The sequence below is a fragment of the Cyprinus carpio genome, chromosome B24, assembly GCF_018340385.1.
Source record: "Cyprinus carpio isolate SPL01 chromosome B24, ASM1834038v1, whole genome shotgun sequence".
NCBI classification, from domain to species: domain Eukaryota; kingdom Metazoa; phylum Chordata; class Actinopteri; order Cypriniformes; family Cyprinidae; genus Cyprinus; species Cyprinus carpio.
The window spans coordinates 13,898,818-13,970,906 of NC_056620.1; the positions used below are offsets into that span (position 1 = coordinate 13,898,818).

At 38.0% G+C, this 72,089-nt stretch overlaps 3 protein-coding genes across 6 annotated transcripts in view; 1 reads left to right on the forward strand and 2 right to left on the reverse strand.

Moving 5' to 3' along the window:
* Window positions 1-735: 735 nt before the first annotated feature.
* Window positions 736-10,465, forward strand: LOC109050222 (basic helix-loop-helix domain-containing protein USF3-like). Its single transcript, XM_042751757.1, has 7 exons — window positions 736-891; window positions 1,578-1,666; window positions 1,769-1,833; window positions 2,394-2,425; window positions 2,539-2,621; window positions 2,747-2,843; window positions 3,033-10,465. Exons 3-7 carry the CDS (start codon window positions 1,787-1,789, stop codon window positions 9,875-9,877), a joined length of 7,104 nt encoding a protein of 2,367 aa, XP_042607691.1. The 5' UTR covers window positions 736-891; window positions 1,578-1,666; window positions 1,769-1,786; the 3' UTR covers window positions 9,878-10,465.
* Window positions 10,466-10,947: 482 nt separating this feature from the next.
* LOC109108575 (brother of CDO) lies at window positions 10,948-36,772 on the reverse strand. Its single transcript, XM_042751758.1, has 19 exons — window positions 36,350-36,772; window positions 25,180-25,304; window positions 24,715-24,996; window positions 20,333-20,479; window positions 18,881-19,024; window positions 18,506-18,799; window positions 17,184-17,456; window positions 16,006-16,265; window positions 15,739-15,904; window positions 15,264-15,323; window positions 14,756-14,965; window positions 14,257-14,435; window positions 14,042-14,141; window positions 13,839-13,961; window positions 13,544-13,726; window positions 13,242-13,444; window positions 12,681-12,769; window positions 12,315-12,475; window positions 10,948-12,150 (listed from the first exon to the last, which is right to left on the reverse strand). The coding sequence occupies exons 2-19, from the start codon at window positions 25,286-25,288 to the stop codon at window positions 12,017-12,019; spliced, it is 3,117 nt and encodes a 1,038-aa protein (XP_042607692.1). The 5' UTR covers window positions 25,289-25,304; window positions 36,350-36,772; the 3' UTR covers window positions 10,948-12,016.
* Window positions 36,773-66,149: 29,377 nt separating this feature from the next.
* Window positions 66,150-72,089, reverse strand: part of spice1 (spindle and centriole associated protein 1) — a 17,708-nt gene continuing 11,768 nt past the window's right edge. The window contains exons 1-18 of one of the 4 annotated variants that reach the window (XM_042751830.1): window positions 71,949-72,082; window positions 71,541-71,637; window positions 71,409-71,456; window positions 71,178-71,324; window positions 70,550-70,652; window positions 70,331-70,449; window positions 70,177-70,259; window positions 69,990-70,096; window positions 69,766-69,885; window positions 69,157-69,425; window positions 68,941-69,072; window positions 68,730-68,853; window positions 68,477-68,590; window positions 67,896-68,242; window positions 67,081-67,264; window positions 66,909-66,987; window positions 66,668-66,731; window positions 66,150-66,554 (exon numbers count right to left, since the gene is read on the reverse strand). In XM_042751830.1, coding sequence (XP_042607764.1) covers window positions 66,501-66,554; window positions 66,668-66,731; window positions 66,909-66,987; window positions 67,081-67,264; window positions 67,896-68,242; window positions 68,477-68,590; window positions 68,730-68,853; window positions 68,941-69,072; window positions 69,157-69,425; window positions 69,766-69,885; window positions 69,990-70,096; window positions 70,177-70,259; window positions 70,331-70,449; window positions 70,550-70,652; window positions 71,178-71,324; window positions 71,409-71,456; window positions 71,541-71,637; window positions 71,949-72,067 — 2,310 coding nt within the window. In that variant the 5' untranslated portion in view covers window positions 72,068-72,082 and the 3' untranslated portion in view covers window positions 66,150-66,500. Of the gene's footprint in view, window positions 66,555-66,667; window positions 66,732-66,908; window positions 66,991-67,080; window positions 67,265-67,895; window positions 68,243-68,476; window positions 68,591-68,729; window positions 68,854-68,940; window positions 69,073-69,156; window positions 69,426-69,765; window positions 69,886-69,989; window positions 70,097-70,176; window positions 70,260-70,330; window positions 70,450-70,549; window positions 70,653-71,177; window positions 71,325-71,408; window positions 71,457-71,540; window positions 71,638-71,911; window positions 72,083-72,089 lie in introns of those variants that run through there. The other 3 variants (XM_042751829.1, XM_042751831.1, XM_042751832.1) reach the window with 3 other exon arrangements.

The window sequence follows — 72,089 nt, forward strand, 5'->3', positions numbered from 1 at the left end:
GTTGCATTGTTTACAGTGAATGTGGTTCTCTAATAATTTTTTAGCCCACCGGGACTGAAGTTAGAGTTTTGTAGTGTTTTTGATGTGAATTTTTTTCACTTTTTTTTCACTTTTTTTGAATGTTTCATTTTCCCCCTCCCCGTTACCTGCCTGAGTGTTTCTACATTTGAATCCTAGCTTCTCACTTGTTACCGCAGCAGAAATAAATCCTCCCACAATACAACAGTTACATTTCAGTGATGTTCACTGACCACCACCTATTTCTCATACACAATGTGGGAGCGTTACAGGTTAGTTCTAGAGTTATTTTATAGGACATACAGAACCAGATCCCAGGAAAAGCCCCGACTCAGTGCATGCCAGAGGAGACATGCCCTCTCCATTGTAGTAAAAGCATGTTTTTGTTCCTCCTTTCTTTGGAAAATTTTATCTTTTTCTGGAGCTCTATATTGTATGACTTTTAAACCTCTAAATAAAAATTACTATTTGCATTATTTTTCAGTGTATTCATTGTTTTAATATAAACGTTTTAATAGAAATTTGTAATTTCCTTAAAATAATATTTTGAGATTTGTTTTTTACGATTTAATTTTTACAGTTTATTTTAAGATGTTACAAAGTCCACAAAACGTCACTAACAACAAACATTCACTTCTCCTGCGTTGTGTGTGTTTTCCGACGTCCTCCTCAACGATAACGCCCCTTCGAGCACGGTTTCGTGATCTGATTGGATACAATCTCATTCGTCTTCGCTGTGATTGGACAGAACGGAAATCCCGCCTCTGTTTTGTGACTGGCAGTTTTATGCTAGGTCGGAGATGGAGTAAATTGTTAAGGATCAACAAAGTTTTGACGGGGATATCATCAGCTCAAAGGATGGACAAGCAGTCGGTAGGTCCTTTTTAAGTGATGGACCGGCTGACATATTGTGTTAAAGATAAGTGATGCGGTTAGTAATCGTAAACCATGGTAATGTGTTCGCTGTCGTGTTACGTTAGCTCACTGCCAGTTAACCACTCAAGCCATCTTTGTATCTTAAGGGCATACAAATGCATACAACTAAAGAGGTGTACGTTACTATGTGTACAGTCAGCTTTGTTCTCCTCAGTCTGTGTTGTATTTATTTCCTCTATTCAGGCTCAGAGCTCAACACAGATATAGTCTAGGTTTCAAAGCTAATAAGCTAAGTCTGTTAGCTAGTTCAGTGTTAAAGAGCTTTACATGCTAGTGGTGACAGAAGAGTCAAATTGGCTTTTTGTACTGTATTTACATGCATATGAATTTTGATTTGTCAAATAAGCTCAGTTAGGTGGAATCTGTATTTAGTTTGTGTTGCTAACCCCTGACTTTACAGTTTGATACCTAGTTATTGTTTTGAGGACTTGCAAGTAAATACAATGTCCATCTCATTTAATCTTCAAGGCTTCCTTCATGTCAAAGCACAGTGTCCGTGACAATCTGTACAGAATATAGAAGACAAGCAGACAATAACATTTTTTCACAATCCTGTGATAATCTTTGATGTGAAGTGATGTCATATATCTCAATCTATAATTATTTCCCTTTTCTTTTTGCAGTTTTTTATGGAGCATAGACGTGCATGGATCTATGGTCTCCAACACTGTTGAGCTCACACACATGATAGCTGCATGCTTAGTGCTGGAAGGTAATTTTGCATTTACCCCCAACAACAACATATCCCCTTACATATATTTTGAGTTGCATTGCTTTCAAATAAGATTTTGTTAATGTGTTTTGGTATTAACAGGCTGTAAAGTGTGCCAGGATGCCGGAGATAGTACAGAATCAAACAAATAACCCAAAACTGCCACGGTACCGATCAGTTCCTGCTTATAGCATTTATTGAATGTCATGGCAGTTCTGATTGAACCCAGCGAATTATATCTTTATTAAATTTACAGTTTGTGGGAGTTTTTTTTTTTATGGCTGACACTTAACAATAAGGTTTTGTATTTTAATGTTCTGTAATTTAATTATTTTAATGCAGTAAATGCAATAGGTAACAATAAACTACACTTTATAACATTTATTATTCAAAGTTATTGTTGTATATATTTATGTTAGTAAATGCATTATGAAAGAACATGACATTGAACAAATGTATAAATGAACATATACTTGAATAAATATACTTTGTTATTGTTAGTTCATCATACCTAATGCATTAATGTTAACGAATTGACTCTCATAGGAAAGTATTACAATTTTATATTTATAAATCTTTGCTTTATATATGTGTATATGCATTTATAATTATGAGTAAGAATGCACTTTAATTAGTTAGGTAGCAGTGTTCTGATGTTACTGTTATTTTTTTATTTACTTATGAGCTCATGTTGTTTATCATTTAATAATTTTCTGTGAAATGTTAGGCGGAAGAAAAACAAGGAGATCCATAATGCAGGTGAGAAAGCATTATGGTAAAAAATTAGGCTAACTGTTTTTAAATCTCATTTCAATATTAAATAAATATTTTTTGTAAGTAATATGTTGTTTCTTATTTTTCTTATACATCAGTGGAAAGACATCGTAAAGAGAAAATCAATGCTGGTATAAATCGGATTGGAGAACTTTTGCCTTGCTCTCAGGCCTTAAAACAGGTAAATGTGTAACAGTACTAGAAAGTAAGCACAGTGCTGTTTAAGTGCTTGTTAAGTGCTGTTGTTGTTGTTGTTGTTGTTGTTGTTTATACAGAGTTTTCACTTTGTAATATTTTGACTTATAGAGTAAAAATATGATTCTGGGAGAGGCCTTTCGTTACATCACTGCGCTAAAGCAACAAAATGATGAAATGCTGCTTAATGGAGGAGACAAAGTCCAAGGTGAGCCATGACTTAATTACAGCAGTTAATTGTATAACTTGCGCATTTACATGTGATCCATGAACATTTTCCATACTGGGATGTGGTTTTATTAAGATAAGTACTTCAATTAAATGCCAGCCAATGCATTCTTTGTATGCTTATGTGCTGTCATTCATTTTGACTTCTGTGTTAAATATGTCTCTGCAGCGGAAGAGATAAAGCGCTTACGGCACCAGCTGGAAGACCTGCGCAAGGAAAGTGCTCATTATATTGAACTCCTCAAAGCTAATGGCATCAATTTCCTGGATGACCCCACTATACACTGGAAAGGGAAGCAGCGCTGTGCAAAAGTAGCCAAAGTCACTCCAACTCACTTGATGTCAAAGGGAATAATTGTCTACTCCAATGGCAACAGTTCCTGTCCTACAGGCAAAGTCTCAATTCCACCAAATCCAGTTTCTCATCTTGATAAACAGCCAGCAAATGCTGTAACAGTCCAACCTGCATATGATATAACATTGGGTACGGGCCAGTCTGTTGGTATTACGAACGGAGCACCAGTAAATAATGTTGTAGTCTCCTCTGCATCTTCCCACATACCTGTAGCAACTCTTATTCCTGCTGTGTCAAAGCCATGTCTTACAGTCTTGGAACAATATTCTACTCTGGCACCTGCTACTCCAAGATTAAACCCTCCTATGAAATATATTACTCTTCAAGGTGTATGTCCCCAGCCTGTTGTCAGCACCCCAGTCCCTCCACAACTTCAAACAGATAACCCAATGCCCAGTCTCACTTCTGTTGCCTGTCCGACCACCCCCCTTCAGCATATGCTTAGCCTGTCTTCACTGCCTCAAGTTGTGATCAGTAACTCAGTGGTTCCTGTTGCTCCATCCACTGAAATTCAGTCTGTTAGCACTATATTACCAGCAAGCTCTACCCTTCTTAGAACCAGTGCAACTAGTAGCACTCAGACTACATGGACAACACTACAGCTTGCAGGAAATACAGTGCAACCTGTGTCCCAGGCACTTGTCACAGATGGTGCCAGCATTTCACATAATCCTCAGCAACTTTTTGTATGTTCAACTGGGACCAAACACATTGAGGAGCCTGCTTCTATCCATTTGCAACCACAGGCTCCTGTGCAACTGCAAGCCCCAACACCAACATGCATTCCTGTTCAGCCATCTGGGCCTAGACCTCCTCAGATATATTCAGCAGTTGTACCATGCCCTCAGAGAGCAGTACCACAACAGTCTTCAATTCTATCAGTGCCAGCCGTTGTATCCCAAGCCGTAGTGGTCCATCAGCCTGTTGAAACACAGACAGAACAGTTGACCAATACACAATCATCTGTTCGGGCACAACCTGCATTATTACCAAAACCTCAACCCAACTCTGCTCTGATGACCACCTGCAAGCCCACCCTACAACCTAAAAATCCTGTTCAGCCTGCTCTGCCATGCCAGCCTCATTCTCAACCTACAGTGGTGCCCCAAGCCCAGTCTGCCGTTGTGCCTCAACTGCATCTCAGTGTGGTGCCTCAAGCTCAGCCAATCATAAATCCACCAACTCAGCCTGCCCTTGTGCCTCAGCCACAAGCTCCCACACTGCCAGTGTTACAGACAATGCAGTTATTGCAGTTGAATTCTGAGGAAACACCAGTTGCTGTGACCTCCTCTCCTCCAAGTAACTCACATGTTGTTATTCTGCAACAGGGAGGCTCATGTCCAGCACCACAGGTTCTCAGAGAGGATGTCACTAGTCAGACACCCTGCCAGCACATTGTCATAATTCAGGCACCTACTTTGACCCCTGCGCCACAGAGTCATCACACTGCCGTTGTGTCAACTGCAACCCCAACGTTATCCAGTCAAATTACCACTTCAAACACTACCTGTACAGCTAGCATGCAGGCAGCTGCTACAAAGCAGTTGGTACATATTCTTCCACGGCCCTCAACCCAATTGCAAGCACAAGCACCTCAGACTATCACTGTGAATGGACAAGTTTATGTTCTGCAGCCGGCAAAGTCACCAGATAAGGGAAACTCTCAATCTGGTCAAAGTGTAACTCAGATACTTCAGCCCACCTGTGAGGAACCCACCTCCAATGTTGCCATGAATTGTTTAGGTGCTCTAACTAGTCTTAGTCAGAGCATTTCAAAGGTCTCAAGTCAAAGCAATGTTCAGATATACTCCATTGCTCCACCTTCATACACTACTGTGCAACCTCTTCCGACATGTGGTTCAGAAGTCAGCACTTCTATTGAAACTGTTCTTTCTTCCTCTGTACCTGTACCCTCAATTGCTGCTGGCAGTGCAGTTAAAATTCTGCCAAAGAAAGGTTGTGGCACTTCTGGAAATCAAACCAGACAAAACTCAGTTAGGAGAACCAAACTGTTGAAACGAAAGGAACCTAAACCCGGGCGAAGTTTGCGTAGAATTGCTGTCAAGAATAAGGCATTTGTTGCAAATGATACATGTTCTGAGTTATCCACTGCAGCAAAAGTTGATGATTCGGTTAGTTCTTTAAATAAAGATATGGTTACTCATGATGTTAACACGCAGAGAGGACCTGTCCCAAACAGTGTTAGTTCCATATGCAGTAGTTCTGCAGTCATTAGTGTCAGTTCCTCCAGTGAAAAATCAGCAGACAGTTCTGTTGTGCCTTCAGTAAATGGAACTATTGTCAAGCCCACACTGGCTGGTGGAGACTTTTCAAAGACTAAAGCAAAATCTGATGTCCACTTGCATAACAATGAAACAGTTAGTAGTATCAGTACTGTAAGTTCTACTCAGGGTAACGTGGTTGTTTCTACAAATTGTGGCAGCTTGAGTAAAGAAATCTTTACTCCAGATATTGGTCCCCAGCTTAATTGTTCAGCGGTTAGCGTTGCCCTCTCATCACAGGGTAGCTCTGTAGATACTGCTGTAACATTGTCAGTTGCCTCATCAGAAGTTCATGTTAACTCTTCATGCAGTGTGACATTTTGTAGTGAAACTACTGAGCAGAATAAGGTGAGTAGCAGTAATGTTTGCACCAGTAGCGAAAGCAGATCAACAGAATCAAGACCCAGTTTTACAGAGAGTTCCCCTCCGCTGATCACTGTAAACTCTGTCCAAAGCAATTCAAAAGGTAAATCTGTTAATTCAGACCTTTGTCAGCCTCCATTTCCAAGTGATAGATCCACACCAAGTCAACAGTTAGGTGTCAGTGCTAATTCAACAGAGGTTGGTCCAATGGTTTCCATCATGGCAAGTCAGGCCATTTCGGAAACACAAGGGTCAGTGAACTCTTCTCAAAATCAGACATCATTTATTGTGCCCTCAACTCCAACTCCTGGCTCAGATGTATCTATGTCAACACAACCTTTTCAGATTCCAGAAACTTCTAGGATGTCGGATCCTTTCAAGTCCCTACAACGACCACCCACAATGAATATGTCCATGACAACCAGTAACCTAGGGAACTGTGCAGACTTCAAATTGCCTGATTCAAATATGAACACACAATCTGGCAAGGATGGACAATCTGATGGTGCCACGGCAAAGAGTGTGACAGAAATGGGTGCTTTTGCTCAAAAAGAGACTGTTCCTCCACAAGTATGTACATTGGAAAATGATTCCTTTGATCCTCCACTGGGAACCAATAGACAGACTGATTCGCCTCTTGCAGGAGGTTCAGGTGGCAGAGGGTTTTCTGTTGCATCATTGCTTCCAGTAGGCCACAACATCAATGCCTCTTCAAGTACATTTGGTACATTTACCTTCACTTCTGAGCAGGCAGAAATATTAGCAATGGCTGCAAGAGCCATATTTGAACAGGACAGTACAGGCAAGAGAACTTCAGGATGCAGTGTTGACAACCCAACAAGTACTGCTTCCACAGGATGGGACCTTCCAAAAATGCAGTCAGTCCCTTCTAACAAGGATAGTGTGACTGACCAGCAGGTTAAACTGACAAAGCAGGCTGATTTACCTGTGTCAGAAACATCATCTCAGGTCTCTGCTCGAGTTCCTCCAGTTGAGCCTTTAGCCAGCAGTACTACTGGCATCAGACTTCCACAGAGCATAGCTTACTCACAGTCCCAGCCTAGTGCTGTCACAAGCCTTAATGTTAATAATCTCATCAGACCAAGCTCTAACCAACCTTATCCAGGATCACCCAATCTTGCACAGCAGGTTTCTGCTCCGTCGTCAGGAGGTGCAGCTGTCATGGTGACTCAGTCTTCCTCACAAGTTCCCCCAACCTGTTCTCAACCTAATGAATATGCACCTTTAAAGAATGCTCTGATGCGGACCCATGTTGGTATTGGAATGGTTGAACGTCATCAGAAGGATATGCCAAAAAGGTCTGCCCAAGATGACCTTATTCTTCCAAATAAGCGTTCAAAACCATGCCAAGCAGGGAATGTTGCAAGAGTGGACATCAAGGCTGCAGATCACGTGCAGATGATGGTTAGTCAGATGCCCTCAAGTACTTCTGCAGTTATGCCAAGAAATCACTCTGATGGTGTGGGGGCTCTGTTTTCTGGTAATACTTTCATGAGCACTGTGCTCCGCCCTACTGATGGACACTGCTCTACTCCGGTTCTAACACATGAACAAACTCAGCCAAGTGTGGTGCACCTGCAGCAAGGACACACACAACATAATGCACCGCAATCTGGGCAGAACTTAGTTGGAAACCCCTACCTCAAACATCAACAACAACAAGAACAAAGACACCTTTACCAGCTTCACCATCACCTGACACAACCAGAATCTCAGATCCACAGTATTCATCAGAGAAACCTGCTGCAAGACCAGCATGTGCAAAAAAAGAGAGGAGTAGTACGTGGTGGGCAGTCCGGACCAAATGTTGGTTTGCAGAAGCAACATCATTTGGAAAAGAGTGGCGTGCAGCATCAGCAACAGCAGCCTCCTCAGCAACACCAACAACAGCAACAGCAGCATCCACAACAATCCCAGCAACATCAGCAACAACAACAACAGCACCATCAACAGCAGCAATCACAGCAACAGCAGCAAAAAGCACAACAGATTCAACAGCAGCAACAGTCACACCAACAACAGCAACAGATGCCACGACAGAATTCACATTCACGTCATCAGCATCTTCAGCAGCAGATTCAGCAGCAGCAGCACTTTGGGGCTAGACAGGACAAAAACTGTGAGGCCCAACAGGCAGGTCAGAGGGCACATCAGAACAATCACTTGGGTCAGCCAGAACGTCCATCTGGACAGGATCATGGGGCTATGCAAAGACTAATGGGGTCTCGTTCAATGGAACAGCAGCAAATGACCTCTCAGGCTAGTAATTCTGTTTCACGTTCTTCGGATCTTGCTTGCACCTCATCACGCCAGGAGCGCCACCGTCTCTCTAGCTACTCAGCAGAGGCTCTGATAGGCAAGACCCCTGCTACTGGTGAACAACGTATGGGCATGCACCTGCAAGGACCTCGAAGCAATGCACAGGACCAGTCAGAATTGCGAGGCTATGTAGATTCATCACGTGGTAAAGGCAACATTACTCACAATTCTCAGAGCAGGTTACCACCTGACCATGCTAATAACACAGACACCCAAAGAATATCAGATTGTGGACCTTTCAAGGCTCTGGTTAGTGGGCATCAGCTAAGTAACTTTGAAGTGCAAGTGTCTCGAAGTGGAGACATGTCCAGCAAGTCTGTACCTCAAATCCAGAGAGGTCCTCAGCCACAAACAGGATTTAGAATGGGTGCAGGGCCTACAGGGGATGGGCGTTCACGTGGAACATACTCGGGTCCGCATCCTGTTGCTCAAGGTGTGCACATTGGAGCAGGATTGACAAGAGAACAGGAGGGATGCCACCAGAGTTTTATGCAAAGCCTTTTGGCACCTCATATCCCTGAACAAAATGGGCACCAAAGGGCAGCCCAAGGCTGTACCCCAGGGAGTATAGAATACAATTGCGTTCCTGGGGCCACTGCTGGAGAACTTCAGGCTAAATCTTCAAGTCCTAATTTGCACCCTGGACAAAAAGCTGCTCCTGTACGTCTAGGGGACAACAACAAAGGCCAAATTTCTCAGGTTAGTGCAAATTTGCATGGTACAACTGTGAGAACAGGTCCACCCCATCCCCCAACACCACACAGCAGTTCAGACACAGGACGTACTCAAGGCTCAACCAGGTCACTCTCTGTTAGTCAACGCCCCCATCATATTGGTCCACCAGATCTACAAAGCACAAAGATTCGTCCAGGAGATCGATCACGGTCAGGCAACTTGAGACCTGGAAATCCTTTTGAACCAGAAAATTCTTTGCCCCTTCCATCAGGTGGAGGAGTGATCCTTGGCCGTACACCAACAGGAAGTGAAGCTAGACGAAGTAGTATTGTGCGTTTCATGGCAGATGGTGCACAGGTCAGCAGTGACAACAATTTAGTGTCCGATCGCTGTGCCATGTCTGATCTCACCCAGAACTTTGGCTTTCCTTTCATTGCTGAAGGAGGGATGAACCCACCACCTCCCATCAATGCCAATGCATCTTTCATCCCACCGGTCACACAGCCCAGTGCCTCTCGCACCCCAGCCCTCCTCCCTGTGGAACCTCAGAACACTTTACCCTCATTTTATCCTTCATATTCCCCTGCAGCTCATCCTAGCCTTTCAAGTGAGATTCCTTTACAGTATTTTTCAAACCAGATGTTTACAAGTCCAAGCACTGACAAGAGTGGCAGTGCACCACTGAGCAACCGCTTCGGTTCTATTCTTTCTCCCCCTCGACCTGTAGGTTTTGCGCAGGCTAGCTTCCCACTTCTAACAGATATAACACCAATGCCGATTGCAAACTCTTCAGGCATCACACCTCATTTATCCAACTTTAACCTGACCTCTTTGTTCCCTGAAATTGCCACAGCAATGCCTCCGGATGGCTCCTCTATGCCAATGTCACCTTTATTGTCTCTTGCCAACACTACTTCCTCAGACTCAAATAAACAATCTAATCGCCCAGCCCACAACATCAGTCATATCCTGGGTCATGATGGGACTTCTGCTGTTTAGGTTTTGAAGGGGTTTTCATCCCTAGCCACAGAATTTATTTGCCTTCACCTCTGCATAGATTTAGTAGGGGATGGCCATGGTATAAAGAATTTTAATTCTTCAAAAGCAAATAAGGCGTGGAACGATCTCAGCTCCCATGTCAGGATCACTCTGGAACTTTGGGGGATGGTAAAATATTGCATTATGTCTGTTAGCCTTTGGTTGGTTTCTTTTGCTTTGTTTGCTGATAGTTTGGGCTGTCATGGTTCTACATGATGTATAACTTGTCTTTATTTTTCTTTAGAACAGCTCACATTGCTTAATAGAAAAAAATGTGTCTGTATGTTCTTTTACTTTGTAGCAACAATAATGTGAAAGCAAAAAAAGTTAAAATTTTGCATTTAATGCTACAGTAGATATATCTGAGCTGTTTTGAAATGTATCAGTTGGTTTTCAAAGGTTTTAAAATATTTTTCCATCTGTAAAATGTTTCTCCTGCAGAATATCATTCCAGAAGAACTTTCACTTATTTATGAAAATGGATTTGTGGTCTGTTGATATTTGTAAAAAAAAAATTAAAAGTTATTAAAAGTTTCTATCTAATCTAAATTGAAATGCATTTTGTGACCTGTTGATTCGGAGGGCATAAGGTACTTTTTTTCCTCTCAGATTGCTTGTTTTTGCATGTTAAATCCACCAGATGTCAGTACCTTTCAAAAAATTTGTTGTTCAACTTTATTACTTAGGTAAGCTCTTTTTACAAAAAATAAAAATCTAGGGCCCTGGACACTTAAACCACTTAAGCCATTTAATTAATATGAACTACAGCAGTGATTATTCTGCTAGTTATTCTACTTCTGTGACTTTAATAGGATCATGACTTTGAGACTAGCTGGTTAAAAGAAAAAAAAAAAAGTGGCTCAGGTAAGTTTATTGGAAGTCAAAACTGCAAACTAGCACTTTTCCAATTACGACTTAAAAATAATGGAAAAAAAATATGCATTGAAACCAATCATGCTCAAACTGCATGTCATCAAATGTGTTAAGTTACTGAAAGTACAAACATAAAATACGAAAATGACAACAGAAAATACGATTTCTTTTGCTTTATTTACAGGCAATAGTGCTCAATCCATGTAACCATGCAGCTACACGTCTAGAATATGTTGGAGATTGATCATTTCCTTCATGTTTCATGTTTATAACAGTGGGAAGAAGCTAATACTGATGCAGGAGAACTGCAGGTCTCCAAAAGTAAAAGTACAACTATACAAGCAGACTACATCAAACCAGTTTAAAATATAAAAATCAGCATATTGTAGGTAGGCATGTTAATTTTAAGAATGTCTCGCATCCAGGCAACTGAAACAAAATAAATACCTACAATAGATGGTCTCTTTTTTTGTAGTCACTATCACTACACACAGAATGCATATACTTTGCATATATTTGTTAACATTTTTGTTAATGATGAAAATAGATAAATCTTAGTAACGTATGTACAAAGCTGTAAAACACTGACAAGATGCACACCACTCAAAATACCTTATTTAAGACTGAGGACACACCTGGAACAAGTTACAATCAAAAGGTTCTTAAAATGTTTATTTGTTGTGTGTATCGAAGTATTTAAACCTCACAGTAAAGTCTACATGCCAAAAAGCCACTAAATGTATGTGGATACAACATACTGTGCACAGAATATGTATGCACATAAGGCGTACATTTCCTACAAATATTTTTGATGCAAAGTGTTTTTAAACAGTCAATCGTCCCCAAGCACTGCATGTTACAACATTCATAATGAATGGATCATAATCATAATGCCCTAAAAGCATTATCTTTCCCACTAGCTGTACTTCGAACATCAACAGATGCTTGCCAGTGGAAAATCTGGAGCTTATTACTGATACTGTATGTATGGTGTTGAGGTGTCAGGTTGTTCGTATCTCACATGAGAATCATTTAAACAGCATGCTTCTAAAAAGTCCTGGTGGTAACAGACAAACATACCAAAATATGTATTACATTTGATATAAACAACCTATATATACACATTATAAAAAACTGTATTATATACAAATACATAAATATATAAATATAGCATTTGTTATACAAAAATAAATATTTTTTCTTTTTTCTTGCTTATTTTCTACGGTTTCATCCATCTTTTAGATTGTGTGTCCCTTGTTCCTCAAGCTGTTTCATGTTTTGAGTTGCTTCCACTTCCTGTTGCTCAGCATCTTGGAGCAACCGGGTTATGCCTGCATCAACTGTTGTTAACAGGGACAAGTCTGTGGGGAAAAAAAATATTGCATTGAGGCAACTTTTACAAAATAATCAAATATTTAATCATTTACAAAATAATCAAATATTCATTTTTTTTTTTCAAAAGCTAAATTTGATTCTTGCAGGTACTTTTGACCTTTATTGTAATACATGAAGTAACTGAACGCACCGGCAGTGAGTTCCCTTTCCATGTGAACTGCTTCAGTGAGAGAGTGATCAGCCTGCATGGAGTCAGGACTCTGAGATGGCTGTGTAGGACCTGATAAACTAAGGATCTGAAAGTGGGAATCATCAGGCACAAAGCAACCCTCTTCAGGACAGCCAGGCACCCTAAGAACAAGAAAAAGCTCAAATTATAGTTGTTTCCCTAACAAACGTAAATGTCTCAGTATAACAGTCACCATTTGCAACCCATTTTACTTCCATAAAGTGACATGAACAATATTAAATGATGAACATATAATTACACATAATATACAGGGCACTTTAAAAGTGGGTGTTTTATAATAAAATGAAACAGTATCAGAATTCTTACCCATTACAGTAATTGTGGATATGTGGTTGTGGATTGGGAAGTTTCTGAGGCAACAATGCATCACGCTCCACCTCATAGCCAGCATCCTCCTACAAGAGAGACAAGAGTTTGAACATCAATGCAATGCAATGCGCTGTCTGAGAGACGGTTTCTGAGCATTCACACATGAAGACGGTGCTCATAGAGTGCAGGAGTGTTAAGTGAATGCAAACAGCTGAAAAAGAAAACATGTAACAGTATATTGGATCTGGGCAGCTCTTAAAGTGACAGCAGTCTAATATTCCCACTGTCTGTCATTAATCAAACAACAAAAGAAATAATCTCTCACTTCTTTTGACAATCACTTTTGACATTTTAATAAGAAGAAATATATATTTAATTTACACAGTGAAGAATATGCAGTGTTTTTAAACATTTGATTATCTTACTTCTATGGTATTAAATATTTTGATATCAAAGACCTTATTTGAAGCAAAATAACTATATCATGATACATACTGATATAAGATTTTGATCATATCGCCAACCCCTATTAAGCACCATTCAAAGTGCCAAAATTACCTGGCATCCAGGAAGGTGCTGTGTAGTGTGTTTCCCATTGGGAATGTATTCTCCTTTTGGAGAGTAGATGGTGTGGGCAGGGGTCAGGTGGGGGACTACAGGACAGGGTCGACCAAGAGCCAATCCTTGCAGAGGTACCATGGTGTACTGGCATGGAGAAACTGTAGCTGCCAATGTTGGAAAGCGCATATCTAAAGTTTGTTCTGAAATAAGATAAATACAAAATTCATGGTTCATGAGTGTCCTTCTATCTTATCTTTGGATTCTTAATGAAGTTTTCATGTTTCTAAAAGGGCACTTACTTTGTTTGGCCCAAACTCTCCACAGACAGATTGGGATGAAGGCCACAATGATGAAAACAAACGCTCCGAGAACAACGCCCACAATGAGGTAAGGCAGATCTCCAGGCCGGGGAACAGGGTTTCCTAGATGGTCGGGCCTGGACGACGCCGTCTCTGGAGGTGTGGTCCTCTGGTGAGGGCGAGCTGTAAGTACACACAGATGTTCACACTTAAGATCTGTGTTGTCAGAAGAGATGTTTGCTCTAGAAATTGGCTGAGGTGCAGTTCGCAATGTGATTGAGAAGAAAGGACAAACCTTTAGTTTCCATGATGACGACATTTCCGAACTCACTCTCGCCTCCTTCGTTGAAACACTGCATTTTAATGTCGTAAGCCGTCTCAGGCTGTAGGTCAGTGATGGAATGCCAATATCGGTCACCTAAAAGAGCATCACACAATTACATTTTATACTTCTTTAATATGTAGTAGAAAATATAAGAATAAAGGAAGTACATTTACCTTCCACTACGTCTTTTTTGTAGTCACTGTCATTGTCGCTATCGGTGGGTCGGTAGAAGATGTAGAAGCCATAAATGGGAGTGTTATTGACAGGTGTGTACTGTAGAAAGAACAGAAATATTAAGTTCAAGGTCTGACAATGCCATTGTGACAACAAACAGCTCACATTTCTTGAATTTGACCATGGAAAAGTGTTTAGTGAAGAAACTGCTTACCGTCCACTTCAGGATGATTGTGGTCTCATTGATGGCTTCATTGTAGGTGATGTAGGGTCCATCAATGGGACGTCGGTTTGGTGGACCACTGCCCACCACTGTGTAGGCTTTAGAGGGAGCGCTTGGTGGACTTGCTCCCAACACATTAACAGCCAAAACTCTGAACTTGTATGATGTTCCTGCAAATGCAATGGAAAGAAAAACATACAAGGTCAACTTCTCATGTGTCCAATGGAATTTCTTTAACTCAATCTATTTTTTATTTAACGACATTAAGCATTATTAAATATATTTTTTTGTATTTGTTTTTTTTATATATACTTTTATATTTTATTTCATATTTTTTAACTCGATTGATTTATTAACATTTTAATTTTTTTTTAATGAATAAACTAAAAATTGCTTCTTTCATCATAAGTGATAATCAAAGTTACCGCTATCTGCATCAACCACTGAAAACATATCAACTGATCATCTTATTCACTGACGTAAATCTCACCTTTCTCCAGGCCTGTTATTTCGACTGAGAGGCGAGAGGGCGGGATGTTCTCCACAGCCACCTCCCACTCTCCACTGCCTTTCCTCAATTTCTTGTACTGCACGCGGAACGACTGGATGGGGAATCCGCGGTTCCCACGAGGGATCCACGTCACATAGGCTGAGGTCTCTGTGGCCATGGAGACAGTGGGTTTGTCTGGAGCTTCTGGAGCTGGAAAGACAAAAAAAAAAAGATTGTCAATGAAACAACAAATACTTGTAGGGAGAGTGTGTATGCATGCACACTGTACATTCACAAACACCAACACAACACACTTACTGTAATCTCATCCTTCATTTATGATTGAAAGAAATCAAGAGAACAGTCATGTTAGCATAATTAATAATAAGAATAGCATTGATCTATATATATATATATATATATATATATTTAAATGTCGCTGTATTTAATATTACAGTTTCACAGTACATTACAGCAGCTGTTATATCACAGGTAATAGTATACTCACGCAAGAGACGAGGTGGCACCACTGGTGTTTTCTGGGGACCTATGGGTCCTCCTCTTCGCCCTGCAGACCAACATTAAAGAGACATTTTATTTCACTACTTACTTCTTTTTTTTTTTAACAGATATTTAAAAGAAATAAAGAAAGAAAAAAGTGTCATTGTCTGCCCAACTCTTACATGATTCTGAAAAGCAAATTCTGCAGTGAAATACTTTTTTATACCACTAAAGTGTATAATTGACTGATGTCCCAAAAAGTTGTCTCAGGCATAAATGACTTTAAATTTCCAAACCAGTATTTGTTACAAATTTATTTAGTTATTTGTAGAGTAGTCAAGCAATATGCAGGAAATATTGGTCATTATAAAAATGTATGCCTTTAAGAGATGCGAGTTGATTTAGCAATTTAAAAAAAACAAAAAACGTTTTCAAATGTTAATGCAGAAGTGTAATCTTGAAATAGCGATATGGCTGCATACATTTGCCTGTTCTGAAAGTCATCATCGCAGGCTGCCCAAGTCCAGCGCAGTTCTTAGCTGCCATCTCCACTTCATAGAGGCTGGTGGGCTGCAGTTTGGTCAGTGTAAGCTTGTGCTGGGAGCCTGAAATGGTGTTAGTGGTCCACTCTCCGGGAGATTCTCCAGCCTGTGAGAGAGAAAAGTACACACAATGAATCACATGACAAACATAGTGTGGAGTGAAACAAAGCAGATCACACTGCAAGAATGAACTGAGCAGTGTTGTACCTTTCTGTACTTGACGACATACTCCAGCACAGGGGCTCCTCCATCATGACGGGGTTTCCAGGTAAGTTCGTAGTAGTCGGCCTTTCCCGTGCGTGGCTGACTCAGGATGACTGGCGCTTCAGCGGGGGAGACTCTGATCTCAGAGCAGTCAAAAGGCAGCAAAGCACTGGTGGCCACAGGCTTCAAGGGTGGCTGCTCCCGCAACACCTTATCTGGGCTCAGCGGTCGAATCAAGGGCAGCTTACCTGACCGTGAGGGCACTGAAACCAGAGACGGCAAAGCAGAACATTTTTTTAAATGTAGAAAACACTATTATAAATCAGTAAATACACTACAAGTATATGTATTATATAATGGGCTATAAATTATTAAAGTAAATACATTTATAAATTATAAAATATAAAAAAATATTAATTTAATTACTTTGAATACAATTAATTTAATGCAACTTAATTTGAATTGTATTAATATTACTTTCTAATTAAGTGAATAAATCATACTTTGCAATTTGCAAAATAATTAAAAGTAAAAAAAATTATAAAACTAATGATAATACTACTAAAAAAATGTCAATAAAATAAAATGTAAATGATAATAATATTAATTCTTCTTATTATTATACTACACTAAATACAATTTTTATTACACATTTTATTTTTTACAAATTGTGAACTATTTTTATTCTATTTTAATTAAAAAAAAATAAAATTTAATAAAACTGCTAATTTTATGTGTTCTTAACTGTTTTAGTTCCTTCTATGTAAAGCACTTTTAATTACCATAGTGTAAGAAATGTGCTATATAAATAAACTTGCCTTGTCTAATATTAAAAATAAAAAATAAATAAATATAATAAATAATAAAACGTAATATGTAATAATAATATTCATTTTATTATTTCATACATTTTTATTAACTTTTAATAATAAAATAAAAAAATACTACTACAACAACTACTAACAGCAGTAAAAATAATAATAATGATAAAATTAATAAACAAAGCAATAATTGTTATTATACTATTAGGTTTTATTTATACCTTTTTTATTAATAATTAACAATCATTATTTTTATTTGCAGTATTAGTAGTAGTAGTATAAATAAATGGTCAGTAAAATAATAATATTTTAATAATTAAATAGTTTAAACCTTATAATTTTTTTAATGACGTATTATACCTGTTGGGACAGTAAGGAGTCTTGTGGCTGCCTGTGAGCTGCCCACACCGTTCTCTGCCATGCACTGGTACATGCCATCGTCCTGCGGGCCAACACTGAGCACACGCAGCACCTGTGAGGACATCCGATGCCGTGGTGACGGGCTCAGGGGCTGAGCGTTGTGGAGCCACACCACAGTGGGCGCGGGCTTGCCCCTCACCTGACAGCTGAAACGCACCGTGTCGCCCCATACAACATCTTTCTGCTGCAGCTCCACACGCACCTGGGGAGGCTCTGAAAGACAAAAGAAGAGCGTTTCAGACAGGTGTATGTCAAAACATCAGAACAAATGCTGAATGGCATAAACCAACAAGCATGCTGATGGTTTAACAGCACAAAGCATGAGTGCTGTTTGTGATGGCATGCTGCCGCAGAGGAGTCTGGGATAGACTGGTTTCTCTCACCCTCTTCCAAAACTTGATGGTTGGCTGCTAGTGAATCAGCTCGAGCTCATTAAAGCAGCAGCAAGAGCGGCTTAATTAATCACAGCTGCCGTGAGACGAGCCCACAAAAACAACCTCATCAATGTCTCAGAAACTCAGTCCTACACACTCACAAACTCGCTCTTTCTGTTCAGTAATTGTACTGTGGGTTCATTTGGATGCTTATTATCAAATATTTTATTTATTACTTTAAATCAGCATTAAATTACTGGAAATTGAAATTGTGCCATTACACACATAAAATGTTCCACCACTGCCCTGGTTCCAGCTTTTTATACCCCACTTCATGTCAGTTAATATATTGGGTATCGGTTCAATTTTTTTTTTTTTTTTTTGTAGTTTAATGTATAAATATGAAGCATAGATATAACACATAATACCATTCAAAAGCTTGGGGTCAAAAGATTTTTTTTCTAGTAAGAAATTAATACTTGTGTTAGGATGCATAACATTTATCAAAAGCGACAGTAAAGACATTTATAATACAACAGATTTGTATTTCCAATAAATGCTATTCATCTTGTCTCATGTTTATTAAACATCAAATCAGCATATCAGAATGATTTCTGAAGGACCATGTGTCACTGAAGACTGGAGTAATGGGTGCTGGAAATTCAACTTTGTCATCACAAAAATACTGATAATACTAATAATATTACAATTCAACTTGATGATAAAAACTATTAATGCATGTATAAATTAATATTAATTTAGATTAAGAAATGCTGTAAAAGTATTGTGTCGTCATGATAACTAATGCATTAATTAATAGTGTATTGTAAAGTGTTAACATATGGTTCCTGCAGCCCCATAGTGTGCCTCTCTAGCAATCATACTCACCAAACACCTGCACGTCGTACAGCACTCTAGCAGAACTCGCAGAGCCGATGCCATTATCAGCGTGACACACGTACGTGCCCGAGTCGCTCTCGCTTACAGCATCAATCAACAAGTTGCTAAGCAAGAAGCGGGTGTTGTTATGATTTCGCAAGTCCAGACCATCCTTAGCCCATGTGACCTGTGGAGTGGGAATGCCGCTGGCCACACACTCAAGCACAAGCCGCTGGCCTTTATTCACCATAATGGACCGAGATGCAGGTGGATAGATGATACGTGCAGCCTCAGATGTCGAACCTAGACGGGATGAAACGTTTTACTCAATTTTATATCAACAAAAATGTGTTTTTGTGTGTGTGTTTTCTGGTATCCACTTACGTCGTATTCTAAGACGATCGGTAGAGCTGGAGGTTTTTACTTCCTGGGTGACAGGGTTGTAAGCAGCACATTTGTAGGGACCCTCATCATCCCGTGTAGCATTGGCTATCTGAAGGTTTCCTGATGGCATGATCAAGTAATTCCCTTGGACACAATCAGAGAACCAATGATTGGCATCTTAAGGACAGATTTGGCTAGTATAAACACAGAATCTAGTTTAAGAATCTGCAACATTTCTTCAATCTAACCTATGATCTTCACTATGACTTTAGTAAGTATATGAACAGCAAGAGTAACTGCAACATAGATGCTAACAGTCAGCGCTTTGTTGAGTGGACAAGACTAGACAACACACAAAGACTTGATGACTCTCAACAAGACAAGAGCTGTCAAACACCCAAATACCAGAATCACCTAGTCTTCATTTCAAAAATGGCAGAAATAACTGAAGCAAATCGTATTTAAATTCATATTATGTGGATTTTAACAGTCCTACTAATGGCTCAGGTAAAACAAAGCTTTCATTTTAGCCATAAATGTGAAGCGGATAATATAATTAATACAGAGTATGCTACAGAGTTACAGACAAATGTCTATGCAGTTACACTTTATTTTAAGGTGTCCTTGTTATGCATGTTACATGTACTTACTATTATAATAACAATAAACTATGCATAATTACATCCAAGTAACCCTAAACTAAACCCAAACCCCAATCCTAACCCGAACCATATAGTAAGTACATGTAGTTAATTCATATTACTCAGCACTTAAATGTATAATTACACTGTAACAAGGACACCTTAAAATAAAGTGTAACCATTAAACTGGATGTGTTATAACTAAGGTAGCTAGCAAGAAACATGAAAAATGTAACTAATTTGCTTAACAACATTGTCTTCAGTAGTTGAAAAAACATTGTAAAAGAAGACTGACAACATTAATAGCGATTATAGCACCTCTTTTGGCAAAGATAAGAAAGTGAACATTTACGCTGTGTTGTACCTTGTAATCTGACATTTCAGAATGAAATCATGTACTTAAACAGAGCAGTGCTTCTCAACCTTTTTGACTCCTTTACAGAAACTAGCAGTGACAATATATTAAAAGATCTGTCACATATTATTTTAAGGTCTAATTCTTGCTATTAACAAACCATTAACTATGACTTTTGCCTCAATAAACTCCTAATTTGCTGCTTATTAATAGTAAAGTAGCTGTTAATTTTTTAAGTATTAAGTAGGATTAGGGATGTAGTAGGCTCACTGGTAGGTCTCAGGCCCCTTGATTAAGAACAACTGGTGTATGTTGAGCAAAATGGCGAACAATTATATTAAGCCAAAAAAAAAAAAAAAAAAATATATATATATATATATATATATATATATATATATATATATATATATATATATATATATATATATATATATATATATATATATTAAAATGTACCTTTAGACGACTCCAGCCACTCCTGTTTGACACTGTAGCGGACCTGAGCTTTGGGCTGACTCTCAGGCAGATGGCACTCGATCACTGCTGTGTTCCCTTCATCCACCTCAATCTCCTGCTGGTCATCTGGCTCAAAATCACGCAGTTCTGCACGCAAACACACAAGAATGATTTGTTTTTCAACCATATAGCATATACACTAAACCAAGAAAAGCAAAAGAAATCTCAAAAGTCCAAGTGTCGGTTTTGAGCATTTCGAAGTTGAAAGCCTCTTTGTATTCAATTCAGGAAACTGAGAAGCTTTAGAGTGCATATGCTTAGGACTTTTACTGGGATATCAAATGGGCAGACACCCAATAGCTCTGAAAAACAGAGACAGAAAGTCTAGCTTCTTTAAGCTCAAGTCAGCCCAGGCTAAAATGAGGTCAAAGGCTAAAGGTCAGCCATCTCTTGAGTTTCAAGGGAGGAAAAGCAGTTTGGATTGCGTTAAAATGGAATAACTCTGTCTTAGTGAGTCTGTGTGTCATTCTGTGAAGGGAATATTTTCCAAAGGCAAACAGGGAAAATTGCACAGCGCTGTCCTGAAAAAACCCCGAACTTAATCAAATATCTCCCCAACTGTTCATTACTCCTCTCACATATCCAATCGTTCCATTGTTCTCCAGAGTTTAGTTATATTCCTTGGCGTCCGATACGTCTCGAAGTTATGTACAACAGAGCCAAAAGATCTGTGAGGTAAAGATTAAAAAAAGCTCTTTGTTAAGTATTCCTGGAACCAAACACATACAATGATGGATGAGATGAGTACTTAAATAATCAGCATCTGATAAACTCTTTGACACCAGCTGCATCTGTACTCTGAAAGTAATCATCGCTTGGTTTTTGAAGTGAAATTGCTTTTTGAAATCATTTCTTGGGAGATGAGATTTCCAGGATATGAGGCTGAGAGCAGGGTGGAGACTGTTTTGGGGGGAAAACGATCCATTTGCTAAATCAATCAGGGTCTTTTTACAGCCCACCCCTGCTAGCACCCCCCACCACCCCAAACCTCTCCTAAATTCCTCAGTGCACACCTTTAACCCCTCCTCTGACTGACTCCGCCTTCACCACCCTCTCCTCAAAACATTCCTCCCCGTCCTCAGGTGTGCAAAACGGGAAAATAAAAGTCATACACACAAATTTCTAAAAGTCTGAAGGCAGTATGTTTTTTTTTTTAGCAAGGTCACTTTCAACTGATCAAACGTTAGATTAAAAACTTTTATAACTCACAAAAGGTTACAAAAGATTTCTACTGTAAAAAAAATGATGTTCTTTTTATCTTTCTATTCATCCTAGAATCCTAGTTTCCACACAAATATTAAGCAGCACAACTTTTTCCAACATTGTTTATGTGCACCAAACCATCGTATTAGAATGATTTCTGAAGAATCATGTGTCACTAAAGACTGGAGTAATAATGCTGAAAAATTCAGCTTTGCCAACACAGGAATAAATTGTAAAATATCAAAACAAAACCGTTATTTTAAATTATAATATTTCACAATATTACTGTTTTCTTGATGAAATAAATGCAGCCTTGGTGAGCATATGAAACTTCTTTTAAAAACAATTAAAAATCCAACCCTGTGTAATTAAACATGAAACTATTTATTTATAATGACTCCAAAAATCAAAACAACTCATACTTCAAATCTAGCAAAGCCATAAAATGACTTTGGGTGAGGATTTGGACTGAGGCTAGAGAAAGGCTGTCAGCGTATAATTAGGCTACTCAATTTCAATCTCTTCCTCACACAAAGCCATCATTTAACATCAAAAGAATTGGAACATTGCATACCAGTCATATGGACTGCATTTAAACTGTTCTACGGCGAAAGAACGAAAGAATAAATGAAAGAACAGTGGCAGACTACAAGGAAAAACTGTGAAGCAAATGTTTATGCTTCTAATATGTTTGTGAGTGCATGTGAGGAGGTAAAGGGTGAATGTGTGATTTGTTTGCGTGCATCCTGTACATTCTAAGTCTCCTGTAGGCCTGGAGAGCAGGGAATGCTGGGAGCCATTCAGGATTAATAGTATTTATAAAATAGATCAGACACGTTTCCAACTCCACTTGGCAATGCTTTCATACATGCTGCACAGTTACTTAGCATTCATCATTTTTATGTCTGGGGCCGCTGAGCCTGTGTGTGTATGAGTGCTCATGTTTGTATGATGTTTAAAACTCATACTGAGATGATGCAGTAACTATTGTGTGGAATATCGCTGGCCAGACTACGTGTAGCCCTAAAAGACGACAAAGAAAAACAAGTTCACCCAAGAGTTTATTGAGAATTAGTTACGCCATGTATTAAAAACATATGTGAAGAGGTGTGTGTTTTGTGCGCGAGAGAGGGAAGAAAAGGGAGAGAGAGAGTGCTGAAGGAATGTTTCTTGGCTGGAAGGACACGGGAGGCTTGCTTGTCTGTGGAGGAATTTAAGAGGAGAGTTTGAAATAATGCTCAGGCAGGCAACGGCCTCCCCGGTGGGAGACTCTTCAGACAAGATTCCTACAGAGACGGATACCAGGGAGAGCCAAGCTCTTTCAAAGAGCAAAAACAAATGGGCAGAGCTTTGAAATATGGAGACGTGAGACAACTACAAGCTCGCGATCACACGCAGCGCCCTCCCCGAGGAACCGTCCAACCCCTGGCTGACTTAGGGAGGAGGTCTTTATTAAATTACAGCGAGGGGCTGACGTGGGATCGACAGAGACGGGGGCCCCGGCTAAGAGCTTGCATCTGCGCGCCCCTAGCCCTCAACTTCTAATTCATAGTCCTTATCAATTACATCTCGCAAACGTACGAGAGTCAAAGTTAAATAAGGGAGGCTGAAAGTCAGAAGAAAACAAATGTGCTTTGAGAGGACTGAAATCCAATGCACCATTAAATGCCATGAGCAGAGTCTGAGAGCGGGAAACGGGGGGGGGGGTGTGGGGGGTGTCAAGATTCTCATGTCGCGTCTCATCTTGACAGAAGATCCTGCCTCGACTAGTCCCGCCAAACCTACACTGCTCACACTATCACACAAACCCGCATGCATGCACACAGTTCTTTAGAATTTCGTATGTGCCATATATTCACATACAGTTGTAAAAAACTGAACGTTTTAGGATTTTGACATTTATTATGATGTAATAAATAGACCCCATTTTTATAGACCACAAATTAAACAAATTTTGTACAGACAGTCAGTTGCTCTGGTTTCCATTGAAGCTAAAGATGCTCTTACAATGGATCATTATCATGGGGAACATGATCATCAGGTTTTACACAAACTTGTGGAGTTCAGCTTGAGTGCTGCTGCAATTAAAGGAATAGTTCACCCAAAAATGACAATTCTGTCATTAATTACCCTCACGTCTAAAAAAAAAAAAAAAAGACTAAGAAAGATCAACTATTTTAGCAATGTGCTTACTACCTTTCTAGGCCTTGAATGTGGTAGTTGCGTTGCTGTCTATATGCAGGGTCAGAAAGCTCTCGGATTTAATCAAAAATATCTTAATTTGTGTTCAGAAGATGAACGAAGGTCTTACAGGTTTGGAACGACATAAGGGTGAGTAAGTAATTAATGACCGAATGATCATTTTTGGATTAACTAACACTTTAAAGTAAAAGGGAGACAAACCAAATACTAAGACATTTAGACTTAAATTATTATGCTAATAATATGATTCGTAATGAAAGCACTGTAATAAATGAGAAAAATACAAAATAGAATAACTTTCAGTAGAGCTCTTAGCAAAGCATATTACTGATCAAAAATTAAGTTGTGATATATTTACGGTAGGAAATTTACAAAATATCTTCATGGAACAGGATCTTTACTTAATATCCTACTTATTTTTGGCATAAAATTTTTTTTTATAATTTTGACCCATACGATGTATTTTTTTGCTATTGCTACAAATATGGCCATGCTACTTATGACTGGTTTTGTGCTCCAGGGTCACATGTTATTACAAATTACAACAACCCCAAACTTTTAAACGGTAGAATATGCAGAAACTCTCACAAAATTCACACACAGTTTCTTTTTCTGTCTTTCCGTCTCGTTCCGTTCCGTCTCTGTATATGAAAAGAGGGAAGCAGTGGAGAACAGGGAGGAGGCCCTTCACTAATGGGGCCCGTGGTTCACCCGTACACACACGCACAGGCATTATGGTGGGTCACATTACACACCCCTTCCCGTGCTCCAACACTGACTAACTTAGGGTAAACACGCACACTGGCAGTACAGCTGGCACATAACCACACACTACAGAGCCCTTTGAATTTAGCACAGAAAAGTTCACAACACTGTGTTTAAATATGTATACAACAAATGTAAGTGTGTGTACTCACTAGCTGCAGTAACATTGGCCGGCACGCTAGCGCAGGACCCGACGCTAATGGTGGCCACACACTGGTATCTGCCCACGGTGAGGTTAGTAAGGGAGGAGATGTAGAGCGAACCGGGCCGCACCAGCACTCCCAGCTCTTCGTCGCCCCCAGTTGGCAGCTCTCTGCCGTTCAGACGCCAGCTGATGTTGACATGGTTGGGCAGGGCGCTGCAGTGCAGGGTCACGCTGCCCCCCAGTTTCTGTACCACAGAGAGAGGTTCCTCGGTGAAGACTGGGACGTCATCTAGGAGAGAAATTGGGACATAATAATGGTGAATAAATATATCAGTTATCCAAAACAAATGGCTATAAAAGGTGCTGGATCTGAACGCAGCTTGTTCTAACTCAAATGAAGCCAACTTTACGATGTTTTGGTGGGAATAGGTCTTGTAACGGATGGAGAAGAACCAAGACATCAGAAACCCACCTCTAACACCTGCACTATCCTGCAGGCAGCACAGTAGTGCACCCAGGGCACACAGCACTCGAATCTTCCGCTTTCTTTCCCAGGGTATCCAATCCAATATCCCAGACATCTTCCATACACTACCCCTGTGAGAGAGAGTGAGAAAAAGAGAGGTTATCAGCTGAAAACGTAGTTCATGTGACATTACATTGCACATGTGGTGAGAATAGAAATGAACTAACACAAACAACCCACAACCTGAGTCACACACAGTTGCCAAAAACAAGACAAGAGACCAAATTTAGGGTGAAATTCATTTACAAGTCAGGAGCCCTTAAGCACTTTTTTACTTAAAAAAAAAAATTACTTTATTGAGTATGGACACATTAAATTGATCATAAGTGAAAATAATGACATTTAGCCTATAATGTTACAAAAGGTTTAGCCTATATTTAAAAAAAAAAATGCTGTTCTTTTGAACTTTCTATTCATGATACCCTGAAAAACTAAACACTGTTTTCAATGCTGATGAATAAATAATGTTTCTTAAGCACCAAATCAGCACATTAGACTGATTTCTGGAGGATCATGTGACAATGAAGACTGAAGTAATGGCAGCTTTGTCACTGCAGGAATAAATAATTTAGAAAAAATATATATTTAAACAGAAGACAGTTATTTAAAATTATAATAATATTACACAATAGTTTTACTATATTTTTGATCAAATAAAAGCAGCCTTGATCACTATTAATAAGACTTCTTTCAAAAACATTACATTTTATTAATGACGCCCCAAGTAGCTTTTCTATCCCATGGTCCATTTTAAGGGCGCAAAAAGGGTGTTCTGCTACTCGTGAAACAATCTTTCCTTACAAAGTCACAGAACACATGCTGAAACACACATCCCACTTGAACCCACATTCAGAGGGTCGAACTGTTGAGACGGGTGCCCGGATAAGAAGAGGGGGAAATCTGAGCCCCCTCACTCAGGTGTAACCGATACAGGCGGGTTCAAAAGTAAAAGACCTGCACACAAAGGACAATGGGGTGGGGGTGATATCATTTGTATTTTCTGGAAATATTGAGTAGTGTAATGTGATCCTTACAAAGAACGCAAACCAAGGGAGAAAGAGCAAGCAGGAGAAAAAGAGTAATGGTTAGTGTATTAACAGTTAATGCAGGAAAGGGAGCGTTTCTCTCCCTCGACTCTTACTGCCAAGTTTCCCGAATTCTTTCCTGTCAGGTTAAACTAACAACTTCCCGTCAGGAGGAGGAGGGTGGTCCATTGCTCCCAGACTGCAAATCTCTCGCTCTCTCTCTCACACACACAAACACACACAACTCTCTTCCCATCAATTGTAAGTAATGATTAATGAAGCCTCACAGAAAGATTGAGAGCTCAAACATGGGAGGGAACCACACGACACAACTGTAGAAAAAACCCTGCAAAAATAAATGAAGTCTGCGTCTTGGGATCTGGAGTTGTTTTTCTGGAGCTGGTAGGTACATAGCCATTAGCTATTAGCCAAACTCTGCTGACGGAATAGAATGTGTGCCATTTACAGACTTTGGGGTTGGCCCTAAACAAATGTTTTTCCCATTTCCAACACCAGAAATAAACAAGTTATGCTGTCTGCATAATGCTGCAGAGAGATGTTATTTAGCCTGACTGATTTGGAAATGTTGGACTCATCATTTTAATTACCATATGTGTTAAAATGCTGATGGATTCGGCTGTCTGCTACAACATTAGCTTGTTTGTTTCTTGTCTCTGAAGTGGAAACGACATGACGCTGATTCCAGGCACATCGGGGGACCTCACTCTGTAGCTAAGATCATACTGACCCAAGAAAACACTGAACTTGACAAGCAACTAGTTTCTACCACTTTAAGTGAACACTTTATCAAGATCTCCATGCTTAGTTAAAGCTCTGTAAGTCATCAGCTTTAATCAGCTCAATAATTGGCTCATGCCACTGCTCTTTTTAATATTACTGCTAAAATGAATGATTTACCACCATGTCTGAAACTGATTGCAATTACTTAGAACAGTAACACTACAACTGGTGACATTGCTGTTAATTCTACAACTACAACCATTACTACTGTATGTGTAGATGATTGTTTCAGTTGTGTTTTGACCACAGCCAGTGATGGGGTGGAAGTACAGTCTGGTGCAGTTGTGTACATGGGTGTCAATCAGTGTGTTTACTACAATCTCCAATGGACAAAAACCTGGCAAAACACTGGTAGAAATCTTTTTTTTTTTTCCTGCTGTACTGGTCAAGAACAAAGTTCAGATTAGAAACAGCCCTTACAATATTTTCACTACCAAAAAATAAAATAAAATAAATAAATAATAATAATAATAATAATAATAATAATATAGAAAATTCATATATAAATATATAAAAGTAAATTATAAATAAAATATAATAAAAAAAGAAATCTCATCCAAGTTAGCTAGTTATATTACTTTGCCATGACCACATATTTAAATCAATTGTCAGGTGCTGTTAAGTGAAACATTAAAAATGCATTTCAACAAACTTTCAGTGAACAAAAACTGTTGCAAAACATTGGTAGAACTCAATAAATAATTTGTTTTCTTCTAGACGGGTTGAGAACAGTTCAGATTTGTAATTTGCACTGTCAATGATTTATCTAAAAATACTTAGCCTAAATAAATAAATAAACATTTTATATTAGTATGTAATATTTTAAAAATCACGATTTCTTAAATAATTAAGAATTAAGTGATGACTATGAACATAATTCCCACAGTTTCCAACCAAATCTCATGTTAACCAGCTAGCTAACTGTACCTTGACCAAATATTCAAATTAGCAGAGTTTGTAACAACAACCACCTTCAATACATCACAAACTACCAAACCTTTACGTTTGTGAGGCATAAAAACATACATATAGTGTAGTACTGATTTAATTGCAAATGACAGCTCTGTCAAAAAACCTGAAACCATTATTATTGATGAGCCTCATCAATCCCACTGGATTCTGAAAATCAGGCAACACGTTTGTATCCAATAAACTACAGCATCTACTCAGACTATCAAGCTCTATGGAGCCAATAAAGCTGTGCTGTCAACAGGAACAGGACAGCTGCCCTATAGGTTTGGAAAAGGCGACAATAGCGTCTCCTTGGCTGTCAAGCCACCTGTCTCAGGCGTCAGAATTTATCCCCTTGAACACACATGCTTCACTCAGACACACATGTGCAATCCAGCTCATGTCATCGCCTCTGAGACAAACACTTCACATTCATATCAAGTCACAACTGTAACAGGAAATAATTCATAGCGCTGCCATTTTTTCCCTTCTTCACCACCGATGCATAAGCAGGGGGAGTCAAACGATACTACAAGTGAAAAACGTGCTGCGGTATAAGTATGTGACCCCTTTAGAGAGCAGAGATGGAATTGATCTGAGTATCTGGATAAGGGCTGTACAAAGGCATGTGCGTTTAGACTCTGTTTATAAGAGAAACAGAGAAAGAGAGAGAGACAAAAAGCATAATACTGAAGTGACTTCATAATGCCCCTTTGTCACTAAATGGAGCCCTTTCTTCTAGGGCCACTCTGGTCACTATTGTCCTCCAGCCTGTGTGAAATTCATTTTGACAACCCTACTAATTGGATAAAACCGCTCTCGGCCGCCTGTGGGCCTCCCTCGTACCGTTCACATTCCATCTGCTCACAGAACAAAGGAAGGAGAAGAGTAACGAGGAGGCAAGGGGAGGAGGTGGAGTTTAGCTCCTTCTGAATATTTATCACCCCTCTCCCTTCACCTTTTTATGTCCTTCAGACCCCCCCGACCCATCCTCGATTCTCCAAACATCACAATACCCCCCCTTTAGATAAACACATGCGGTGTCAAGTGTGAGGAGTGCTGGGTTCAACTGCCCGTGCGGGCCCATGGCCCACAATGCCACAGCGCATATCTGCCATGCGGGAGGCCCGTTGCTCCGGGCGACGGTAACAGGCAGAACGCACCTTAATAGAGTGGAGAGTCATTGTAAAGCAGTGAGCCGGCGCACGGACAATAACCCTACGGCCCTCTGTGAAAGGAGAGATGTTTCTCAGAAGGGCCAGAGGAAGAGCTGATGGGGGCAGCTCAATGGACAAGTGAGGGTTGCAGTTTTGGGCTGGGGGAGTTGGAGAGCCAAAAGTGGTTAGTGGATGTGGGGGTGGGTGTAGGGGGGGATCTGAGCTTTAGGGATCCAAATTAGAGAGTGGATGTCAACTGGTGATTGACCGAAGAGGGGGGAGACTGAGATGGTGGATGGTTGAAGTTTGCTGGCCATTTGGCTGAAGAAGTCAAAAATGGAGAATGTACAGATCAGAGGGGGAGTTTTACTGAAATTTTGGCCTCCTTATCGATTAACACCACACTTTAATGTTCTGTAAACAGAATATCTCAATATTTATGCTCTGTAATGGCTGAAAATATATTTGTCTGCAATCAGAGGAACCACAATTTTGACCAAACTTCCACCGATAAAAGTACAAAAGGTTTTTGTTTGTTTGTATGTTTCTGAATGAAGTCACTTACCAAGGCTGCATTTATTTGATCAAAACTCAATACTATTACAATTTAAAATAACTTTTCTACTTAATTATATTTTAAAATGTAATTATTTCTGTGATGGTGAAGCTGAATTTTCAACAGACATCACTCCAGTCTAGTGTCACATGATCCTTCAGAAATCATTCTAATATGCTGATTTGCTGCTCAAGAAATTCTCATCATTACCAACATCATGGAGAGCTTTTTGTAGAAATCACAGTCATTTTTTTCTGAGATTTTTTTTTTACATTACAAATGTGTTTGTTATATGTCACTTTCGAACCATGCTGAATAAAAGTATTAATTTCTTTCCAAAAATAAGTAAATAAATTACTAACTCCAAACAGATAAATTAATACATAAATTTTCATTTTTGTGTTAATCTAAAAATACATCAAAAACAGTAATATTTAACTATAGGTTTTTTTTTTTTTTTGGTAAAGCCCTGTAAACAAATGCAGTACAGAATCTTCAGTGAACATTTCTGATTGATGATGTAAACAAATAATTTACTTTTTAACTGACTTACTGAATCATTTGAACTTATTCACAAATCAAACTTCAAAACGACCTGAAGTTTAAATCAGTGGCGCAACTACAAAATTATGTAGTAAGAGACTAAGACAGAAAAATTGTGAAACTAATCTAACAACATAGTCTTTAGACCAAATAAAAAGGCCACTTAAATGAATGTACGATTTAAAAAATTGCTTCATTGTATCCAGAGCAAAATCATCATGAATATTCAATACATCACCCAGCCTAAACTCTGTGCATAGTTCACCTGCTGCCACATCCATGACTTCACCTTCAGGGCTCTTCACCATCACTTAATCCTCTGGAACGTTCTCAAGGCTCTCAGAACAGATTAGCAGGTGTAAGCAAAGCAGAATCTTTTCCAGGTCTGCCTAGACTCCCACAATTCAACGCAAAGACATCAGTCGTTCCCATGCCGGAAAATTAAACATCAAAAGCACCACTAACAAGGCCAATACCCCCGCCATCACGGTACCCTTCAGTCTATTAATGAGCAACATCCACCCCTGCCCAAAAAATACAATAATGAGACCCACTCAATGGATTAACGAGCATAAGACTGAGCCAAGTCCAAGGGCTCTGATCAATTAAGCACCCCGATATTTGCATAATTCATATAACAAGGCAGCATTAACTAGCACACGCTAATTATTGAGTTCGGCTACTTTGAGCAGGATGGTCACATGACTGCATACCTCCGTTTGGCCAGACGATGGGAACTGTCAGTTAGGATTAGACTGACTCTGTTTTTGTGCTGCTCTCCACCAAGGCAGGTATTATAAGAGGTTCAGTTCACCAAAAATCCATTACAAAACTGCCTTGGTGATGCTTAGTAGGAAAATATTGTCAATCAGTAAATGGGTTCAATGAGCTTAGATCACTTCACACACATCTGACAAAGAGAAAATGAGCCATTGGCCCAAAAACAGTTATTTTTAACAAGATGTGAGATGTGTGTGTTGAACACTCATTTGCATTCTAGACCCAAGACCTGTTCTAATTCAAATAAATAATCACTTTTAGAATCAACTGCTTGAATGCGGTTCAAACTACAACATAATAAAAGAATCTAACAGAATTAAACACTTTTCAAATTGTGATGGAGGACAAATGTTACAACACTCTCAAACACATGCAGCCATTGTGAAGTTCATTACAAAATAAAGAACAGAAATGAATACTGAACATATTTTCTTGTAAAACCATACAGATCTTATAGCTGTGCAGATGAGCGGAGAGAGGGAAGGACAGAGGGGCCCCTGCTGCTCTGGCAGCTTTTCCAGCATAGTGTATTGAACCAATTAGAAACCTAAAGCAATTTCTCCACATTATTCAACAGGAACTCAGTGAGCTTAGACTGCCTGCGTGCTCGCCAGCGAGAGTCCAGTTCCAAAGATCAGAAAAAACAAGCAAAAATGGGTGGGGAATAAAAATATATAATAAAAATAAAACATCATAAAACGGTTTATAACAGACTTGTGTAAAAATGCTCTGTTGGCTGAGTGAATGGCTGTAAACAGAACTGATACAAAACAGTCTAAAAGGAAACTAAATAGGACATTTAAAGCTGAAAAGTGTCTAAAACGTCTTTTAAAAACAGGCTTAGTATGATGAATGTCAATGGTCTTTCAAAGCCAAAGGTCTGGCTTTGGCAGAGGAAGCCCTTGTCAACTGTAAACACCTGCACCATCCATGACCACACAGTTTGCAGACAAATGCAACACCAACCACATGATAAACAAACCATAAACTGCAAAACAATACAGTAGCCTTTGGCTTTTGAACATACCATGGTGTCCAAAAGGCATAAAGATGAAGAAAACATCCTGCATATTTCATCACAAAACAAAACTGCTGTGCTGAAGGACAGGTGTTTATACATCATCGTTTAAAAGTTTGGGGTGAGTACGATTTCTGTTTTTGAAAGAAATTAATACTTTTATTCAGCATGGTACAAAAGTGACATATAACACATTTGTAATGTTACCAAAAAAAAAAATCTCAGAACAAAAGAGATTGTGATTTCTACAAAAATATGGAGCAGCGCAACTCTCTTTGATGCTGGTAATGATGAGAACTGTTTCTTGAGCAGCAAATCAGCATATTAGAATGATTTCTGAAGGATTGTGTGACACTGAAGACTGGAGTAATGACGCTGGAAAATCAGCTTTGCATCACAGATAAATATACCTCTTTTATTCTATTAATAGGATAAAACAAATGCAGCTTTGGTGAGAACAAGAAACATTAACAAATCTTACAGATACCAAAATTTTGAAAAGTAGTTTATATTGCAAATCAAAAATCATTAGGAATTTAAAAAGCTCTTTTAAAACCTTATGTTTGAGAGAGAAAAATCAGAACATGAAAGTGGCATATAATCTATCCTGGACAGACAATGAAGACAACTAATGGATTAGGTGTTTGCAGAACAGTTCCAGAGCATGTGTGTGACTCTGACAGTGAGCTATAGCTCTCTAAAGACGAGTAATCGAGAGAGTGTGAATGGTCTTGTGAGAATGTCTCCATTACTCTGTGCTTGTCAAACGATCCTTAATCTTTGTACAAATATCAGTTTTACACACTGAGCTGTTTGTCTGCAAACAGTCGCTGCTTACTTACCAGGGTCTGGAGTTTATCAATGATCTCACCGCCTTGCAACAGACACACTGACACAAATAGCAACGTCCCGCTATGTTTGTGCATTTCCCTGATGTCAGAGACAACTCGGGTCAAACATAATACAGTCTTCACAACGACTAGTGAAGTGACAAGGTAACACATTACCGAGTATTTCACAAGTTTTAGAGTAATTACACATATTTCTCTTAAATGAACAGCTCATTTAAAAATACACTCACCCTCAGGCCATCCAAGATGAGTTTGTTACTTCATCAAAACTGATTTGGAAAAATATTTAATTACATCATTAGATCAACAATGGACACTCTGCAGTGAATGGGTGCCGTCATTATGAGAGTTCAAACAGGTGATAAAAACACCACAATAACCTACAAGTAATTCACACAAATCCAGTCCATTGAGATATGTCTTGTAAAACAAAAAGCTGTATGTGTGTAATAAATTTATCATTAAGTGTTTTAATTTCAAACCTCTATCCATATTAATTTCCGCAGTGAAAAATTGTCTTGACTGAATCAGGAGAGAAATATGCACAGATCAAGCACCATTTACAAGTAAAAACAGTTCTAAACAAATATGTAGGTGGATCTTGATGTGAGAGGACAACAGGGGAAGAATTTTTTATGGGTTATATGGACTGTATTATATGGACTTCATGGGATATTTTTGGCCATTAATAGCTTTGTTTCTTACAAACATGAAACTTTTCACTTCACAAGTTTTTAACTGATGGACTGGAGTTGTGTGGATTACTTGTGGATTATTGTGATGTTTTCATCAGCTGTTTGAACTTTCATTCTGACAGCACCCATTCACTGCAGAGGACCCACTGGTGATCAAGCAATGCAAAGCTAAATTTCTTCAAAATTTGTTCCAATAAAGTAACAAACTCATTCTGGATGGGCTGAGGGTGAGTCAACTTTTAGCAAATTTTCATATGGGTAAACTATCCCTTTAACAATTAGGGTTTTCCAAGAAAACAAGAGGAACCAAACATGAGAAAGTCAACCAGCCACCTGGACATCCAGGTGTTATCATGTGCCTAAAGAAACGGAGAAAGCTCTGAAACTAAATTACCTCGACCAGGTGTGGCTCCAACAGCGACTTTATACTTTAGAGACGGTTATTCTTCACTGCGGGCTAAAAATTGCCTCTTGACAGCTGCCATATTTTTGAGCTTTGGATAATTCAGAGCACATTTGGAAATAGCAGACTGACACGCCGTGCATTCCACTATGAGAAGATAATCCTGATTGGAGAGCATCTTTTACCCGCACGCACACACAAACCCGCAGATTGTTGCCTCCAGGCTGTTATGACTGCATGAACATACCCGCTGAAACAGACATGAAAGCCAGCCTGGAAGAGTTTTTTATTACACAGCCTTCTTTTGCAAATTAACAGAAAAGTTACACCCTTTAAGAAAACAATAAGCTGGTCCAAAAACCTCTGCGGCAACAAAAAACCTCCACATCCAACAAAACTAATCAGCTCTCATTTGGTCACACACACTAGAAATGAGTTCATAATGCTGACGCCTACAACCTCGTCGCCTATTTTTCTATGAAAACAAGAGCGCTTAAAGACATCTCTACCACGCTGATACCCGATCAGCCTTGTCCCTCCCATCTATATGCCTTTATCAACCTTTCCAAATCCCCAGACGGGCCTCTCTGGCTCAGCTATGGGATACCTGTTACACTGAAAGAATGCGGAGCAGTGAGGGCATGTCATCTGAAATCTGTGCATCCATCTGTGCATAGCTAATAGGCCTTCCCAGCATTATAACCAAATAAGGTCAGAGCACTATGAAAGCCAACAAGATAATCAGACTGGAATCAATTATGGAACAACTTTGATCCACCCGACCACCAATCATCTTGAGCAAAAACCAGCTACCACAGTTTTTCCTCAAATTGAATTCTTGGCATTCGAGTAGGGCGATCTGGCTCGCAAGAATCTATCAACTAGTTTGAGACAAACGCAAGGTCAGCCAGCATTCCTCTCAGTTGGCCTGTTTTCTTTCTTTTTCGAAAACAATGCTGCACCTGGGTGCTGAACTTTTGGGGCCCTGATAAACTACATTAGCAGCTTTGTAACAGTATTGTCCTGTCATAACTCTATAATAAGCATGCAGGACTGTATGCTTTTTTTTTTTTTTTTTTTGCAAATAAAATGTCAGAAATCAAATCTTTAGGGGTTTATCAACTAGGTTTGGTTTTGTCTCCACAATACAGCAAGGCTTTCTAAGCAAATAACATCTTACAGATCAAGAGTATAATTTTCATGACTTATACTGATATTTTTTATAATAACTAAATCGTTAGACTACAACAATAAAACAATATGCACTTTGAATATTTTGTTTATTATTATTATTGTTATATTCATTAATTGCCATGTATTTATTATCCATCATATTATGTTGTTTTGCAATCTAAATAGTCACACATGTATTTTTTTCCTAACAGTTAGCGTTGTCTAACAGACAAAATGATAACTGATTAAGAAGAAAATGTGTTGGTAGTATCTATAAAAACTTCTATTTTAGACCCAATGAAGTGAAACTAGATACCAATAAAGAAAATATTTTTATATAACTGCTACAACACTTCTTTGTAATTGTTTACAAACATTTTGGGCACAATTTCCTAATGACAAACAATAATCAACATTTGACCAATGCGTTTTATCAACATAAAAAAAACTAAAAATAAATAAATAAATAAAATAAATAAATAAATAAAATAAATAAATAAATAAATAAGTCAGAGTGTTAATAGAATGACAAAATATATAAATATACAAGATTTATTCAAGTGTAAAATTGTGTTGAGCACAGTGATGTCAGCTACTACAGCTGAATGAGGCCTGTAAAACTATGCAAAAGTTTTCATGTATTCTTCTTAGAGACTTCATAACACATTTGTTAACAATCTAACAATGATACGTTGACACAAACCTTATAAATCTCATAAATGCAGACGTATTTTAATTTTCGCCTATGATTAGCATTAGGGGACAAATGAACATCACAGCCGCAGCCAAAGCGCATTTATCCGTCTTTTATTAAAATACCGTCACAAATCCGACAAATAATTTTTTTTTAAAGAATAAAAAACAACAAACGTAACCTCGAAGAGTCGGGAATCTATTACAGCAATCTGATAAGAGAACGTCGAAACAAAATAGCCAGTTAGCTAACACCCGCATCTTTTCATAAAAACAAAAAATATAAAAAGGCATCTTTCTGAGATTAACAACACGCGATCATTTCTACAGGGTGAGTATTCGCATAAGTGCAAAAATGTAACGTTAGGAAATACTATGAAAAGTGAAGGAAACTGGAGTAAGCTGTTAGAATAGCATGGTGGGGTTCCTAAAAACAAGAGATGTTTTGGGGGGAGGAGAGAGAGACCTACCAAAAACGTGCAGAAGTTTGGAGTTGAATCCACTAGTTTTTCGTCAGGCGAATTTTTCCAATGTTTCTCTCTGTTTAATCCAAGGAAACTGCAATCCCTCTCCTTCTTTTCCCCGCAAACCGCTAACGTTACGTTACTGCTTCAGTAATTCACTACTGCTGCAGCAGCACCGACATTTTCTTCGGCTCCCCAAGTTCTTGCACTGAAAGGACGTTTTTGGATGACTGAGTCCTGGAACAATTCTCCCTTTTGCGAGGAACTTCTCGGGTCCTCCCACTTCCCAAAAATAGGAGGGATCTGAACAATAAAGATTCCTTCCCAAATCTCAGCGCAGTTCACGCTTGTCTCGCCTGCAGAAATGGGCTTTATAGCTTGAGTGGAACGTTCGTGACGAGAACTTTGCGTTATGTTCCCGCGAAACCTAAACGTTCGCAAAGTTTCGTGCGCTGGATAAGGAGCCCCTCCCCCTCCCGCTGCCTCTCTGTTCTCTCTGGTTTGGTATGCGCTCGTCCCCGCAGGGCTTGCATTGACCCCCGTCTATTGAAGCGACAGTCCCGCAGGCGCAGCTGTGCCGTGTTGTGCGGGAAAACCTCACCGTGAGGACCCCCGCATGTGTCTCTCAGAGCCACCGGGTTCATTCATTTAACCGACCATTCTGGCAAACATCATACCATTACAGACACGGACAGTGGTGAAAGGCACTACAAGACCTCCCACCTGAACGGTTATTTCAGCATGGAAAACTATGGCAAAGTGTTTTAGCAGGCCTATGTATTTCTTAAAAACAAAAAAGGAAATTATTAAAATGTATATATAATTTTAAATGACTGCTATTTTCATGACTACTTTTTTTAATCTCACTAGTTCATCATATTTAATAGTAAACTTAAACTAAAATTTACTAGTAACTATTCCAATAGTACTTCTTACTATACTAATGTTACTTCCTATTGGTTTCCTGAACTACTTCCTATGTTTCCTACTGTACTAATACCACTTTTCATTAGTTTCCTTTACTACTTCCTCCTACTGTACTGAAACCTATATATATAATGAAATGTAAGACACCAGAAAAAAATATGAGAGAAAGAGAGAGAGAGAGAGAGAGAAAACTTCATAGAAAACTAAAAAGGGAAGGAAAGTTATATAATTTTTTTTTTCAATAGACTTGAATTCATTAGATTTTTCGAATTTAGTTGTTTGTGAAATTGTTTGCAATTTCTGTGAGAAAATAGTTTCAAAGTGAATCAATCGTTTTTAGTGTAGTTGTGTTTGAAAATAAAAAAAGACGCTGCTGAATGACTAGTAATTTGAATATACACTAGTAACATAAAAATAGATAATAGTAAGTTAAAAATACAAAATACCCTGTGTGTGCGTGTCACCTGTTGCTCCTCAGGTGAAAGCAAACGTCTTTGAGTCTGTTATATGGCGATGTGTGTGGTTGGTCTTGCCTGGTTTTTGCATGCCATGTCAGAGCCACATGTTTTTCTTTTTGGTTTGCTTGGCATGAGAGCTGATGTTATAGCAGAGGATGAATTAGACTTCCATGCATATTAGCAGTGCAGGCTCTCTGCCCATGTGGACACAGCTGCAGTTGACACACCAACAATCAGACCCTCTCCAATTTGCACACACACTCTGCTGGCATGCACACATGCTGTAATTGCTCCAGTAATTAGAGGAACCTCAATACCGCTCATTGTTCTAATCATGTCATCAGTCTTAGTATGCAGGTGGGTCTAAGCTATTACCACTAATAAAAAAAAAATTATTATAAAGGACCTAGCTGTAACATACTCTACCATAACAGCCAGGAAATCTTAAAATATGAGTTTTTGAGTTCAAATTAGAAATTTGTTCCAGTTTTAGCTTCAGTCATTTCTTCATTAAAAATCATTAAAAACTGATGTTTAATGTATAGTTATGAGAAGTTGGATTTTGGATCAATGAGATGTCGTGGTGGTGGGTGGGGCTACACAGTGTGACTGCAGAAACTGAAATCAAATAGTACAGTATAGCAACAGTAACTCCTCGATCATGGGTTTTATTTCAAAGGAATGTAAAGTCTGATAAAATAAAAAAATGTATATTTAACCAATTTTGAATGAAGTATCTGGATGATATATATATATATATATATATATATATATATATATATATATATATATATATATATATATATATATATATATATATATATATATATATATATATATATATATATATATATATATATATATATATATATATAAAATATATGCTGGCTATATATATCCAGTGTGTCCACATTTTTTTTTTTTTTGGTCACGAAGCTTCGGTATTTGAATTTGAATACGGAATATCAAAAGCTCAAATTATGAAGTATCATTCATTACTGTATTACTGAATTTGGTGTGCGGTGATGACAAGTTTGACTTGTTGCCCTGTTCTTCTAATTAGATTGGTCTCAGGTAACTTTTAATAGGCGATATCTGATGTCATATGTAGCCCGTGATAATGTATAATTAGATTGCTGTTTTTACACAAATATTTCCACAACTGAGAGGCAGCAATAATAAGGAATGGCTGTGGCTTGTCTTTTGTGGTTCTTGTGAAGTTTATAGGTGATGTACACGGTTTGGCTCTCAGACGATAGAGTTACGGATGTTTGGAAGTGTGTGTATGTTATGCTGCAATTTATGGTTCACGTTTGGCATGTGCAGCTTCATTTGGCACCGTCGCACTGCAAATAAATGTGGGTGCATCTGTGGTCTGAGGTTGCATATGCAAAGGATTACAGCATTTGTATACATGCTTCTGTATACACAAATCTCATTTATTTATTAGAAAAATATAATGTATTTATAATTTTTTTCTGTATTACCTATATAAATTATATTAGTACATGGCTTATTTTTTAAAGAAATTAAAACAAACACGCCCCTACCCCAAAAGGGTCTCGCACCTATTGTGATATCTCCGCCCCACACATACATACGCAACCCAGGCAACGATTAGTTCTGTGAAACAAAGCAAAACCAATGTTACACCGTGTCTACACCAGACGTGAGTGGCGCGGTGCGGCATGTAGAACATATAGAACTCATTATAATCAGTGATGATGTCTACACCAAAGATACAATTTCCTCTTTTGTTTTTTATCTGCCATCTCGATCTTTCTGTCGCTCGGCTCGGCTAATGTCCATCCTGTGCACTGAGCGCTCTCTTCTCCATATCATGAGTAGACACGCCCTTTACTGCTGATTGGCTACAAGTTTCTTCTGCTACTCGACCCAAATCTGTTTTTTAAAGCGTTTTTTAGAAAAATCGCTTAACCAACCTTTAAGGCATTTTAACTTTAAAACATAATTTCTGGCCAAAATATGAGTCATAATCCAATAACGCTTCCTTCAGTGAAAAAGTTCACCCCCTGTAATCATCTCACACCAAAATCCACTAAACTGCTAGAACTGTTTTCACTTTTAAGCAATGTTTGATCTGTGAATATTTCTCTACTGATTCAGTCAAAACAGCTTGTTCACTGGAGAAAGCAATATTATGAATAGAGGACTCGTGTTTTAGCCGGAAATAACAGTTTGATGTAAAACATCTTGATGCATTTGTTTATTACAAACACAGAGCTTTTTGCTTCACTGGAGTTGTGTGTTTTACTTGTGATGTTTTTATCAGCTGTTTGGACAGCACCCATTCACTGCAGAGGATTCACAGTGATGTAATGATATGCATTTCTCTGAATCTGTTCCAATGTAGAAACAAATTAATCTAAATCTTGGATGGCCTGAAGATGTGGAAATTTTCAGCAAATTAATTTTTTGGGGGGGTGAACTATTCCTTTGCCTTGGCTGTAATATTAAAGTTTTTTAAAGACTTGTAAAAGGTCTCTCAGAGAGAGAGAGAGGTACAGGGAGGATTTCAGGCCCTCCTTGCCCTGTGCACCATAGGCTGAATTAGGCACAGACAAAAGCCTTTGTGGCCCAGCCATGAAAGGGCCATTAACCATGCTGCTATTTCAGAGGCCAAGCCTGCAGGGGAGCTGCCTCCCAGAATGCCTCTGGCCCAGCATGCATTACTCCCAGCATGCATTGCTCTCTCTCACCAATACCTCCATCAACTTCACAGCTTCATAATAAAGACCAACAGATTGATATGTAGATGATTGCAGTGATTATAGAGAATACGTTTAAAATAGCAGGGCTCTTGTGGCCTAAGGCTTTTCACACTCGTTGCTTAAAGCACTGCTATCTAAGGCAGTTTTGTCTAATAAATGTGTGTGTATGTGTGTGTGTGTCTTGTATCTGTGTAGTTTTGGAACAGTACTTGCAGTAAGGCAAGTCTGAAAGTGTTCAGTACTATTTAATTGTGTGTATTTGTGAAGTATGCATGTGTGTACACGTGCCTTTGGAGGAATGCTAAGAGTCTCAGGGTCTAACCTTATTACTTGACACGGGCGCCATGACAACGACCCCCAGGCACCGTGTCTACCGCTGACCTTAGCAGCTGTGTCACTTCCTCAATGTGACAAAACTAAGAATGAGTTGCTCAGTGCCTCACACTAGTACACTTAGTGCCTAAACAACACTGTTTACTTGTACAATTAAAATCTTATATAAAGTTATTAAAACTTTATACAGTATATTCTTGGTGTGAACATCCCTTTAGAATCATTATAAAAAATAATAGTGATAATTATCATCCTTGGTGTGAACATCCCTGGACTTTTAAAATAAAACAGAATTAGCATTTATTTATGGCTGAACACTACATTTGAATTTCACTACAAATTCCACACACAAATTTCATGATCCATCAATAACTTTTATACAATTTTAAATCTATGAAAAAATGGATGAACTGAAACCACAAAAATCACATACTCTGGGTAGCATTATAAATGTGAAACTTTATCTTTGATCTTTATACTTTTTATTTAATCATATACAGTAAAAGAGTAAAAAAAGATACGTTATAGCTTGAGCTGGGTGGTTCTTTACCACAGAACTAAACCCAGCAGCTATTAGTAAAAATAGCTGAAATATATTGTATTTGCATTATTGCAACTTAGAAAGGTCATGTAAACAAACAAATTGTAACAATGTTCATGAATGCACACTACTAAAACATATAAATCACAATCCTCTCAGCAAAACATTTCATGAAGCCCCATTTCATGCTGATACATACACAGTACGGCCTGCACAAAGCTCTGTGATCCTGTGCCCTGGCCTCTGTGACTCTTCATTTCCTGCTGTATTATTGCTGTTATTATTTTTCTGGATAGGAGAGTTTATGTGTGTGTGTGTGCACGATATGCTTTTATTGTTATTATTCCTTGTGTCGTCAAAGCTGGGGCGTGTGTTGCTGTGGCGCGGTTGGATTGGATCGGCCTGTTAACTTGCTCCAGATGCGGCTGACTGCAGTAATTGGACCTGGAGCCATTCAAATCCCAGTGTCGCTCCACTAGACTCGGAGCAGAGGAATGGGGGGAGCATTTCAGAATAACCCTTACCTGGTCTGGCCTGGACTTAACCTGGTTTAATGACCTCTGGATTTTTCACGCAAAGGTGTTGTTTTCATTTGCAGCCTGGTTGCAAAAAATAATGATGTGGTTTAAGCTTTTTTATGTTGCATCCATCAAGTGTCCTACTGTGTTTTTATTGGTTATTTTTTATTATGAGCAATAAGGGCTTAATTTTTAAACAAAAAATCGTTAAAAAAATAACACTTTAAAACTTCAAAAACATTGTCTTGGCAACTAACTGAAATAAGTTTAAGTTGAAGAAGTAAAATTACTCAGACTTACACTGAAATAAAAATAACGCTAAACAGACATAAAAAAAACCTAATAAAAATTACAAAAGCACATAACAAAACAAACTAAAATTGAAGTGAAAACATAAAAGCTAATTAAGATTTTAAATTAATACTTACACATTATATAGATAATACTAAAATAACACTTGCTCTAAAAATACATACATTAACAACAAACAAACAAACAGGATTAACAACACAAGATAATTTTAATTTAATTTAATTTTTCATTATTCTAATAAAAAATGTTGTTTTAGACCCTGCTGACTTTCATTATACCGACAAAACCAGAAACATTCTTCAAAATATCTTCTGTTGTGTTCCACAGAAGATCAAACCATTTTGGAACAACATGAGGGTGAGGAAATGATGGCAGCATTTTCATTTTTAGGTGAACTATGCCTCATTCAACATTATATTCAATATTGCTGGTCAATAAAGAAGAAATAACCTATTTTTGACCATCTTTAAACTATAAAGAATGGTGTTCAGTGGGGAGGGGCTGTGATAGAAGAATAATGTTTATCCCGTGATGGAAGAAGTCTGGTTTCCAGGTTGGATGTCTGGGGAGGTTGCAGTCTAGAAGATTTAAGGTGGACTGCAGAAGGTATTAGAGGGGAGTAAAGATGACATATGCTGGAGATTTAAGGTGTCTTCTACCCTTTTCCATGGACGCACCTGGTTTTATCATCCACATTCCCTGCCCTCCTACACAGAGCTCTCTATCTTGATTCCTGTCTCTCCTGTGCCGCACCTCCCTGTCTTACCCGCACTCTTTCTCCATTCATCCCCCCTTCACACTTCCTGGACCCTGGGCTTGCCAGACGGTCATAATTAAAGAGGAAAACGATAGTCCCCACGGCCCTCTGGTTCTCCACTACACTGACGATCCACTCCCAGTATGTGTGTCCTCCTCTGTGAATAAATGTAGCCTTGTGTCTGTGTGTATGGTTGTGTACCTGAGCGAGTGTGTGCGCAGACCTCTGTAAATCTACCGCTCTTCATACATGTGTGTGTACCTCTACTCTTGGACTAGGTTTCTTTTTTACTCAATGCCTCTTTATGTTCAGTGTCAGCAATGAAGCATGATCTCACCCGCTACAAATAACAGGCTCGGAAAATGACTTCTCTCAGAGCCTCACACACAACCTGGGAGCAACGGCTCACACGCAAGCAAAATTACCTTCTTGACAAAGCATTCAATCTAAGTGCTGGCCATATGCACCCAGGGAGCTCGCAGACTGTTTATTTTACAAATGTATGTGCAATGCTTTAGTTTGTAATGGAATATACACAAGTGAGTGTTTCAATGTTGTTTTTCAGGTATGGAGTTACAGTTTGTAGGTAATCTGCATATTTAGAGTCTGTTTTGAATATGTATGAATTGTGAATGTTCCTTTGTGTTTAGATATTTAAGTCTTGGCACGGAACTCAGTGAAATGCCATCATAATAACATCTCGGCACGACTTCCCGAGGCCCTGCATTGTAGAACAGTTTGACCATTCCAGAGCAACTTGACTGATAAGAGCCCCTCTGATCTCTATCTGTCACTCATAGCCAGAGGCAGGGTTACACAGACCAGCACAAAGTCACCATCATAAATAAACACATGGAAACTAAATTCCCTTTCTCTTACATTCCCTCTTTATGACTTTCACTCTTTTTTTGCCTTGCACACACACACACACACTAAAAGCATTAAATGAACATACAGAGACTATTAGAGACTGGCAGAATAACCTGAATCACTTCCTAGACAAACACCTCATATATCCCCCCCCCCCCCCCCCCCCCCCCCAAAAAAAAAGTCTATAAAATTGGGTCCAATGTACTGTGTTAATATGAAGGAATTTTATGTATTTATTTTTAACAGGTGTTTTTCCTATGATGAATTATGTATTGTTTTATGTTGTGTTGGTTAAATGAAATGTCTAAACTCAACAGAAAACGTCATGGAAGAAAATTAACAGCAACTTTTCTGTTTTTCTTAGTGTATGGCAACATATTCTTGGTAATTCTTTAATAAAAAAAAAAAATTACACAGTTCATCTGTATTTGAATTCAATTCAAATCAAATGTTTTATCTCAATTCAAATACAGTACAAATTCATCAGTTCAACTGGTGCACAATGCTTATACATAAATTAAACTCAGATGCCACACATATCATTTAATAGTGAGCAATTTGTCATTTTTATGTCCCAGTGTACATTTATAAATTGTACATTATACAATATACATTTATGTATATTTGTCCATATTTGTTTCCTAAATAAGATACAAGGATTACCGAACAGAACGTTTAAAAAATTACACAAATGACCCAGAACTCTGTAACTCAACCATCATGTTCCTCACACACACTGTGGTTCATCAAATCCTCTCCCAAACACACACACACTCTGTTGAGGATATGCGTCAGCGCTGTCACAGTTTGACACATATCAGGCCTTTTCCATGTAACCACTGCAATCAGTGTAGAAATAACAGTATGATAAGGGATGAGAGTTCGGAGGAGGTATTTATGAGCCTATCAGGGGAGCCGGCTGGAGTTTGATCTATGGGCTACAGAGTTAAAAGGGAGAGTTTTGGACTCCTTTGCACCATTACTCCCCCCTCCTCTGGCTTTTTCTGATAGGGGGTCCTAATCAGAAACACCTGGCACACAGTTTTCCTCCTTACAGGCTTGTAAAGGCGCACACACACACACATCGTAATAGCTTTTTTCAGTCGCAGTGAAGCAATAACTTCTCTATTTTAAATGTCATGAAATGCTTCAAACCAACTAAAATCTTACCAGTACGTTTTTTTGCTTAGCCTGTCATAAAGAGACTGCAGCTTGGGTGTAAGTTAATCAGACGAAATGTAGTTTGGTTATAACTATAGTTTTAAAAATGCTTTATAACAAACATTTTTATGAGGTTGTGTTACTGTTCTCATGTTTTTGTGCATTTTAATTATTACGCGATTGGCTGGAATACTTGACTCTGATTGGTCTGTTGCAGCATTCAGCACTAAAGAGTGCAATAGTGCCCATCCACTTTTTCAATGTCTTGTTTTTTTCAGATGTGTTTTCTTATTTATTTTACACATAGGGATTTTTAAGAAGTATTCATTAAAGACTTCTAAGAGATGAACTAAACTAGCCAGATACAAGGTAAATCACAACATCACAACTTTCATTTAAAGCTAAAACAATCTAAAATTGAAAGATGATGAAAATTAGCCTATGATTTTATTTTCACTCATAAATTGTTTGTAAATTTCACAAATAATTACAAAGAAATGACAAGCAAAGAAATTACATGAAATTTTTTTAAAAAATCTTTCTCACTTTTTTTAGCAAAATTATGGGTAATGTAGTCTTAAATTCCACTTTTAAACAGTGTATTTAAAAAATAAGTTGAAATATATCTAGCTATATAAGTTTATCTATGGACAAAATTAACACATTTTTTGCACTCTATATGCACTAGGCAAATATTTTCAAATAAAATCTATATTTTATGCCCATGTATCTATTTATTTGGTAACCAGCCATTAAATAAGCAGTTAATGTACAAACTTTATTATAAAATATAACCCTGCTCCTTTATTTTGTGATAATGGCAATTTGACTGTTATCTCCTTTTTAATATATTCTATAATGTATAAGTATGATTGCAAAGCAACAGGACATTTTAATCACGGTTAAAGAGTGTACATGTTGGTAAAAAAGGGCCGTTACACGACATGCATGTGTTTGTATAATCATGTGTTCAGAGTGTGTCTGTGTATTAACATACACACACTAAGTTGTGAGAATAAATAAACACGCCACAGCCATGGCTCACGTGGCTATATTATCTCAGAAAAGACAAACTGTTTTTTTTCCCCACTGGATTGATTCATACTACAACTCACTACGACCCACCACAGCAACATCCCCCCCATCAAATCCACACATGGCTCCAATAAGAAAAGTTATTTTTAGCAGTTTGCAATTTATTCCAGAATCTGATTACGGGTTTTGCATCTGATAGGCGCTCTAGATTTATTTGGATGGAACGTGTATCCATAAACACAAAGCAACAACTTCATGGACTAACACTGTTTACTCAAACACCTCGTCTTCCAAACTGGCCTTCTGTGAGTGCATGTTGGTTTATGTGTGTATGCATTATGTATGTGCGTCGGTCGTGTTGCTTTTTTACTGTGGAAGCAAGATTGCCGTCATGTCCACAACAGCCCTGTGATTGCGAATGTTTCAAAATGGCGAGCGAGCAAGGCAAACACAGGCACTTTGTGGATACAGTGACTTTGAAGATAAAAAACCCTCACAAAAATAATGTGCGGTCTCTGGAAAGCCAAAAGAGAACCACACACTCACACACACACACTGATTCAAACTCTCTCTCATTCTCTCCCACTCGTTTTTTTCATACACTCTTAAGTGCACACACACACACACACACACACACACACACACACACACACACACACACACACACACACACACACACACACACACACACACACTCATTAATCTAGGCAGACTCAGGAAACCGCTCCACTGAGCTCAGTAGAGGCCCACAAATGGGGGGTGGGTGGGGGGATCAAAGCCAAGACAAGAGCAGCAGACTCGCTGAAAAGAAACAGCACAAGGAGAAAACGAGAAGAAAAGAAGGTTTGGAAAAGGAAGAAAAGAGAAAAGAAAATTTTCCTTTGCTCCTCGACTCCGAGAATACAAGGAGAGGGGATCTTAACCATCAAAACCTAATGAACTAACAGTATGTGCGTGTGTGACGGGGGAGAGAGTGTGTTTTTACATCCGATGTATAAATGAGATGGAGGAAAGTGTGTGTGTCATCCTCTTGAATGTATGACTAAGCTCCATGTGTCCTCAATAAGTTTGGAGTTGTACAAGATTAACTTTTGTTAAAAGCATAATGCAAAACACATTACATGCTTAAAACAAGCATAAGAAAATATGTATTATTCAAAAAATATACAGATATAGACAGATATATATATATATATATATTTATAGATATAGATACATATGTGATACATATCAAATTAGATGCAAATAAATACTTTTTTTAAACAGTAAAAGTATATAAAATATTGTGTGTGTGTGTGTGTGTGTGTGTGTGTGTGTGTGTGTGTGTGTGTGTGTGTGTGTGTGTGTGTGTGTGTGTAAAATATGTATAGGGGTGTATCTTAAACCTACAACCCTAAGTGAAAAAGTATACCTAATCTAATATGCAATATTAATATCTAATATGTAATTATTAGAAGAAAAAAAATATTTATATACATGCAAATGCACAAGTACACATTTGCAAGTACATATTCATATACACTCCATCTCTTTTTCCCCTCTACACACACAAAAAAAAAAAAAAAACAAAAACAAAAACACTCACAGACACACACTCCCTCTCCTGGGAGCCCTTCAGGGAGGGTCGACAGTTCTTAAGAAAATATTCCCCAAAGCTCTAATTAGAAAAACGATGGTGCTCGTTAATAGCGGCCCCCAATCTCCCCTTGCCCCCCTCCAACCTGAAAAAAAAAACACAAAACAAAACCCAGAGAAAATCCCGTGGAGCAGAAGGCCTGCTGTTCCAATGACTGGGCTTGGGTCAGAACTCTATTTACCTACCGCAGAACTACCCACCCGTTTCCCGCTCCCTCTCTGCTGATTTCTCTCTCTCTCTCGCTCTCTGCTTCTCACTTTTAACACACAAATACGCACACATTCTTTCTTAATCTTCTTCGCTTGTCTCCCTCTGTATTACCCTGTCTCTCTCTTTCTCTTGCTCGACATTTTGGTGCCCCCCTGGTAACCTGAGCCCTCGGGCCCAGGAGCCGCATATGTTCCTGCTTAAGAGGCTTGGGCCAAAAAGTGAAACTCAACCCATGCTGCAATGCCTCCCATTTCTCAAGACTTCATTAAAAATGAGAATAAAAAATGCTGGCGTCTTTTTTCCTACTTCCCTTCTAAAGAAGTTGTAGAGCAAAAAAGGGAGTAGAGAACCCTGCCAGGAGATTCTTGTGGCTTGTTTTATTTTCTTCCTGGTCCTGTGCCTGGATCCGTTGGAAAACAGAGAGTGAATGACTGAATCAGACTGTGTCAGCTTATCTGTGGAGAGATATCTCATTGAATTAACATAGCAAGTTACTCCTTCCTTTCCTCTAAACCGATGCCTCCTTCTACTGCCGTACCCCATAACCCAACCAACCATTACTCTGCCACAGAGGCTCTCATTAAATGTAAATATAGTTATAGTCCCAGTGCCGGAGATAGTTCAAGCTGTTGTTCACACACAAAGAATGCATAATACTCTGATATGAAGGTGGGTTGAGCTGAGCCTAGCAGGATGTTTCCGATTTCCCACGAGCCAAAGCACGAGTGGATAAACATAGTAGACAGAACGCAGAGTCAGAAACATCACATATGTTTCAAGTACATGTGTATGTCAGAGATGGTAGGAGGACAAGACATGCCATTTGTTGAAATATGAACTGAAGAAATGGCAAAAGAAAGCAAATCGCCATGGAAAAGGCATCTGGTCTTTATAACAGTCTTAACTGTAGACGCACGCAACCCATATGCCAAAAAAAAATAAAAAATTGTCTGGCCTTAATATGTTATAAATACGCTAAATATATGTAGTAAACAGTGTAGCTTTAAAAATGTGGCATTTTTTTAATTAAACATTTAAACATTCAAATGTCAAAATATATTACAAAATGTACTTCAAAGTGCAAAACATATAGTCCAGTCTTGAGTTAATGCAAAACATATTGTTTAAAAATATATTTTGGACAACATAAATATAAAATATCCTTCTAAAGTTTGGGGTCAGTCATTGTTCATAGGCATTAATTCATATTTTTATTCAGCAAGGATGCATTATATTTATCAATTAATCAGAAGACATTTATAAAATTCTAATTCAAAGAAATGCTGTTCTTTTGAACTTTCTATTCATCAAAGAAAATATGAATGGTTCAAATATTGCCATTTTTGCAGAAATATTAAGCAGCACAACTGTTTTCAACATAATAATAAAATATGTTTTTTGAGCAGCAAATCAGGATATTACTATGATTTCTGAAGTGATCATGTGACACTGAAGACTGGAGTAATGATGCTGAAAATTCAGCTTTGTATCACAGGAGTTAATGACATTTTAATATATACTAAAATAGCAAATTTATTTTGAATTGTAATAATATATCATAGTATTATTGTTTTTACCATCAAATAAATACATCATTTATGAGCAAAAGAGAAAAAAAAATTTACCGACCCCAAAATTTTGCAAGGAAATGTATCTAGACAGAACATACTGTATATATGTGACCCTGGACCACAAAACCAGTCATAAGGGTCCATTTTTCGAAAATGAGATTTATAAATCATCTGAAAGCTGAATCAATAAGCTTTACATTGATGTATGGTTTGTTAGGATAGGACAATATTTGGCAGAGATACAAGTATTTGAATATCTGGAATCTGAGGATGCAAAAAAAATTAATATTAAGAAAATTGCCTTTAAATTTGTCCTAATGAAGTCCTTAGAAATACATATTACTGATAAAAAAATGAAGTTTTAATATATTTACGGTAGGAAATTTACAAAATGTCTTCATGAAACATGATCTTTACTTAATATCCTAATGATTTTTGGCATAATAGAAAATATTATAATTTTGACCCATACAATGTATTTTTGGCTTTTGCTACAAATATACCCATGCTACTTAAGACTGTTTATTTTTTTTTATTTTTTTTTTTTATTTTTGGTCCAGGGTCACATATTTATATAAAAATATTTAAAAACTATATAAGGAAATATAGCCATGTCCAATAGCAGACTTACTAGTCCTTTAGCTATACCATCAAAGCACTTTATTTCAACTACACAGTATGAATAAGCCAAAACTGCTTGAATACAGTGGGTGGATCTTCATGGTACTTCATGAAATCACACCTCAGAAGATCCAGTGCGGTCATCGTGGCTAACACTATCTGCATGCGTATGTTTTTTCCCATAGCCCGCCCTTCGCCTGTTTCTCGGTGGTGATGGCTCATTAGGATGTCTCACTTAGGCTGACAGTGTTATTTCTGTGTTTGTAGCTGCTTGTGAGAGGCTCTTTCTGTGGTGTTCGTCTTGTTGGCTGTGAGAGAGGGGAAAAGAGTAGAGTGCCTTTCCAGATGTGCTTTTATGGGCCTGTTAAGGGTGGGGTGGGGGTTAGGGGTACAGAGTCGGAGCCGGTAAGGGAGTGGGAGCCAATTATGGCACCATGTGTGTACTTGTTTGTGTGTGTGTGGAGAAGTGGAACAGAAATTACTGGCATAACGCACTCTGTTTTATAGGCTCAGGTGTATGGAGCATCTGGAAGCACAAACAATAAAGAATCAGACATGCAAGTTCCTGCAGAGGTGTGCATGTGTCTGCATTAGTAGCAACTCAGATGTGTAAATGTGAGTGTGGTTGATGGTTAATGTGACCAATGTTTTTTTAACCTTGACTGAACCAGTTTCAGTGAATCTACACAGTTAAGTGTAGTTCGTTTTAGCTATGATTAGACATGGAATCTGCGTCCACAGAATTCCGCATAATCGGAATAACTGCCATTCCCAAAGTTCCTGACATTCCCTTGCATGTTTGATTATTAAATATTTTGCCTGAATATGCTTTCAGTGACTGATAAAAGTGTAGTATTCTCAGCTGCATTTAAAGCTAAAGTGTTTTTTTTTCTGTTAAAAATACTTTCTCCAATCAAGTTATAAGTAAGCCATTCGTAGGCTGATTTCCCTAAAAATCTAAGAGCTGTGACTCTGTGGTATTATCAAAATATTACTCTGTTTATTTAAGCATCACAGTCTGTCTGACAACAGCAGCTCTGGCTCAACCAATGGTGTGAGTCTGAGGCGGGACTATCTGTTTTGCTGACCAATGCCAGATGGGGAAATGTTTGAGGAAACCTGTTTGTAAACAGTCATTATTTAACAGTCAATTTCACTATTCTAGTGACAGAAATTATATACTTCTGCTTCAATCTATTTTAAACATTTAAATGACTTTTGTTTTTCCCTGAAATCAGAACAGAAAATTCATGAATAAATAAATTAAATTAAATTAATTTTACATTTAAATATTTCTATAGGTGACATTTATCATTTATCTGTTGGTCTGTCTGTAAGGCCTACAAAGCCAAACGTCAAACTTCTTTAGGTTTGTCAAGCCACCACTGAAAGTTTACACGTTATTGCAGTTACGAGCATTTCTTTGAATATAAATTTTGATTTAAAATGCATTCTCAATTCAGTTCTGAACAGCACACAACCCTGATGTCCGTGTATGCGTATGAATGCATAATCACATAAATCGATCACGTCGTGCATGTATATGCATGTCTGATCTTTGACAAACCCGCATGTGTTTCCCGCATGTGTGCAGGTACATTACTGTTTGATCTTCAGATCTGTGAGGGGATAAGAAATAGTGCTTTGGTCTGTGAAGTATTAGCTTCAGGCACCCATGAAAGAGCGTACACACATGGCAATAGACGAGTGTTAAACGAGCATGAGAATGTGCATCAGCAAGGCCTGCAGCTTGTTAGTTACGATCGTTAATAGTTGCGCGTTTTACTGGCAATGCCTTCAAAGCACTGCCACGTCGATTTATCCAGATCTCACCTGCTCTCGGCGAGGAAGAGGAGAAAGATCAAGGAATTCCCCGCAACCACATGCCACCTTCGGCCCTGACTTTGACACTGAGAGGTATGCGACCCTTTCCCTCTCTCCCCTAAACCATGAGAGCCGACTGCAGAGTTGCATCAGAACCAGATGTGTCCCCATGAGTGTAAGTATGTGTCTGTAGATTAGGCCGTTGGGCCGGAGTCCACTGGTTCGATGGGGCCAGCGCGACCCCTCATGACCTCAGAGCCTGCAGCCATGCCGACAGGAAGGGCTTGCAATTGGCTTCAGCTGTGACCCGCCTCCTCGGAGCTCATTAAGACAAACTGTTTTTAAAGGCTATATGGCTTACGCTATCATCAGCACTAACACTGCAGCTGAGAGGGTCGGGAGGTGAGGGGGAGGGAGAACTGAAGTAGTGAAAGGCAAGAAACAGCAGAGAAGAAAAACTAAAATTGTGATGAAGGGAGAACTGTGCTAATGTTTATAGAAGATCGAGGAAAGTATGTGTAGCAATTTTAAATAGCATGCAATATTATTTTTAGTGTTTATTTCAAATGTTACTGAAATGTCTAATCATATTAACTGAAGTCATTTGTTTACTGTGAGCAATATTACTAGTAATAGTTAACTCAACAGGACAGAAATATCAAAACTGTTCATGCTGCAGTGCATTATGGGTAATCACAAATGCCACAGGATGTTATTTGTATGCTGTAGATGCCTGGACTGTAAATTTGTTTCTGGTGCATTTTCAAGTATGCATCTATACATGCTTTTTTCTGCCAAAAATTGCCCGCAGTCCCTTGCACAAAAGAAGAGTAGGAGTTTGGCTTTTTCAGTAGTTTTAAAATGGCAAGGAATGTGACACTGAATCTCCTGGTTTCAAATGTAACAGTTAAAGGGATAATTCACCCAAAAATGAAAATTTTGTCATCATTTATTTAACTTCATGCTGTTCCAAACCTGTATAAGATTCTTTTTTATGTTGAACATAAAAGAAGATATTTTGAAGAATGCTGGTAATCAAACAAAAAATATCTTCTTTTGTTTTCAACATAAGAAACTTATACAGGTTTGGACCGACATGAGGATGAGTAAGTGATGACAAAATTTTCATATTTGGGTTAACAGTTCCTTTAAGGTGGAAAAATATATTTTTTTAAATCCCTCAGGGTTTTGAATGGTAATATTGTATGCACTGCCATTGCAAAATTTGGGATGGTTTTAATGTTTTTAAACACAGTAAATACAATCATATTGTGAAATATTATTACTAGGGCTGTCAAATGATTAATCACGATTAATGACATCCAAAATAAAAGTTTTGTTTACATAATATATGTGTGTATACTGTGTATATTTATTATGTATATATAAATACACACACATGCATGTATATATTTAAGAAGAATATGTTATGTTTATATATTAAATATATTTATATATAATATAAAATATAAGAATATAAATATATAAATGTATATACATGTAAATATTTTCTAAATATATAATTTATGTGTGTGTATTTATACATACATAATAAATATACCCTGTACACATACATATATTATGTAAACAAAACTTTTATTTTGGATGTGATTAATCGTGATTAATCATTTGACAGCCCTAATTATTACAATTTAAAATAACTCTTTTGTATTTTAAAATATTTTAAAATGTAATTTATTCCTCCAATGCCAAGCTGAATTTTCAGTATCATTACTCTAGTCTTCAGTGTCACATGATCCTTCAGAAATCATTCTGATATGCTGATTTGCTGCTTGAGAAACATTTCTTATTATTATATATGTTGAAAACAGTTGTGCTGCTAAATAGTTTTTGTAGAAACCCTGATACCTTCTTTTCAGGATTTTTTTTGGTGAATAGAAAGTTCAAAAGAATAACATTTGAGAGAGAAACAGAAATATTTTGTAATATTATAAGTGTCTTTACTTACAATTTTGATAAATGTATTACATTTTTTGAATGGTGGTGTGTGTGTATACTTTATATACACTTAGTCAGTATAAAGTAAAATCAGCCACAGTCTCTAGCACTAACATTATTAAACATTAGTTACATATTTAAGAAAACAAGTTTCAGTTTTCTTTGGAACATTGTTCAGAGACAATGTGGTGTGAGGGATCAATGAGCGTGAGTATGTGTGTGAGTATACTCCTGCCATCACTCCTTTTCTGCTCTGCCATCACTGGGTTTTACCACAAATTCTCTCTTTCATATGCCTGTCCGTTCATTTTTCCATCCTTTCCAGTCGTCCCTCTCTTTCTCTTTCATCCAGGATGAGAAGCAGCTCCCCTCTGAGCTTATAGAGTGTGTTTTTGGCAGTTGTGTCCAGTTTGTGTATGTGAGTCTGTGCGTGTTTGTGAAAGGAAAAAAGAAAGGGAGAAAAAGAGAGAAAGACAGAGAGTTCTGAGTGGAAGAGCCTGCTGTGCTAGATTAATACTGGACACTCGGAGGGGGGGTTCCCCCATTCATTACTGACTGATGCCCATACCAAATTGATTTATGGAAGCGGCCCTTAATCAATTATGTGTGGAGAGAGAGAAAAGAGAGAAGAATGCAGCGAGAGGGCAATAAGAGAGCGCAGAGAGGTAAGATAAAATAAGAGAGGTGAGGAAAAATGGGGCAGGGAGGTGTTGATGTAGTTTGCCCCTGGAGTGCACCATGGTGGGATGTTGAACTAAGCGGTGTGGTTTAGAGCTGGTTAGCTACATTGTGCGGTTGCGACGTGTTGCTGTTTGTGAGGGGATGTTATTTTTCAGAGGAGGTTTGGAGTGTTGTGTTGAGTTTGCTCTATATAGTGGTTTGCAGTAACTGGCTGTATAAACAGCGCTGAGGATTACACGTATCCCTCCTAAACTGTGTTTTTGTGCATCATGTGCTCAAGGAAGCCAGTGTCGGTGTGTCACAACTGGAAGGGCACATCGATGGATACTGCAGAGAAAAATGGCAAAACAAAAATCTAAATTAATTTTACTGGTATGAGTGAAATTAACTGGAAGAGCACATCGATGGATACTGCAGAGAAAAATGGCAAAACAAAAATTTATTTTATTTATCAATAATTGTATTTTATGGTATACAATTTAATATTATATACATTTAATTTACTTTTGAATAATTATTATTTAATATTTAATCTTTTCTGTACACTAATGTGAAAACAGATATTTACATGTTCTGAAATAAATAGATAAATAAATAAATACACATAAATACAGATTTTTATTTATGCTCTGAATTAAATAAATAAATAAATACTCATAAATAGATACTGCAGAAGGAAACAATTGCAAATATAAATATATATATATATATATATATATACACAAATATATACATTAATAAGGAACCAGATTATTAGATGTTCTTAAATGAATGAATGAATTACACAAAAACATATTAATTTATTTAAATATTTAAAGATTGAATAATATACAAATCAAATATTTAAATTATCTAATTAATGTTAAATATTTAATAACTTATGTACATTAGTAAAAAGAAACCAGATTTTTTATGTGTTCTAAAAAAAAGTTTTATGTTTTAGCTTGTTGCCAGGGTGTTGATAGGTGGTTGCTAGGGAGGTCTGCATAGTTACTGGTCTCAAAAGAGCTGAAAGGGAAAACAAACTGTAGGATTTTCTTTAAAACAATTATCACTTAGAAATTTCTAGTACATTTTACAAAGAAATGGCAAGTAACACAAAGAATTAGACATGCACTTGAAATAGTATTTTTTTGGATGATGCTGGAGAGCAAAGGATGGAAAACAATCATAAAATTAGACAAAAAAAAAACTTTTCAAAAATTCCAAAATTCATGTAAATTAATAAAAAGCTTGATTTTAACATTTTCTGATAAAATAAAAAAAAAGACAAATCACAATAGTTGCTAGGATGTTATGAAGAGGTTAAGTGCATTGCTATGTGGTAACTAGGGTGTTCTAAGTGGTTACCAGTTAGTTGCTAGTTTGTTACTTACCATGTTGCTAGTTAGTTACCATGTTTATTTGATACTGTTGTCCTTATTTTCAGCTTGGGTCCATCATTCAATGTTCAGATTTTTTTCAGCAGTTTTATCATTCACCAGGCATAAATCTTAATTCTGATGACTTACAAAAATAATAGCACACCTTTTCTCAAAAAGAATTGAGGTATAATTCATGTCTGTAACTCAAAGACACAGGACGAGTTCCCAGCCTGAATACTTTGAGTTATGGGTTTGTTGAAACCGCTCACTCTAAGTATGTGCAATTTTAATAGTGACGCTCACCATCAGAACACTTTACAAAGCTCTTGTCAAGTTAGCTCTATTGTACATAATATGACATAGTTATAGTGAGTGTGTGTGTGTGTGCCCACATTTGTGTGACAGACAGAAGAGTGGAGTGTTTTAAAAAGCTCTTGTCATGCTGCTTCTATTGTCTGCTGGAGAGGGCAAGGGGGTGCGTGAGGAGGGGGCCGTTTCTCCGGCCTGTCAGAACTCTATCTGAGACTCAGCCGGAACTAATCAACTCCAATAGGCCTTCCCACTACCCACAATGCACCGTGCTTCGCTGGTGGCCAGTCGGTGGGAACACAAGGAATGAGCGTAAAAAAAACCCTCCTTCCTCTCACACACTCCTGGTCTACACCCCCTTTTCGCTGGCTCGCACGGCACACAACACCCCCACTGTCTCTCAGTGCTGTAATAATAAACACTTGCAATAATATTTTCACAGCAAGCAAAAGCCGGCCTCAGATCACAGCTCCGCACAGCTGCGGCGGACACTTGCCTGGACACACACGCAAATTCATGCACTCTCACACACACAATCAGATATGTGCACGTAAACTGTACAACATATGCTTCTGGGTATAAACATTATACAGTTCAAACCTCTCTGTTTGGTTCATGATATCTACAATCTACACTACTGAAAACAATTTGTTTGTTCATGTATTAAAATGGTTTACAAGACATATTCTTATTAAGATATCATTACCAACAGATTTTATAGGACCACAGATCACTTTGTCGCTTGTAAATGGTCAACGGTCAGTACAGTGTTTTAATACTTTTTTAAGAAACTAATACTTTAAAAAGAAATTAATTCTTTCGTGCAGCAACTATGGCATAAATTGAGCAAAAGTAAGTTAAGACATATTTAAGGTAAAAAGATTTTTTTTTAAATGCTGTTATTTTGAATGTACTACTCATTAAAGAATCCGAAAAAATGTATCACAGTTTCCATAAAAATATTAAGCAGCTGTTTTCAACACTGATAATACTAATAAATGTTTCTTGAGCAACAAATCAGAATATTAGAATGATTTCTGAAGGATAATGTGACACTGGAGACTGACGTAATGATGCTGAAAATTCAGTTTTGCATCACAGGAATTAATTACATTTTAAAATATATATTAAAAATAGAAAATACTTCTTTTAAATTGCAATAATTTTTCACAGTATTGCTGTATTTTCTTAAATAAATGCAGTGTTGGTGAGCAAAAAAGACTTTCAAACACATTTTGAATAATTCCAGCCAAAAATTGCAAAATTATGTTTAAAATAGATGTAGATGAAGTATAAGATTACTTCACAGATATAAGGGAAAAAGGTAATAAAAAAAACTTACAAAACAAATCCTTCAAGGTGTAAGTAAATGAATGAAAAAAAATGAGAGAAATTCCCTTTATAACTCACAGACACAGCGTTGACTGTCCACAAGCACAACAGAGTTACTGCCCTCTGCTGGGGACTTACATTAACGCGTCATCTTCACACAGTCATCATGTCGTCATATATTAGTCAAGACTTGATCAGTTTTGGACGGCAAGTTAATCCCACACTGATATTGGCTTATGTATGTGTAGGCCGATGTTTGACGTTCAATTTACATCAAGCTAAATTTTTGAAGTTAGTTTGATTTGCATATTTGGCCTGTTTTTTTACGTCAATGTTGGATGTCAATTTGATATCTTTTCAACATCAATTATCCACTGGGAAGAGCACTGACAGAAAGACAATAAGTGAGATGGGAAATAAAATAAAATCTTTCTATTATTTCTGACGGAGAGCTATTCCACTATAGCAAAGTCTGGAAATGTTTACATGTTTAAAGTTTAGTTCATTTGCTCATTAGCATTAGGCTACTATAAATATGCTTATGTAGACAAGTCAGGAAAATGTCAAAGACATCCGCTGCTCCAAGTTAAGACGAGTGACCTGACCTTCCATCAGTTTCCTGTGTGTCACTCTTGCCAAAGAGGATATGAATTGCATAAAGTGCTGATGAAAGAGAAAATGTGGGTGAATGTACTTCACTGAGAAGTGAGAGGGTGTTGTGGCTCTCTATGAACGTGAAGTGGGGGTAGATTTAAATGTGCCAGCATCTCACACACACACACACACACACACATTATAAGAGCTCCTCATTGTTTTAAACAAGTGTGCCAGTATAAGTGGGTATGTGAACATGAATGAATGTGTATTTAAGCTTGCATGGATGTGTGTGTGTTTGTATGTAGGAGGTGAGGGATGTTACTAAGGGTGCAAGTTTAGGAATTCATGTGTTTTCAAGAGTGAGAAATGATAAAGATTAAGCCTGATTGAATTTACATTGTTACCATTTTACTAGGAGCTCACTATAGGACTGATAAAGCATGATAAAACTAATTGATCAGTTATTATAATGAATTGTAAACACACTTATGTTTCCATATGTTCACTTATATTGACTGCCATGTTTTTTCAGTGTTCAAGAGTGTGTGTGTGTGTGTATGAGTGGAAGGGTGGGGGGTGTAGCAGACCTATTGACTCCTGAATGGATGAAATAAAGACCAGCACATGGGAATGAGCTCTTGGCTCTTGGCGGGGACGGAGCATTGAGATGCACTGGTGTGGGATTAATCCTCCATTCAGCCTCTCCTCCACTCCACCGTTCTTGGCACAAAGGGCCCCACCCTGTGTATGGAGGGTTTCTGTGACGACCCCTAACCTGGCATTTTGCACCTCTATTCCCAACCACTTTATGAGAGCACACAGTTACTTTGTTCAATATTTACTCCCTCTCATATCCTTCAGATACCCCCCTCCCTTATAAAAACTGCTTGGAGATATTACATAGGGTGATCAGTTAAGTGGCCCAATATTAAACTGGAAGAGTAAATAGATGCATACAATTAAAATTCCTCACATTTCTATAGCATTTCCTGGAATTTCCATTTAAAGTGATTTACAGAGAGTATGGAACTCCTCTCAATCACCATCAGGAGCTTGTTTTAATGTCTCATTTGAAGTGTGGTGGCTTTTTTACAGTATAGTTTCCATCACCATTACCATCTATCTAAGTAATCTGTAGGTGTCACTGTAAAGGCAGCGTTATTTTAGTATATATATTTTAGTACACAGACACACAACATAAACACATAGCTTTAATTTATTTATTTAGTTTTAATTTATTCGTTTAGTTTTAGTCATTTTAGTACTTTAAGTTAAACTTTTTTTCAGTTTCAGCTGGTTTCAGTCATTTCTAAGATGTTCATTTAATATTTACATTTATTTCACTTTTATTTAATTTTTTTAATACTTTTAGTTTAGTTAACAATAACTACACTGATGGAAGTAAATAGTTGCTCACTGAAAAATAGCATTTAAAATATAAAATATACACAAATGCTTTTCTCTAGCAGTGTTGTTTTATATTGGTAAAATTGCCACGTGTGTTTTACATGGTATACATTTATTATAGTTTATTAATCTCACAATAGATTTTAGCCTTAATGGTTTGTCTGTTGGTTTATATTTTACCTGTTTTATTAGTGGGAAAATTAGCCCTGGTCTCTCCAACATTATGAAGTATGATAAGAGACTGTACGCTGTAGTCTTTAACTCTTTATCAGGGTAGCTATGTATTAAAATGAAGAGGGCCATAATATAGAAATCACGTGACTGCAAAACCTCACACAACATACACAAACAAATTTATGATTTCAGGTGGACTCTGTGCTCACCTCACAAACAAAGACTCATAAGACCTCAAAAGCCAACTTCCAGCCCTTGCAAAAGACATATCGCTTCAGATTTTACCACTATATGAAATAAAGAGTTTAAATTGGTTTCATTTTATAACTCACATAGGTGGCGGGCACAAGAGGTCACGCCCATATCTTTAAATCACAGTTTCAATCCTGACACTTTATATTTAATCACAAAATCAGATTCTCTTCTCAAACTTAATCTTATATGACCATGGGAGCTGAGGTTTTAGTATTTATCAATATGAAACTTTTTTGACTCAGATTTGAAGTTTTCACGGATAGCTCACCACTTCCAGGAAGTGGTACACTGAGGAACTGCTCGAGACACTTTATTACAAACATTGGCATTTAGCCGATACACAAAACTCAAGTATTAGTAAGTATATCGTTTTTGACATTAAGTGCCTCCGAGTGACTTTGTCATCTTAGATTTGCGCGAGTCTCCGCGCGTCAGGATTCCATCAAGTGAACTGATATGAATGAATCGCGTGAGATCAGAAGTGAAACGTTTGAATGAACGCGCCATAGTTTGACGATAAGTATGAATTATTTCCATACAATATTGTGATGGCTTCCTCAACCGAGAAACCCCACATTTCAGGTAAGCTATCTATCTTTCAGAAAAAGTGCAAAACTGTTACTGTACCTTTGCTGTCTAATCATATTTAGACATGTAATTTTAATTTGGCTCGTATTTTGGTCTGTATGGCTAAATTTAGCCCTAACCTGATTCACTGGAGAACTTATAATTCGAATTGACAGGAAACAATTGTAAAATCTGAGTGTTACTGGAGTGAGGAATGGCTCATCTTCCCCCACTCTCTCTCTATAGGAGCAGAGGAGAAGCAGACTGTAAAGGCCCGGCTCCTGTCTTCACAGATGCTTCTGGTGGATGCTCTTTATCACTTGAGCCCTCTGCTAGACTGTGTTATATCCGTAGGCCTGCTCTCTAGAGAAAACCGTTATGAAATTGAAGCTGAACGAACGCCACCCAACAAAGCCCGAAAGCTTCTAGAGATTGTTGACGCTCAGATGGATGAAAGTGGAGCCTCTAGTTTCATGGAGTGTCTGAGAAAATGCAAGAACCATTACCCTCGTCTACGAACCTGGTTGACCTCAGAAGAAGGTATGATGTGGCTAAAGTTGCGTTCTGTCTTAAAACATAAATGCAGTAGCATGATGTAAATACTAAACATTTTGTGCTCTCATACTAGATCACTTCCAACCATCAGGCATTCCGCAGGGTCCAACAGGTAAGACAGTCTCAGCGTTTTCACGTTTACTTAATGTAAATGTCTCTCAGCCCTCACCATTGTCCTGTCTCCATGCAGAACGTCAACTACAGGCCCAGTTTAATGTTTTGTGCTCACGCTTGGGCTGTTCTGTACTGCCGGTCTCCTACGATCTCTTCTCCAGAGGCATTCTGACTCAGCTGGAGCTGGAGAAAATCCAAGCAATACTCATCCCAACACAGCAAGCACAAACCCTGCTGTCCATCTGCCTGAAGAAAGGAGAAAAAGCATGCAAGAGCTTTTACACAGCGCTAAAGAATGAAGACGAGCAGCTAGCTGAGGAACTTAATGGTCAGCAGAACTTTTCTAACAGAATCTAAATGGCGAAAACCTTTACTATTGGTCAAATATTTGGAATAATTAAGCTTTTTAAATGTTTTTGAAAGAAGTGTGTTTTGCTCAAGACTGCATTTATTTGATAAAAAATATAGCAGTATTATAAAAACAATAATATCATGACATATTATTACAATTTCAAGTAACTGATTTCAGTATATTTTGAAATGTCATTTACTGTAAATGCAAAGCTGAATTTTCAGCTTTTTTTCAGAAATCTTCATACTTGATCTGGCAATTATTATTAGTGCAGAGTTAATTAATAATGGTTCTTATTAATATCATTGTTGAATTTTTCTGCTCATTTTTGTGGAAAACATTTTTTTTTCAGGATTTTTTGATGAATAGAACATTCAATGAACAGTAATTAAAATTTCTTTACTGTCACTTTGATTAATTTTAATGCCTCCTTGCTGAGTAAAAGTATTAATTTTTCTTTCTTTCTTTTTTTCTCAAACTTTTTTTATGGTAATCAGTTTAAGCAAAAATATTACCACAGAAAAGTAATAAACATCAGTTAGAACTCCTAATATTGTTCCAGCAAGGAATTCAGCTTCTTTACAGTCTTCTCATCTTTCAGTGAACAGTTTGGTGGAAGACCTTAATAAAGAGCCTGAAGGCAGCATTGTGCCGATAGCAGTGGAGGAAACCAGAGGTCACTTGAGGGCTTTACCTCTGTCAGGTGATTCACATTTCAACATTATACTCATTTTGTTGAAAAATATGAGAGGGACTGTAGAAATATTTATGGCTGGTAAATTTGCTCAGAATTCATTTAAGATCTAAGCTTGCAGAACTGATGTTGTACTTGTTGATCTTGTTTCCATCAGGAGGCCTGCAGCAGGTCATGACTCGGCTGGGCTTGACTGTGGGGGATGAGATTAGGTTTAATGTCTGTGAGGTTGGTGTGGCGGTAGGTTTGCCGCGTCGGACGGTCAGAGAGTATTTTCTGGAAGGGGTTGGCATTGAAGACTCGGCCCAGCTGGAGGCCCTAGTGTCCCTGTATATAGAGAAGACAAAGGACGCCGACAGACTACGGAGCAGAATTAAAAAGTTAAATAAAGCAAATAATTGAAGGCCAGTCCATCTCAGGCTTAACCTCAGATTCTGTTTAACAAGTTAAATAAAGCAAATATTTATGTAAATATCTATTCATTTTTTCAGTTGTAAATAGTTTTTCAGTAGAGTGCTTCTTTAACTGAACTGTTGCATTTCTGCTTTAATTTAAATTAAATTTAAATTAAATGTAACATTTTTAACTGCTTATTAATATATGATTAAGGTTAAAATAAAATAATAAAAATAAATGCTGATCTTTTGAATTTAATAAAAATATGAAATATATACTTCATATAAAACAAAATATACTTTTTACCTTAGAGTATGGGGGCTTAATTAAATGTATACTTTTATTCAGCAAAAAAAACATTAAATTAAGACATTAATACATTTATAATGTCAAGAGGTTTCTGTTTCAGATAAATGCTGGTCTCTTGAATTTTCTTTTCATCAAAGAATCCTGAAAAACGTATCACAGAAACCGTCCACACAATTGTTTTCAACAATAATAAAAATAAATATTTATCGAGCACCAAATCAGTATATTAGAATGATTTCTGAAGGATCATGTGACATTGAAGCCTGGAGTAATAAATTACCATCACAGAAATAAATTATATTTTAAAATATATATTATATATACATTTATGTATATACAAACATATACAAAAACGTTTTTAATTTATTTAAATTAAATATTTGACAGTATTACAGTTGGGGTTTTTTATAAATAAATTTTGAAAAATATTTTAGATCAAATGCAGCTTGGTGGGTATAGGCATCTTTCAAAAATATAAAAAAAAAAAATTATACCAACCCAAGCTTTTAAAACAGTAAAAAGAAATTGTGATAAATAAGATTTTACATTCACATCTATTCAAGTTGTAAAGAAAATGATAAATAAAACCAATATGTTGTATCTGGTTGTCATCTGTAGGGGTCCAGCTTTCAGAGAGGGGGTGCCTGCTGTTGAGGTTGCTGCAAAAAGCCGAGACTCTTCTCCGCAGCGGTATCCACAGTCACCGGCACAGCTGGGACCACCTTCACGATCAGGACCACTTACGCAGCTGGGACCACCTGTGTCCTGATGACTGCACAGATCAGCGCACCGTGTGGGCCATCTTCAGCTTTCTGGTGTGGGACTGCATGGCAGAGGTTCTGGAGGAGCCGGAGGCGAAGCCTAGCGGAGGGATATTAGGCATGATCGAGCAGCTGAGCGCCAGCGGCAGAGTGGAGGCCGCTTTGCTGCAGGAAGTGGAGCAGTGCTGGACCGAAGGGGATGCTGAGAGTCTGCTGCAGAGTGTCAGAGTCCTTGCTCAGGTGCTAAGAGACCTTCATCCCCTCGAGGAAGGCCTCCAGCTGTCCTCTTCAGTCGAAGGCTTGTTTTCCTGCAGGCCCAGCAGGCTACACCGGGTCACTTCCTTCCAGGGTGTCTCGGCGCGGGTCATCCGTAAAGCTCTAAGCAGCATGGTTCCATCCTCCTCAGACCAGGACACAACTCTTCTTGCTAGACAGCACATGGAGGCGTGCATTCGTATCGCACGTCTCCTAGATGTCGTGCAGCCCAAACGAACCACCGTTGACTTTTCAAATGCGCCCATTGCTACGGTCATCCAGCATGTGCGGTTTGTCTTATCAAATCCTGCTTTTAACTCTGAAGCCTTTGACGCGGGAATGCGCCATCGCTTGCTTTCAGTGTTGGAGTTCAATCCTGCACAGCTGGGATTGGGCTCTCTCATGCAGCTCCACCAGCAGACCCTATCCGAATTCCAAACATACTTACAACTCGGCGAGCACCACAACTTCCAGTTTATTCTCGAATCGGTACGGATACTCGGTCTGGCGAAGCTGTTTTCTGTCAGCAGGGTTCACGGGCCGGTCGCCATCGACAATGGGGTGGAGGAGGTCATTCGTTTTATCACGTCAGAACCCACTTCATTCCTGGTACGACTGCACTGTCTTTGTTATGAAGAAGGAAGGGGGCGCTTCAAGGTGTGTGCACCACGTTGTGCATGTATGTATCTGCTCAAAGCAGAAGGGCTGCGTGACATGCAGTGGTGCGGTGGCAACGTTTTGGCTGAGATGGGTGGGAAAGTGTGGGTCAGAGAGGGAGAAAGTGATGGCTGGGATGAGCTACAGGCGCTGGCTCACAGACACTCTGCTCAGCTCAAGGATGAAGGGTGCTGCTTCAAGGTCAAGACCTCTGGGTTGGAGTGTGAGGTCAAATTTATATACAGGAGTGGAAGGCTATGGGCTATGCCATATAAGGATTGTGAGGTAGATTAAAATATGGATAGTTGACATGACGTTGCAGTGACAAACAGTAGCTGTGCAAATTGAAATTGCGAATTGAATGGAAACACATCAATTTCGCAGTGTTTATGGTGTACATAAGTCACACGATCACTCTTTAATGTACTATAATCTCCAAGAAACACCTCAAAAGTGTCCGCTCTCAAGTATAAGGGGCATTCCTTGCCATTAATGTGTAATAACCCCTTATTTACACTGCAGTACTGCTCAGACACGGCCACCAGAGCTGATCGTGGCCACTCTAATGTAAGTCGGTGCTTGTGTTTATACAAGAGATATACGCCAACTTCTCCTTCGATTAAACCTAAACAAACGTTCGTTGCCATTATCGTGAGAGGAAATAAATATGTTTTAGTCGCATAACACCGGTTAATGAAAAAGCCGTCATTTCACAACAGTTTTTTCATCGACGTTTATAAAAATATTTTAAAAGATTTGTGCAAATCTGTAATGGAAACGCAGCTAGTGTCACATGCTGTACTTCATTTAAAAGTATTTTAAAGTTTTGTCCCTCAAATTTTTAACTTTTATAGATTAATTTTACGAATAAAAATGGATTTGGAGCTATTTAGGTGCAAAAACATAAGCAAATTAAAATGTGAAAAGCACACTTATTATCTTACAGTATAAAAAGTATTGAGTCCCGCACATGATTATATGCAGAGAAAAAAAAATTATATCAAATTTTTTCAAAAATTATATCAATATATATACACACACACACAGATTAAAAATTTGTTCTCTTGGTTTAGATAAATTGCAGCAAATAAATGAGAAAAAAATAAATATATCATGGTCACAATTTTACTAAAAATGGGAGAACAAATTCTTAATTCTTGGCTACAATAAATACATTTTTGTTCACATGTTAAGTGCAGGGCTCCATAAAATAGGAATAGAGCAAGTGAATACCACAAATTTGAAATTAAAGTCTGAAAAATCATATTTGTGCTGTATTGTGCTCAATATGCTAAAGCATACTGAGGCTTTACTAATTGCATATCATATCAACTCTTGTTTGGTGGTTTACATGGTGCTGTGCTACTGAAAAGCCTAGGAATTATTTACAGAACACTTTATTATGTCAGTGTTACGAACTGAACATTGCTTGAACATTTATTGCAGTTATGAAATGTTAATTCCAACTGTTTTACATTTTTGGCTGCTTTGCTTTTTCACTGTTCTCAAAATCAGAAAATGCATATAATAATGTGATATAATAATAAAAAAAAAACGCAATAAAGCATTTAACTAAAATTTATTGTGTAATTATACATTTCTTAAAAAATTAAAGAACTAATATGTTAAATACAGTTGAACAGTTTCCATTTAAAATACTTCAAATGAAATGTCATACTAGGTAAAACTGCCTGAAGTTATCTATTGTTTATCAATGTAATCTTGCCATGCCAACACCTCCCACATATTTCTCATGGTTAGTTACATAGACAGGCCCTCTCAATATGAGCACTACACAGGTATGCTGCAGTAAGGATGTTTGATCAGACCACACTAGGGATATCAAATGTATTGGAATAATATTGTGCATGGAAATTTGATGTTATTCATAGACCATATTCCTTGAGCTCAAGTCATTTGACATGAGCTGACAATGCAAACCAGCCCTCTCTTTTCAGCTTGTCCACCTGTCAGAAATAAAATACAAATTATCTGAACTTTTAGATACTATAAGTATCAATATTAAGTTTTAGAAACTACGTATCATGGTTATATGTGCAATAAAAATAATATTTCATACTTGATTCTCAAGCCTCTGGATTTCCACACTATCTAAACTTTGTGGTGAGACTCTTCCAGTTGACCTGAGGAAAAAAAAAAAGACATTAAAAATATTACTTAGCTAAATCTAAAATGCAATTTAACACTAATTTGAAAAATGCCTTGTAATTATACTAGCACAGTTCGATTAAAGAGTCAAGTCTAATGTGTTTCTGTTCATATGTTTTAAGCAAATCTGTTCTTGGCTTTTTATAACTCACCTGCGACTACTTGCACTGGATTGAGGTGAATGGTTTCTCTCAGGAAGTGTCAAAAATTGCTCTGGAGTTAACCCTCTAACTGCTTTAAAACATGAATAGTCGCCATTTATGAGTTACTCTCATTCTGCAGGATCTGAGAGGATGTAAGCATTATTAAAAGAGACACACACACCTGTATGAGTCCTGCTGGAGTGAGGAGGTACTGGGGAAATGGCAGGAGAAACTCTGAGAGAGGAGCTCTGTTTCTGTTGTTCAATGAGCTCTAGGAGTTTAGCTCTTGCTTCAGCACTCTGGCGGTTCAGCTCCTGGAGTTTTTGTTCAATCTCCATCGCTGAGGATCTCTCTACAGAAATAGGCTGGATAAAAAAAAAAGATGTAAATGTAAGAAACTGCCACATCCATACTCACTGTGTACTATTGAAGCCTGTTTCTACCTTAGAGTAAAAAATATGTAATTGTGTTGGAAAACATAAAAGGTCACAAATGAGAAACTCACAAGTCTCACAAATGAGACAAACTACAGGAAAAAGTTTGTGGTTAGTATGATTAAAAAAATTATCATAATAATTTCTCTAGTCAACAAGTGATATTAACCAGAAGATAATAAGAAATGTTTCTTGACCACCAAATCAACATATTAAAATGGAAATGTAAAATGTAAAAATCACAGGAATAAACAACATTTTAAAATATATTAAAATAGAAAACAGTCATTTCAATTTTAAAATAATATTTAACTACTGCTGTTTCAGCTGTATTTTTGATCAAATAAATGCTGCCTTGCTGAGCATTAGAGAGGAGTCTAAAAACTTTTTTTTTTTTAAATCTTATTGACCCTAAAATTTTCATTAATAGTGTAAAGTCATATTTGTTAGAAGTAAAGGCACAACTATAAGAAATAAAGCTGTGGAAAAAATATTGAAAATTGAAAAGCAGTTGTGAGGAACTGTAGACTACTTTACCCCAAGTACACAGTATGTAACTCACCCGCTGTGTGTGCTGTGGCTCTGTAGAGGGCGACACCTGTCTAACTACAGAACTGGCTGTGGAAAGCCGGTCTGCGCTCTGCTCCCTCGACACTGACGCTCCAGCTGGAGACGGACGGTGCTGCCCCAGCTGGGCCCGGATGGCTGCGTTCTGACGTGTCAGTTCGGCGATCTCCCCTAACATGGCATCTTGAGAGAGATCGTCCAGCAAAGGAGTGGGCCGTGGTAGGCTAGCGAAGGAGGAAGGAGAGATGGAGATGTCAAAGTCCTCCAGTGAACCCTGACTTCCCGTTGCTGCACAGGAGCCACTGTAGTGCAGCGGGGGTGCGTGTGAATGTGGACGACATGCTGGGATGAAGTAAAAAAAAACTGTTGAGTAATACTTGCATTGATGATTCAATTAGATTTAGCAAGCTTTCAAAAGAGAGAAAAGAAGTGACTTCCTAAAAAGTTTATCATCCTTCAAAATGTTGCATCTAGATTATAAAAACAACAATAGTGATGCTTGTCTTAGTGTTAAGCTCGCCACACTACTAGGTGTAAATTGACAGAATGAGGGATCTTTCTACACTTCAGACTGACCTGCGGGAGGCAGACCATCTCTTTGACGAGGAGGAGAGAGCAGCACGGCTGCGGAGACAAAGTCCTGTTCCTGTAGATCCTTTTCAGTACAGCCAGACTCCAGATTTCTGCTTTCTACAGAACACAACACAATCTTCTTAATCACTGTGCTGCTACAGGTTTAAATACACACTCAAGATAACAATCCTGACCAAATTAGATACGACTAGTTTACAGGTGCATAATCTGTGGATCTACAGTTTGTGGTAGTTACTTTGAGCTGCATTATCTGTGATTTCCACTGTTTTGTGTGGTTCTGCAGAATCTGGTCTTCCCACCACCAGAGCTACAGCATCTAGACGCCGCTCTAGGTCAGATATCTGCTGCTGCAGCCTTTCCTGCATCAAAACAAAAACCAATGGCATATGAATGGACAAACTTGCAAATAACATCTGGATAATATTTCTGAAGGCTAAATAGTTCACCTGCAGGCTGGCGCTCTCTTCTCTCAGTGTCAGTGACTCTACAGTCAGGGCGTCAATCAAAGCTCTCTGCTCTTTCACCTCCTCTTCTAGTCGTCTTCTCTCCTGTGCCTCCCTCAGAGCCTCCTCTTCTTTCTGTGCAAGTGATGTAAATGAGGAAGTGACTCATCTGACCAATTCTGTTAAAGAATCATTTGGATTTCACTTATGTGCCCTCACTTTTCTAATATGACTGGCTAGACGTCCAAGTGTTGCCACTAGAGCCACAGAGAAGCCGGTGAGGCCTGGTCTCTGTTGCTGTGGTCTAGCTTCTGGTGAAGGATTCTGGTGGTCTAGAGAGTCCAGCTCAGTGTCCACTTGCTCAAGCATGCCCTGCAGTAGCTCCAAACTGGACTGGTTTCCTGCCATAGAGCTTAACCCTGAGCCGTTAAGGCCAGAGGTATGTCCGGAGCGCCCCCTACTGACTTGAACTGAGCTTCTCTTAATACCTGAAAAAAACGGGTATTAACATTTATTCTATGTAATTTATGCCTAAATACACATGCACACAATAAAATAATTTATATTAAAAAAAAATTTAAATTAACTGCATTAACATTATTGTTAATGTTATTAGTGTTATTTAAATTTATCTATTATTTGTTTTTGTTTTTTTAAGTCTGTCAAGCTCACCAATCCCAATTTGATCAAAAAAAAAAAAAAAAACACTCAAAAAGATATTGCTGTGAAACATTATTACAAAAAAAAAAACTTTTAACAAAATTAAAATAAGTATTATTACGTTAATGTATAATATACCAAAAATAGTGTCTGATAACAGTGCTCAACCTGGTTGAGAGGAAGCAGGCTCTGGGTTCAGAACCTGGTTGGCTAGTGAGGTAGATTGGTTTACATCAGGACAAGTCTGTCTGGATTTTAAACGCTGTACAGCCACCGTGGCGTTGAGGGCTGGGCAAAAGAAGTACAGATATTTATAAAAAAAAAAAATAAGTTCAACAAATTCATCTTGACATTAACCTGCAATGACATAAAGAAGCTCATGCCTTCATTACCTGCCTGATCTTCTCTGACTCTAGTATTACATGGTGTCTTAGGTAGCTCTTGCTCCGGATGATCTGAGCTCCATGGAAAGGACTTTGACCTGCATTTATTTCTTTTTCTAAAAACAAGCATTTAAAAAAGACTTTCTAAAGAAAATCGAAATACATTAGAATTTCTTTATTGAGGATAAATGCACACCTGTGCATCACAGAGCTCAGGTGCACCGGGGCATCCTGGACTTCATCGCGTTCCTCTTCATACTCCTCCAACTCATTCAGGGCCTACAAAAGACTTTATTATTCTAGGTTTTATTACGGAGTAAAAGCTGTAGGTGGTGCTTGTGTGTGAGTACCTGCTGATCCATCATAGACTGGCTGAGCAATGACAGCTGGGTTGGAGGATCAGGTTTTTGATGGACAGGAAGCTCAGAGTCAGAATCACAGTCAGGTGCCACAGTAATGGTGGGGAATCCTAAAAAACACTAATTTATGAGCTTTCACAAGTACATTTACATAACACTTGTTTGACTAGATAATAGCACATTAGTTTATACTGCACAAGAATCAAACACCTGTGCGTCGACGGGGTGCATCACCAAACAGGTCTTTCACCTCAGCCAAAGCTCTGTCAGACCGTGCAATGACATCCTGCAACTGACACTGATCTGAAAACAACTAAAAAAAAAAAAAGATTTTCATAACCTTTTTGATATCTGATCTGTAATCTAATAAAATGACCTTTGTAAAGTCTGACATATAAAATAATAGTTAGACAAAACTGATTTATTTTTATATGGAACAGTTTTAATATATCTAAACTTTTGTTGAGTATCATATTTGATACACCAGGCTTTATGGCTCATATAGTATGATAAAGTGGAGCTCACACGTTAAGATGAAAAAAAAACCACAACAATATTAATCAGTCAAAAAAAAATATAAAAAAAAAATATATGTTATTTGGTGCAGTTTTTTCTTTAAAACTTTAGTATACTAAAATACTTTTTACTTGCTAAAAAGTCTAAACTATATGATTTTTTTTTTTAGCTTTTTAAGCTTTTAGCTTTACTAATTCAGAGAAATTAAGAATCTGTGTATCAAATATGATACAGTAGGCTTTAGGGTTGAAACATATTACATTCTTCCCAGATGTAGTTTTTACAAGCTTCATTTTGTGAGCTGTCTGTCATTCATTCGCACCTCTCTGATGATGTTGAGCCGGGCTCTATCAAGTCCTGGAGGACTGGGGGGCTGGTTTTTCCTCCGTCTGCGTGTTAGAGCCTTTTCTTTTAATTCCCACTGCGCCACAACCCTGTTCTGAGATCTGTGCATCTCATGACGTCGAGCCTGAGAGATCATGCATGGAGAAAAATATATTAATCAATAAATCCTTAAGAAAACAGCTTACACTTTTTATAGAAAACTCCTTACCAGTTCCTCCGGTGTGGCTCTATGCACTGAAAGATCACTGACTGTGCTCTAAAATAAAAGGAAAATAGAAATGATAAGGCAACCCCTCCAGAAAAAGGATCTAAAGTTATTGGTACCATGATGGGTTCTCACCACCCATTCTTTCTTTGGTGCAGACACCTTCCTGCTTCGCACTGGTCTTTTACCCGCTCCGTATAAAGGACGGTTCGTCCGCAATAAAGACATCTCACTGAAACAGACACAAACAAACAATATACTGCTAGACAAAACATACGCCACTAACGATAAAGTTTGCACTTGAACAGGAAGAGTTTTCTGTATGTTCAGAACAGAGAACATTTTCACAATCATTGTAAATTAACGTTTCGTTTCGACTTGTGAACCTTATCTTTTAATTTATAAACGTTATGTGCTAAAATTCAAACACATCCTTGCTACCTAAACGTGTTATACACAATGACACAGTTTGGCTTAGTAATGACACAAAGATATACTTATTTTACCTAAAACTGACGGAAGAACAATGGACTAAGATTTTACCGTTTGTTTTTGTTGGTGTTGTAGTAACAGGAAGCGTTGATCCGGGCAATTTTAAAAGCACCGCTACAATACATTTCAAAATAAAAGTCCAAGTGTTTCTGTGACTGAAAAGCAATCATTTTCCAGTGTAATAACCATAGA

What these genes read in the sequence shown, in the direction of transcription:
- LOC109050222 (XM_042751757.1), top strand. Translation starts at nt 1,787, where the DNA reads ATGCCGGAGATAGTACAGAATCAAACAAATAACCCAAAACTGCCACG. An exon ending in CAAGGAGATCCATAATGCAG is followed by an intron (nt 2,426 to 2,538) that starts GTGAGAAAGCAT and finishes CTTATACATCAG; the next exon opens with TGGAAAGACATCGTAAAGAG. An exon ending in TGGAGGAGACAAAGTCCAAG is followed by an intron (nt 2,844 to 3,032) that starts GTGAGCCATGAC and finishes ATGTCTCTGCAG; the next exon opens with CGGAAGAGATAAAGCGCTTA.
- LOC109108575 (XM_042751758.1), bottom strand. Translation starts at nt 25,288, where the DNA reads ATGTCTGGGATATTGGATTGGATACCCTGGGAAAGAAAGCGGAAGATT. An exon ending in AATAACAGGCCTGGAGAAAG is followed by an intron (nt 14,436 to 14,755) that starts GTGAGATTTACG and finishes TTGCATTTGCAG; the next exon opens with GAACATCATACAAGTTCAGA. An exon ending in CGTCATCATGGAAACTAAAG is followed by an intron (nt 13,727 to 13,838) that starts GTTTGTCCTTTC and finishes GTGTACTTACAG; the next exon opens with CTCGCCCTCACCAGAGGACC.